Raw genomic sequence first — 60,948 nt, forward strand, 5'->3', positions numbered from 1 at the left:
TAAATTATTTGTGGATTATTTGAACTGTATTACATTACTCTGGCAGGAGCTAGCAGTAGTTCCTCGAATATCCATCCTTGTCATCAGCAATAGAATTTTTATCCAGTTCTTTGACTGCCAAGAATAGAGGCTACATTCCCCAGCTTCCCTTGCAGCTGCTCGTGTCCATCTGACTAGGTTCTGGCCAATGGATTGTAAATGAAAATATCTGTGTCAACATCTGGAAAACATTCTGAAGAGACAGGTGGCACATGCCACCTGCCTCTTCTTCCTTCCTTCATCTATCCTGCTGCCTGGAACAAAGATGCACTGTCTTGGGCCCTAATGTAGAAGCCACGCAGAGTACAGCTCTATGGAAGGAGGCAGGGTTCTTAGAGTGCGATAACAGTCCTGGATCACTCACCTGGGAGAGAAAGCAACTTCTGCTATGGTGCACTTATTTTGAGTTTTCTATAACTTGCAGCGGAATCGAATATAAACTAATATAATTGTCATGGAAAATGCAGATTCACTTGTTGATTACAGTAGCTAAAAATGTATTCGTTTTCAAATTAGTTTTTATATAATATATCCATGAATTTATCTACTGCATTAATTTTGTCCATCCTCTCAGCTTAGAAGCATTGTGATAGTATTAGAAAGGGTACTGTTATACACAGTTGATTAAAAAGAAATGCAAACAATAAACATAAGAAAAATATTCAACCTAAAACTAAAAATGCAAATTAAAACAATAAATTATCCTGTATCTATTATTAACTTAACACAAACATTTAAACAAAGGAAACTGGCATAGGAATTTATTGCTGTGGCAACTTATATTGGAAAACAATTTGGAAATATGTATTAAGAACCATAAGAATATATTTGCTTTTTGATCCAGGAATACTGTTTCTGGGAAATAGTTCTAAGGAAATAATCATATACACTGAAAATGTTATGCACACAAAGATACCCATTTAGGCATTATTAATAATGGTGACAAATTGGAAACATCTAAATGTCTAACAATAGGCATTGGTTAAATAAATTATGATAATGCATGTCAGACATTGTCAAGTGACCATTGAAAATGAGGATTACTTACTCAACAAATTTGTATTTGTTGGCGCACAATGGCAGGTTAATAAGTATTTGTTGAATATGAGTGTCTACAATGTTGCAGGGTTTGTTCAGGTTATATAATGATGAGCAAAAGTAGAAGACGTGGTCTTGGTTCTTCTGGAGCTTATAGGAAACTCTCATGGTGTCTTGTGGGAAAGACAGATGATGAAGTAATTACAGTCATGGTTAGTGCTGTATAGGAAAGGAACATGGTTCTATGAAAGCAAATGACACGGTGACCTGACGTAGACTCAGATGTTAAGATAAGAATCATTCATTGAAAGTGTGACGTTTGAATTGAGATCTGAAGAATAGAAAGAAGTTAACCAGGAGAATGGATAAAAATATTGTGTAATAACACAGAAAATGCTTCGGTAGTAATGACTGGAAAACATAGGGTACAAAAATGAATCTATTATGTGACTATGTGTAGAAATAGATGCAGAGAAAAAGGACTGGAAGAAATACATCCCAATGTTAAGAATGATTTGAATGATGGTGGGGAATATAGGTGATATTCCTCCTCATATATTTTCCCAATTTTCTGTAATGTCCTGTAATTACTTTTATGAAAATTTTTTCATTAAGTGCTATTTTTCCGTTATATTAACATATAAGGGAAGCTTTGACTCACAGTACAAGAAAGAAAAAAATTTTAAGTTTTGTAAAGCAAAATAAGGAAAATAAATGTTTGATTAAGCAGTCATTGATAAAGAACAACCTTCTGTGGGCATGCGCAGAGGGTGCAAATATTTGGCTACTCTCAGTTTAAGAGTAGAGAGAGGAAGGTTTACCATTCAGAGGGTCTTTTGTAATGGAAGGAGCTAGAAAAATAAATTGGACTTACAAACATTTAAAAAGCCTACTTGAAATCTGGCAAATACTATATAGAAATGATTAACAGTGTTCTGTTAAAGTGTGTTTAAATTTTTATGAAGGAAAAAAAGCCGTAAGTAGCCCTTTTAAAGGGCTGGTTTAGAAAAAGAAGGGCAACTTCTTTGTGTCATCTCTAGTATTGGGTGGAAAATAACTTTTATCCCTTCACTGAATGCACGGAAGAAGGAGGCAGATGGATGAATGAGGAAGAGTAATTTAGTTCCCAAGGAAACCCTTTGCTAATTGGAAGAAAAGACGGTTTTAGGATCTGTGGCTATGGAGATGTATCTAGACAGCTGTGAATTTTTCTGCTGTTATTTTCTAATCTGGAAAGAAGGAAGTTGCAATATAGATTTTATTTTGAATTTAAGAGCTAATTTAGTTATATGGTGAATGCTGACCACTAGCAACATGAAAAAGGCGATGCCGCTGAAGAATTCGTGTCATCACTGGCAGGTGCACAGATCTGCAGAGTGCCAAGCAGTAATATGATGCTGGAATCCATGAATTAGACTCAGGAATCTTTATAAAACTTCGTTGAATAGGGGTTAACACAAGAAACTATGTAGACCAGTACATATGCCATGTAGTTCACATGTACCTTTTCACCCCAAGAATACACAGGTGGAACAAATCCAGATATGCTCAAAATATGCCAATCACTTAAGTGTGTTTTAGCCAGCATCTATGGAATAAAATCATAATTATTTAAATGCAGCCTTTACCCCTCAATCAAGTAGGCAAAATCATAAGCCTTTTTATTGTCTTGATCAGAAATTTTCCACTGCTACTTAAGATTCCCCGAGTGCTTGAAATAGGGCTTGGCATATAGTAAGAATATTATATGTGAGTGTTCAACATGATAATGCATTTAGATATTAATTACCAACTTCTATTTTCAGAATTTCTAAAATCATTCTACTACTAGGAAAGTTGAAGTCTCCAGCCCAATTTTATGTCCCAAAGACTTCTGATTGTTCTCCATCTCTCCGTTGCTGCTCCCAACATGTATACTGACACGCACAGACACAAAGACACACACACAGTTACAGAGTACGGCTTTTCTTAATTTTGGGTGCATATTACAGTCATCTGGGAAATTTTAAAAATCTGATGCCCAGGCTGCTCTCTATAGCAGTTACATCAGATTCTTGGTGGAATCCAAGCATTAATATTTTTAAAAGCTCTCCTGGTGATTCCAGTTTGCAGCCAAGTTGCAACTTTGCTCTAGATAAACAACTAAACTAGCAAAATTTAAAATTCATTTTAGTTTTTCCCCATTTAATCTAGTGAAGGCACAATACTATCGTTCCGTATTGACACTTACTGACCATGTATGCCCAATGGAATATTGGACTCATTGATTGATTAACTGCTTACACCCCCAAGGATGGTAGAAGTGGAATAGGTGGTAAAGTAATTATCATATACATTGCCTATTACTGATTTATGAAGTGTCTTAAATGTACTCATCTGTAGTATTAATAATTAGGGTGGCTTCTGCGTAAGAATCAAAACTTAAGTAATGCTTCTTGGTAACCTAAATGGAGATTTAATATCTCAGAAGTTTTATGTACCAGAATTCTAAACAGGCACAGTGATAGTAACAGTAAAGCAATGAAGTTCATCTATTCTTGCAACTTTCTAGCTGCTGACAGTGAACTAACCTAAGCTGACCTTTACTAATAGAACTGCAGATGTGATACTGTGGATGGATGTTTGAACAGATTCTTATTGTTAAAGATTGCTCCATGGGTTACATGGAGAGAAAATAAAAATTCTTTGCTTGTGTTGTTCAGAGATTTAATGTGATAGACTATTGACTGACTGTGGTTGATTAATAAGTCATTAAATAAGAGTCTGAAGCTAATTCAGACAATGGAATATGTTATGGTGGATTTCTGTCATCACCCATGCACTCATTACAAATACTATAATTATGAATGAAAAGCCATTAGAGATAGAGACAGAGAAATAGATGACACTCTGCTGCATTCTGCTTAATTCCGTGAAGTATACCACGAACTCGTTAGTAGGGATGCAAACTCTTAACTCAACGATTTCTTTCTTGGAAGAGAGCACAGGATAAATTGGTGCAACGGAGTGTGTTGAAAAGAGGTCAGCTGGAGAGAATGAACTGGTTGTGTTTGTTAGAGGGGAAAGTGAGAGAGATCTTTCAACAAGAATTGTGATCTAGAAGACCTCTCAGCGGGAAGTTCTAAAAATTAGAAGTGACACTTTGTTTAGTACACATCCTCATTAGTTAGGGGTATGGTTTTTAAAATTCGGGTTTAAAATATTGAGTCAGAAAAACCTGAGTCTGAGTCCCAGCTCCACCACTAAACGGGCAGTGTAACCATGATTAAGTTACTTCACATTTTTGAGGCTCAGTTTTATCATCTGTAGCATGTAGCTATTTCTCCTGCCAACCTCATAGTGTGGTTATGAGGAAAAATTGCAGTGGAAAGGGACTGAAACCTGAAAATGCTAAGTAAGTGTGGCAAACACTATTGATAGCCTCTGCAGCAAGCATTCCCTTCTTCACTCTTGTTGGCAGAACCTTAATTTTATTTAGGTATTCACCCATCTCCCAGGGTAAATCATGATCTCATCTAATCTAGTGATCCTGGTTCCATACTAGCGATTGGTTTAGAAAGGGAAAGGAGACCCAATCCTGGCCAATGAGACATGAGGGGAGGTTTCTCAAGAGGTTCTGTTAGTTCCTGTCATCTGCTGGCAGAGTAGCAAGACTCAGTGACAACTTTAGGTTGCCAGTAAATATCTTAATGGCTTGAATTTTTAAAAGAGCTTTGTTGTTGTTAGTGCCAGTAGATCCTGACTCCTTGCGACCTTGTGGACAGCAGAGGGGAACCCTGCCTGGTCTTTTTGTGCCATCCTCTCATCTTTGGGTCCTGTATCACACAATGCTCTGATGCTATTCACAGGTTTTTCATGGTCAATTTTTTTAGGATTGGGTGGCCAGGTCCTTCTTTCTAGTCTGTCTTAGTCTGGAAGCTCTGCTGAAACCTGTCCATCATGGGTGACCCTGCTGGTATTTGAAATCCCAGTGGCATAGCTTTCAGCATCACAGCAACACACAGCCACCACAGTGTGACAGCCGACAGACGGGGGGTATGGTTCCCTGACTGGGAAATGAACCTGGGTCATAGTGGTGAGAACACAGTGTTAACCACTAGACAAGGGCTGACTAAAATAGCTTTATTGAGATATAAATCACATACAGTTCACCCATTTAAAGTGTCCACTTCAGTGCTTTTGAGTATATTTGAAGACTTGTGCAACTATTACCACCGTCAATTTTAGAATGTTTTTACCACCTTAAGAAGAAACTTTGTATCCTTTAGTTATCATTGCTCTGATCCCCTCCCCCAGCCATCGGCAACCACTAATGTGCTCTCTGTCTCTATAAATTTCCCTATTCTGAACTTTCATGTGAATGAAATCATACAGTGTGTGGTCTTTTGTGACTGGCTTCTTTCATTGATATAATACTTTCGAGGTTCATCCATGTTGTAGCACGTATCAGTACTTCATTCCTTTTTATGGCTGAGTAATATTTTATTGTATGGATATACCATGTTTTGTTTATTCATTTGTCCATTCATGGACATTTGGGTTGTTTCTCCCATTTTGGCTGTTATGAATAGTGCTGCTATAAACATGCATGTATACATTTCTGTGTGGACATGTGTTTTCATTTCTCTTGGTTATATACAAAAGAGTGGAATTGTGGAGACCCCTGAAACAGAAGTCCCAGGAAAATGACCAAGGATACCCCAAGGTGACAGCTGTGCAGCAGGCTTAGAAAACAAGCAGTTCAGATTGGAGCAGGAGGTCAGAAATTTTGAGGAGAGAGGTCTCCAGGAATAAAATGGAGCTGGTATCTTATAGGTTTGATTGATTGGAAAATTATATTGAGAGCAACAAGGTAAATCACCAAAGAGAACCAGGGAAAGAGGCAGTTAAGAAGAGCCCTCCTGAGGAGAGAACAAACCTCAAACCCTGGCCTCAAAAACTACATCTGCCTGAATTTTATTGGCTCAGACTGTGGAGCAATTTATATCTGGGGCATTGTCACAAACAATCAGGCAACAAGTAGTGGAGACTAACAGCTGGGTATGATACCAAAAGGGGCAGAAAGCTTAAAAGAAAGATCAGGGAAAGAGGCAAAGAGAGCCCTACTAAAACCATCATTCCATGTGACTGTCCCATACCCAAGGCTGTGCCCTTTGATGAGCAACAGAAGAGTCTTCACACTGTGTGTAGGAATCGACCACTAGTCTATTAGTTTAGCTACTAGTCTATTAGTTTAGTGATTTAGTTTAACCAAGCCACTAAATACATACACAAGCAAGCAGCAACAAAAACAAGCACCAGAGAGGAAGGGAAATAAGTTCCAGTTTTCAACAGAAAAATCATGGCACATGCAAAGAAACAGGAAGTGTGACCCATTTACAGGAAGACAAAGCAGGCAACAGAAACTACCCGTGAGGGGGCCCCGACATAGGATTTAACAGACAAGGAGTTCAAAGCAGCCTTTATAAATGTATTCAGAGAACTAAAGGAAACCATACTTAAAGAAGTAAAAGATTCTATGATGACAATGTCTCATCAAATAGAGGATACCAATAGAGAGATGTAAATTATAAAAAAGAACCAAAAGGAAACTTTGGACTTGAAAAGTAAAATAATCAAAATGAAAAATTCACTGAGAAGCTCAATAGTAGATTTGAACTGTTGGAAAAAGAGTCAGAAACTTGAGGCTAGAGTGAGAGAGATTATGTAAAGCCAGGAACGGAGGACGAAGAATGACGAAACATGAACAGAACCTCAGAGAAATCAGAGACACATTAAACACAACAACATACCTCTAATCGGAGCACCAGAAGGATGAGAAGAAAGAAAGGAACAGAAAAAATTATTCAAAGAAATAATGGCTGACAGCTTCCCGGATTTGATGAAAAACATTAATCTACACATTCAAGAAGATTAATAAACTCCAAGTAGGATAAATATAAAGAGATCCCCACCTAGTAACATAATAAAAAGGAAATGAAATCCTACTACTCTATTTGATGCAATAGTTAACATTTACCATCCGATGTTATAGCCATAAGCCTGTAAACACTGAATATTGATTTAACCAAAAATGTGTTACACTTATATTGAAAGGATGGTGAAAAGGAATGTTGGTAATACAGGTAGGGTGGTGAGGTGAGGAGCATTTAATGTGAAAGCTTAATGGGGAAAGTTTACATTTAGTTTTAGTCCTCATCTAACACAAGAGATCAAAGATCTCAAAATGATGACACGAAGAGAACAAGTACAAGAGATAGCAAGAGATGACAGTATATGCATATTTTCAGAAATACGGAAGTAAATTGAAGAAGCAGCAGCTACAACCTTGAAAGCGGGTACCTTTGGGAGCAGTGCCAGGGCTGAGAATGGGCGGGGTGTGTGCTTCCGTTTTTCATTGTAAGCCCTTAGTACAATTTGACTTTACATATGTACATGGTTTTACATCCATACAGTGCAAATTAACTTTTTTTACCTTACCACAGTTTAATGATGATGATTTTTTAATCCCCCCAGCTTTATCGAGATATAATTGACATATAACATTGTTTAAGTATAAGCTAGACAATGTGTTGATTTGATACCTCTATATATTGCAAAATGATTACCACAATAAGGTCAGTTAACACATCCATCACCTAACATAATTACTGGGTTTTTTTTTGGTGATGAGAACATTTAAGATTTACTCTCTTAGCAACTTTCAAGTATATGATACAGTATGGTTAACTGTAGTCATCATGCTGCCCATTAGATCCCAGAACTTATTCATCTTGTAACTGAAAGTTTGCACCCTTTGACCAACATCTCTCCATTTCCCCAGCCCCGACAACCACCATTCTCCTGTCTGTTTTTATGACTTCAGCTTTTTAAAATTCCACGTATAAGTAAGATCATATAGTATTTATCTTTCTTTCTCTGACTTATTTCATTTAGCAAAATGCCCTCAAGGTCCTTTCCATGTTGTTGCAAAAGGCAGTATTTCCTCCTTTATCATGGCTGAATAGTATTCCGTTGTATTTTTGTATGTGTGTATTTATACATATATATATGTGTACATGTATATCACATATATTCATATACATGTACATACACCCTCCCCCCCCACATTTCTTTGTCCAGTCATCTGTCGATGGACACAGGTTGTTTCCTTGTCTTGGCTGTTGTGAATAATGCTGCAATGAACACCGGGGTGCAGATGTTTCTTCAGCATAGTGATTTCATTTCTTTTGGATATATACCTCAAAGTGGGATTGCTGGATCATGTGGTAGCTCTCTCTCTAATTTTTTTTAAGGAAACTCCATACTGTTTTCCATAGTGGCTGTGCCACTTTACAATCCCACCAACAGTGTACAAGGGTCCCCTTTTTTCACATCCTCACCAACACTCGTTATATCTTGACTTTTTGATAACAGCCATTCTAACAGGTGTGAAGTGATATCTCATTGTGGTTTTAATGTGTGTTTCCCTGATGGCTAGTGATATTGAGCATCTTTTCATGTACCTGTTGGCTGTGTGTATGTCTTCTTTGGAAAAATGTCTATTCAGGTCCTCTGCCCATTTTTAAACTAGATTACTTTTTCTGTTGTTGTTATTGAGTTGTATGAGTTCCTTATATATTTTGGCTGTTAACTCCTTATCAGAAATATGGTTTGCAAATATTTTCTCTCATTCCATAGATTTCCTTTTTCTTTTGTTGATAGTTTCTTTTGCTGAGCAGAACTTTTTTAGTTTGATGTAGCCCCACTTGTTTATTTTTGCTTTTGTTACTCGTATTTTTGGTGTCATATAAAAAAAAAAATTGTTGCCAAGACAAATGTCAAGGAGCTTTCTCTCTATCTTTTTTTCTAGGAGTTTTATGATTTTAGGTCTATGTTTAAGACTTTAATCTATTTTGAGTTAATTTTTGTGAATGGTATTAGATAGGGATCCAATTTCATTCTTCTGCATGTGGTTATCCAGTTTCCCAATACCATTCATTGATGAGACTGTCCTTTCCCCACTGAGTATTCTTGGCTCCCTTGTCAAATATTGGGTGACCTTATATGAGAGGCTTTAATTCTGGGCTCTTGATTCTGTTGCATTGGTCTATGTTTCTATTTTTGTGCTAGTACCATGCTGCTTTGATTAATTTAGCTTTCTAATATAGTTTGAAATCAGGAAGTGTGATGCCTCCAGCTTTGTTCTTCTTTCTCAGGATTTGGGGCTATTTGGGGTCTTTTGTGGTTCCATATGAATGTTAGGATTGTTTTTCCCTATTTCTGTGAAAAATGCCATTTGAGTTTTGATAGGGTTTACACTGAATCTATAGATAGCTTTAGGTAGTACGGACATTTTAACAATATTTATTCTTTCAATCCGCAAACATGGGATATCTTTCCATTTGTGTCTTCAATTTGTTTCATCAATGTCTTATAGTTTTCAGTGTACATATCTTTTACCTCCTTAGTTAAATTTATTCCTGAGTATTTTGTCGTTTTTTATTCTATTGTAGGCGGGATTGTTTTCTTTTTCAGATAGTTTGTTGTTAGTGTATAGAAATGCAGCTGATATTTGCATGATGATTTTGCATCCTGCAAAACCCAATCCTCAGATAGCTGATCTGTCCATTCTGTGTGTAAGCAGTCCCTAAACCAGTGACTCTCAAACCTTGCCGCTCCTTAGAATCACCTGAGGATCTTTCCCTAAACTCTGCTTCCTATGTTCTGACCACGGGGATTGTTCTAAGCAGACTGGGGTGGAAGTCAGGAATAAATATCGTTCAAAAGCTACTTGGGTAATTCTGATATGCAGTCAGAGTAGAAAACCACAGTCAATGAAAATCTAGTAGTCAAAATAGAGGATATGAAGTGGCTTCTACTCTTTAGGGAGATTCTGGGTTAGACAGTGTGGCATACAGTCAAAAGCACTAGTTTTGGAGCTTGGAGATAGGGTTCCAATCTCAGTGTAGCCACTTCCTAGCTGTCAGTCTTAGACCAACCGAATCTTTCAGAGCTTCAGTTGGATGAACGTAAAGCCTCAGCACAGTATTTGGTGCTACAGCACACAGTAAATGTTGGCCGGATTCATTCTGGTGTACGCACGTGCCACTGGATTAGTCGGAATGCAGAAGTCTACGGAAGCACACCTCCCGCCAGCTCTTTAGGAAAGCCAGCGGAGGTTTCCTGCTCCCCCAGCCAAGCGAAGGATGCAAATACCATGTCAGAGGGAGGGGACTATTCTTGGTACCTGTTTGCCCGCCAAGCTCCACGTGCTGCGCCAGGCGCGTCCACCAGGGGCCGCTCGAGCTACCCACGCTCCGCGCCGAGCGGGCGACGCCCCCGCGCGTGCTCACTAGCTTTCGGCGGCTGCTCCCGGGGCGGATACCCCGAGCCTCTGTGGCTCGGTACGGCAAGCCCTTTGGGGACAAAAACCTTCCCTCTTCCGTGGGCAAACCTGGGGCGGCCAGCATCAGCGTCTCTGTTGCGCCGCTGCCCCGGAGGCAGGAGGGGGCTGACCCGGCGCTGAGGTCGGGCGGCCTGGGGCCTGGGGCCTGCGCCGCCGCCGCTGCCCGGATGTTGCGATGGCTGATCGGGGGAGGCCGAGAGCCGCAGGGACTGGCCGAGGTAAAGCCCGGGCGGACCCTGCGCGCCCCGCCGGGCTCCCGCTCTGCACCGCAGACCCCGGGCGGGCGGGGCCTCTCCGCGCAGCCCCCGGCCCCGGGGCGCTCGGGCTGCTGAGGGTGAGGTCCCGGGCTCGGGAGGGAGGGAGCCGAAGCTGCGTGGTCACCGCGCACGGGGACGCTCGCTGCTCCTCTCGCCTCTTGACTCAGCCTCGTTTCAGTGAAGTTTCTGACTCGCTGGAGACAATCGAGTGGCCGGCAGCTTTCCACTTTTGGCTTATTTGAATTGGTGTCGCTTCCCAACATCAGCTGTTGCTTGCTCAGGGAATATAAAATTAATTTGATTATTTATCCAAGAACTAAAAAGATAGAATTATTTAAAAAAATTAATAATTTCCTTCAAAGTCAAGAAAATGATTTTCTAATTAACTGCTATTTTTGGTTCCATGGTTACCGCTTTCTTCACGGGCCTGAATAATTGAATAGGCTAATGAGATTCACATTTGAAATGTTGCGAATAAAATAATTTTGGAGGCTTAAAAGTGTTGGGGTCTGGAATTTAATTTGTACGCCACCCAGCAGTAGAGTTTGTGTTGAATTCCCTTTTATTTCTCATAGGAAATACTTGTTTTGATTGTTAAAAATAAAAAACTTGGATCGCTGTAAGCACCCTTACTTCTCAGTTTGACTTCCTCATATCTTTGCAGTTGAGGCTTATTGTCTATTTTTTTTTAGAAAAGGTATTTTTTTATTTCGAATTAGGTTTATTTCAGATAGACTGAAATCCTAAAGGTTATAGAAGAATTGTGGAAAGTTGAGTTGTCCGTAAATGATACATATGACAGTTCTGCATTAAGCCGGTTATTTGCCGGTCCTAGCGTTTCATTAACTGACTCAGCCGGGCCCGGCAGGCTTTCTTTTGGGGGAAGTGGTGTACAGTTTTCAGGTTGCTCACTTTTGCTTTTCTCATCAGAGCTGCTGCTAGAAGGGAGATGGGATGAACAAAAAAGTACTGCTTTGGGGCTCAGTGTTTTGGAAAACAGGCAGTTGTACATTTCTTCATGGAAAAGTCCTTCAGTTGTATAACTGCTGTTACACTTTGTACACTATCAGAACCAGTGATTTTTCCTGATTTATGCAGGCACTTTGTATCCAGGCTTCTAGTTTAAGCCGTGTCTCTTTTCTGGAATGATTATGCCCTTTAAGGGATGTTGGGCAATGTCTGGAGACATTTTTGAGTGTCACAGTTTGGGGGTTGCTGGGGTGGATTTCTGTTGGCGTCTAGTGTGTGGAAGCCAGGGATGCTGGTGAACATCCTACAGTGCACGTGACAGCCCTCCACGACAGAGAATGGTCTGGTCCAAAATGTGAGGAGTGTCAAGTTTGAGAAACTGCAGTTTAGAGGTTAAGAACAAAGGTTTTATCATGAAACAGTGCTGGGTTTGACTACAGACATGGGGTTAGTTAAGACCTACCTTCAGAACTGTTGGTGAGTTTTATGCCGTAGGTGCTTTGCACAGTGGCTGGTTTGTGGGCTGCTACCTGGTACTCTGTAAATGCCAGCAGTTATCTTCATCAATATTATTGTTCAAAGTTGAATTCATTGACTAAATGGTTTCGTTCCTTCCTTTATTCATTCAACAAACCTGTATTGAGTGTCTGTAATGAGCTCGACACTCTTTTGGTCTGTATTGTATTTGACCTGTGGTTTTGTTTCTGCCAAGTTCTAATTGAGAGACACCCATTCTAAAATAAGGAATTGAATTGGCCCATGAATTTTTTAGGGCAGGTTTACTGAGGTATAATTTCTGTAAAATAAAATTTACCTTTTTTGTAAATTTACTGTGACTTGAAAATACTAAAATTTTTGTTGGTGGTGGTGGTTTTTTTTTTTACAGTAACATTGGATTATAACATTATATAGCTTTCAGATGTACATCATAATATATTTTGAATTCTGTGTAGATTATATCATGTTCACCACCCAAAAACTGGTTATACTCCCTCACCGCTCATGAGAGCCTAATCACTCCTTTTGCCCTCCCCACTCTGGTAACCGCCCATCCAGTGTCTGTTGCTATGTATTTGTTTGTCGTTTTTATTTTCTACTTAGGAGTGAGATCATGTGGGAAAATACTAAAATTTATAGTGTGGATTCATGTAGGAGAAATGTTTTATGTTAAATTGGCAGTTAGTTGATATTAGGGGGAATAATCTGTAGTATTAGAACATGATCTAATTATAACTTTTAAAATCTTGTGTTCTTAGATGTATCCCATGTAGTTTATTCCAATACGGTCTTTTATCATAATTCATTTTCTCTCTTTCTCTCTCTCTCTTGTTTTTACCTTTTTTTTTTCCAATTCAAGAAATCTCCTTTGCAGACAATAGGTGAAGAGCAAACCCAGAACCCCTACACTGAGCTGCTTGTCCTGAGAGCTCATCGCGATATTGTGCGGTTTTTGGTGCAGTTAGATGACTGCAGGTAAGAAGCTCTGCTTGTCCAGCTGACTACTGTTCGGAAAGAGTTTTTAGGGAATTTTATATGAAAAACAACTTCAAAATTAACTCATCCTCTGTAAAGATTTCAAAACTGATCATTAGTAACATTTAGGAAAAATTGACCTCTGCCTCTTGATGAAGTATCTTCTCAAGTCTTTTTTGCCTCAAAGTTAGGATGTCCTATCTAGTGATTTGATGGGCATTTATTTGTTTATTTTTGAGTGCTCAGAAATGTTCTTGTTAGTTTAGAGGGAGTGTATGACTTGAAAATTGGGGTAGAAGTTATAACCGTGTGTTAAGGTGGACCTAAATTTGAGAAGTAAATATGGGAAATGTTTAAATATCAAGTACCTACCAGGAATGTGCTATTTTTAGTGGAATGTAAGGTAAGTATTTATTCTGAATTTCTTTTTATTGATGAAACCCCTTTAAAATGAACACTATTCTCCACTTCCTTGCTACCTTGTGAAATATTGTGTTTAATATATTTGCAAATGAAGTGTGTAGGTCTTAGGGCTGTAGATTTAGCTTATTACTGATCTGTATATCTGTTTATTAAGCTCTTATTCAACTATATGCTTCTCCTTTGTAGCATGTATCACAGTGACAGTCACACAATTGTGTAACTATTTAATATTTATTTTCCCCTCTAGAATGTAAACTTCATGAGAATGGGGCCTCTGTTTTCTTACTCAGCACAGTACCCTTAGTACCTGGCACAGTGCCTTACATGTAGCAGGTAGTTAGTAGTTGTTAAATGAGTGAGTGACTCCCCAGACTATTAAGTATACATGTTGCATGTCGTCCTGACTCCCTAATCCCGCTGCCATTGTCCCTATCAATTCTTCCTCTATCATCTCTAATTTTTCTCTTGCCTTTCATTCTGTCCTTTTTCACTCCCTTTTTGACTTCATAGGTGACTGTCCCTAATGCTGACTTGCACTTCTGTTGTCCATTCACCTTGTCTTCTCGCTGCTTCTCTTATGTCTTTGCTGTTTAGTGGCCTTCCCCCTTCCCTAGAGTTAGGTCAGACTTTACAGGTTAAGGGCGTAGTCCTGCGCAGCACTGCCCTCACCTCAGTCACCAGCTGCAATTTCCAGGGTCCCCAGGCCACCCATACTTCTGACTAGCTGGCGACAAATTCCCACTATCCTCTCAGGTTTGATAATTTGCTAGAACGACTGACAGAACTCAAGAAAGCACTGTACTTATGATTACAGGGTTTTGTTTGTTTGTTTGTTTATCAAGGATGCAATCAGGACCAGCCAAATGAAGAGACACATAGGGCAAGGTCTGGGAGGGTCCCACATGCAAAGCTTCCCTGTCCTCGGGGTGCTCACCCTTAAGCACATCAGAGTGTATCACTAATGAGGGTGCTCGCTGGAGCTCTGACTGTCTAGAGTTTTTATTGGGGTTTCGTTACATAGTAATGATTGTTTGAATCATTTGCTCTGTGACTGAACTCAATTTCAGGCCTTCTCTTTCTGCCCCAGATTTGGAGGTCAGGCTGATAGCCCAGGCTCAAAGCCTCAACCCTTTAATGACATGGTTCGTATTTTCCACATGGCCAGCCCCCATCCTTAAGTTGTGTAGGGGCCCACCATGAGTCATCTTGTTGATGACTCAGGTGAGGTCTGAGGGGTCCAGCTCCCTTCTGGACACCACGGACAAAGTCTAACCAGATTATTATACAACAACATCCTCCTCAACTTTTGCTTGAAAAGATTCGCCTCTTATATTTATTACTAGTCTGTCAACACTATTCTCCTCTTGTGATGTGAGCCAACCAAATCATAGTATGTTAACCATAGATAACAATCTTTAGCGTTTTTAGTAATATTCCTTGTTGCTATGTCCTGAGAAACACTCTATTTATTTGTTTAGTCAGTCAGATCTTTGAAACTAAACATTTCTGGAAAGATAGGATATTTGGACATCTAAAGTTTTGTTGGACCGTATTTTACCATAGTAAGTTGCTAGGTAGGTTAAAAAAGACCGAAATAATTCTTTAGACCATAATCACTAATATTTGGGCCTTAGTGAATTCTCAAATCATTTTGTCTAAGAAAGTTAAATAAAAAATATACAGTATACTCTCAGGATATGGTCTTTAAATTTTTATACAGATTAACGGTTACGATTCCATGTTCATTGCTATCTGTTCTCTGAAATGTCCTCTTAGCTATTCTTATTACATAGTTAGAAGAAAAATCTGTAGAAAAGACCATCTTGTCGAATAATGATCATTGTACAAATGCTGGTAATGGATTACTTTTTCCCCATAGTGGTGCTTGTGTACACTTCAGTTGTTCAATGATAGAGTAAATGTTCTGTAAACAGTAAAACATTATAGATGAGTATATCAGTTGTCTATTGCTCTGTCACATATCCCTTCAAACTTAGTGGTTTAAAACAACCGCTGTTTATTTAGCTCACTATTTTGCAGCATGGCAGTTTGGGCTAAGCTCAGCTAGGTGAGGTTTTCATCTGTGCTAGGATCAGCTGATCATGGGTAGGGTGACTTACGCATCTGTGGTCAGCAGGTAGATTGGTTGGGGCTGGCTGGTTCACAGGGGGCTCAGCTGGGATGACGGGAGTCTCTCCATGTGGCTGCTCAAGTGCTTGCTCACATAGTGGTAGCAGAGTTGTAATACCAGCAAAAGGGCAAGCCCCAGTGTAAAACTCTTTTCAAGTCTTTGCATCATGTTTGCTGCTGTTTCAGTGGCCAAAGCAAGTCAGGAGCTGGCACACATTTAGTAAGTGGATAAATAAACCCTGCCTCTTGATGGAGAACAACTAAGTCCTATTGTAAATGATGGTGTATGTATGTAGGGAGGGAGAATAATTTACAGCCATGTTTGCTGTCTGCCACAGTGAGTCTAAATGTCTAGAAGAGATGAAAAAGTCTTTTTGGTTTTTGCAATAAAGTGAAGATATTACTACATGAATCATGTTTAATTTTATGTACTCAAGTCATTACTGTGTCAAAATTTACATGCAGTCGGGTATGAAGTTTTTCAGTCAATCCCAGACCTGTAGAACTTTCAATCTGTGTTTTGTTTTAAAAAATTTGATTCTGTAGTGTACTTAAAAAAAGTAACTGAAAGAGTCATTATTGGTAAGAAAGACATAGAAAAATCTACAAACTATAAATTTTTATTATGAATAGAATTAAGAGCTCAACCTTTCCATTCTTAATTTAAAAGTTTGGAATTATCTTTACCTTTACATATGTAAATTATTTATACATTGTCAAATTACAGAAATACCTTTCCAGTTTTAAAATAAATGTTATATTGTTATACTTTTCTTGTTTTTATTTAGTTTTTGTAGATGTTACATTCTGATGTTGTGGTCAGCTGTTGTAATCCAGGTTTCACGCTTCAAGTCTTCAGATAATATCATTTTATTGAGAATTTGGCAGAGGGATTTTCTTGTTTTCTTGGTGGCTCAGCTAAAATCAGTGAGTGGAAAATTTTCTCAGATTGGTTTTTGAAGATACCAAATAAATCCTATATAACCTAACAGACAGCTGCCTTTTCTTTTCTTCTTTAGTATTTTTTGAACACGAAGTGAGGGTCATATTGATTGGGAGATCACTAAAGAAGGGTAAGCCTCAGCAAGAGTCCTCCAAAAAATGGACTGTGCTAAAATTGCATGTAATACTCCAGCATTTGACACATTAAACTAAACTGAGTTCATAACACATTTTAAGAATAGTTTTCTCTGTTGCTCGTTTGACCATTCCTTGCTCCTCCAGGAAACAGACAAGGTTATGTAGGATGGTGATCACGACTGGAAGAGAATCAGGTGACCCATGAAATGCCAGACTGGAGAACAAAATGTGCCCTAGGATGGCTGGTGAAGCTGCACATTCACAGGAAACTAAATGAACTCAGTACAGTTCGATAAGTCACTAACAACAAACAGTGTGTTATACCTTGAAGAAAATATGCTTAAGCTAAGAATATCTTTCTCACTAACATTCAGAGACTAGAAATCTGTAGTCAAGAGGATTTAGATCCTCCTAACCCCTGGGTTCCCTGGGAAGCAGACACTAAAATGGAATTAAGCATGCAAAAGATTTATTAGAGAGAAACGCCAATAAGGGGGAAAGGGAGGAAGCGGGACTGGACCCGGGGAGCTGCTGCAGACTGTGGCGCAGATCTGACAAGTCTCTGTGAGGCCCTGGGGAGCTCTGGGGAAAGAACCCCCCTGTGGAGGAGTCCTGCGATGAACGGAAATAACTAGGACTTTTCCCCTGCCTTGTCTGGTCTTGGGGTCATCCAGGAGCGCGCCCCTGGCTTCCACCACCCTGCCTAAGTCCCAGCGGCTGGGGTAGCTGAGATGGTACGACTTTGGCTTGAAAGCTGAAACGGACCCTGAAATCACCAGCTGGAGGCAGACGGTCACGTCCCCCTTGGCTGGGGGGCTGGTTCTCTCTTGAAGGGGTATCTGCAAGTCAAGATCTCTGCTGCCTTTCCTAGAGAAACTGTAGCTTGGGATCAGTAATAATTGATGAGAGGAAATTTCTCTTTATAGAAGAATTCAAGCTAGGAAGAATCGTAGAATCGGAATATTGTAATGTTGCGATCTCTGATAGAATAACACATTTGGGCAGTGGTTATCAATGGCTGTTAACATCACGAAAAGAAGACTGCCGGGAATTATATTTCCTGGTGGAGTATACAAGCTGCCTATGAGGCGGTCTTATCAAAAAGTCAAGTTTGCATCCAAGTAAGTCTCTAGATCTATTAATTTACCAGAAATACAGGGGACAGAGGTGCATGTTAAATGACAACACAGGAAGGTAGCTAGCAGAATTCAGACTGTGAGAGCTCTTAAGACCAACATGTAATTGCAAGGGAAAAAATATATGGAGAAGGAAACAGAATAAGAGAAACTTTAGAGATGTATCAACCAGTTCCAACGTATGAACCTTATTTAGATCCTGCTTCTAATAAACTTTAAAAGAATTGTGAGACCATCAGAGAAATTTGGTCGCTGACTAGGTACGTGGGGACATTAAGGAATTAAATATTAACTTTAGTTGTGATATATAAGAGTCCTAAGAGATACATACTGATGAAATACAGTGACTGGAATTTGCCTCAAAATAATCTGTGGAGGGGGCACTGGGTGTGGTGCGGATGAGACAGTGTTGGCCATGAGTTGATAATTATTGAGGACAGATGATGAGTACCTGGGGATTTTTGTTACACTGTTTCCACTTTTATATATATTTAAGTTCTCTGTAATGAAAAGTTTAAAAATAATGTATAGTTGGTATGGAGGAACTAAAAATGCCAATTTAAAAGGTATTTTCGTTTCAATATAAAATAAAACTTTCTTAGATATTATTAGATGCAGGAATCACACAGGTGAACATGAACATGTCAGCTTAACAGAGTGATAACTGGCAAAAAGCTGGATTAAAGGATGTGGCTTCAATATATGACCACAATGGGTTTCCTGATCCTGCACCCTGAGTTAGGGACAGTTATTCACTGAATTGCTGGCCCAGCTGGACACCTGCGAGCCTCCCACTCAGTTGTAGGCTTACCTCAAAAATAAGAGCAAACCAAGATGCTTGCTCTCTGTCAACAGACAGATCCTCAGAGGAAACCCAGGAGGGTCTGAACTGCGCCTGCTCAGTTCGTTCTCTCAAACTCGCTTCTTAGATCAGCGGGCAGAGAGGCCAGGGATGTCTCTCTAGTAGAAGTTCCTTCACAGAAAGGAAACTCGCGCGAAGGGGATTGGAGGTTTCCCCTGATAGAAGTCACAGGGATTTTTTGGTATCTAGTACTTGTGAACTTGGTGAGTAGTTTAGTTTTCTATTTGTGATTTGGGGGAGGGGAGAATTTATTGAACGTTTCTACCTTTGCAAATGACCGTGGGAGCTGTGGAATCTTCCCACCTTCATACTGTTTGTGAGCTGAAAAAGGACCTTAGGTATTCAGATATTAGAGTTGTGTTAATATATACATTTTTCTTAATCAAGGAAAAATAATTTTACTATTCCTGTAGCTCCACTGAAAGAATCAGTGACGTCAGCGTCGATGACTCCTGAGAATGCTTTGAGGTTCCCTTCAGTTTCTCTCAAAGTCTCTATCTACCTACTTCTCTAATTTTCTTCAAGTAGTTCTAGCATACGAGATAAGTAAACATCTATTCTAAATGAAAAATTTGTTGTTTTCCTACTTTGTCTGTTTCTGGTGTTGTATTATTCAACTTTACTTTATTGTAAAAAATATATGCTATTTTAGTTGCACCGTGTTTTAGAAAGTTCTTGTGGATTAGGTGGGAATTAGTAAACCTAGGGATTTTTTGTGTTGCCGGAACAATGTTCTATTTTTATTTTTCCAGTGCTTTCTGGTTATGTAGATATTGAATACAGGGAGGTTTATGGGCCTTAATTTTTATTATGTTCTCTAAGGTTATATTTGAATCTGTAGCAACTTTGACTTAATTGAAATAAATTCACATGAGTAAGAACTATTAAATAAGCACGTAGGTAATGGACATAGCACTTACTTGTGAAACTATTTTGTTTTATATCTTTGTGAAACTTTGCTGTACTTTCAGCTCACAGTTGACAGCAATGAGAGTACTTTCTCTGAGATGTTCAAAGGGAAGTAGTCTAAAGGGAGTGATTTCTATAAATTGAAATGAGTGTAAGTGAGAATTCTCAGTGAGTTCAAGATCTGGACCCACCAGCATCACTTAGTAATGTAGACTGAGCTCTTCAAGGGCAAGAAGGATCTTGTTGATCTTTACTCTCAAGAGCAAGCATATAAATATAAAAGTTAGTGCTTAATATATAGTTAGTGCTTAATAAATATTTCTTGGATTAATGCATGAGTGAATCATCAACTCTCACAATAAATGTAGTTCTTATAATTAGGGGAGGAGAAGGTGGAACATTCTAGAAGCTCTGCTATAGGTCTTCACTAAACCTTGTTAACCTTTTTTTCATGCTTATAGTTTTTATTAGTCATTCAATTGTATAGTCTCAACAAGTATTTTTAAAGACTTGGTTTCAAGTTAAGAAGACTTCAAGGTTATGCATAGGAATGGGATAGGAATATGAAAAGATAAAAGAAATTAATTTTTGTGTGGTGGGATTCTGGGTTTTAATTTTTCGAATTTCTATTTTGTTATGACATTGATACATTAATAATAAAAGGAAAAAGTGGTTACATTAATATTAATTATTATTAACTATTAACAAATCTATTTTACAAAGCCCTTGAGACACTTAAATGTTTGCTTATTCGTTCCTTTAGTCATTGAAAAAGCATTTCTTTAGTGCTTTGAACCTGCCAGAGATAATCAGAGATTTGTTGGTCTAGAAAGCTCCCTATTATGAAGATCAATTAATATGGCAATTGCTATACTTCATTGATTCTAAGAAGCCTATTTTTAAATCTCTAAAATTTGGATACATCATGTAATTGATGGTGTCTTTCAGTTATAATTGGCAGCATTTCCCCCAATAGTACATAATAGAATGTCTTGGAATTGATGATGTCTTAGATTTGGTGAAATACGGTACATTGCTAAACAATCACTAAATTTTAAGGTCTTGAGGAAAGAACCACATGTAATTGATCTTAGCATTTCCCCAACACCTAGTATGAAATCTCACTAAATACATTTTGTGCTAATCAGTAAAAAAGCATTTCTTCTAAAACCTTATCTTTAGACTTGAATCTTTGGATTCTATTAATTTTGAGTGTTTAAAAAAATTATTGTATGTATATAATTTTATGGTAGTATAGCCACTGTTCTTCCTTCCATTGAATAGCTTAAACCTTATTGGCATTTTAATTACTCCTTTTTTATACTTCATTACTTCTTTTAAGCAATTACCGTGTATCTTACTATTAGGAATTCTTGGGTTGAATTTTCATTTCTGATTTGGAGATGGCTATGGTGTGTGCTTGACATCAGGATAAACTGATTTAGTTTAGGGTAAATTGATAGAGTGCAGCTAGTTTTCTGTTATCCACCCTAGTAGAATGGATAACTGTAATTTGTGAATGATCTCCCAATCCTTTGTTAGTTATTTTATGAGAGGTGCTAATATGTAGCAAAGCTATACTGATTTGCATTTTAAAGCTTCACGTTTCCTATTTAGAGGAGGTAGTAATGAATACTGAAATCACAGAAAAAAACCAGGGCAGCAATAGAAGATATAAGAGAATTGAAAGGCATTAATAATCCACCAAGTGCGTAATTGACCTCTGAGTAATAAAAAACTGGCTGTGATTTCATGCATTACTGTTGAGCATTGTTTAGATTTAACTTTTGTTCGCTACTGATTGAATTAAAGTTTGAGGTGAAATGCTCTATATCTCATTTCTAAACTCAATCGTCCCATCATCTCTCATTGTGAACTCATGAGATTCAGACATGATAAAACAATAATGAGAAGTTAAAAATCAGGGTTAGAAAAAAGTCTGTATTTTAAACCTGCAGTCTTCTAAAAGGGAGAAAAGCAATTATAAGAGTTTCAAGAATCAATAGAAATTGATGTTTTATACCAAAGAAAACTTAAGACCTTGAGTCCTGCCCTCCCCACTATCACTATACAAATAAAAAGAAATCAATAGGCCCAGAAACGTAGCTATTAAAGATTTACGCCCAGCAACTACTTTTGATACTCAAGGCATTGTTTACTATTCCAATTCAGAAAATGTATGTAACTAAGCATAATAAATGATATTTTTAATTTAAAAATGATTTTCTTTTTAATCTCCAGAAATATTTCATTTTGCAAAAAGAATAAATGTTAGACCTGGATTTTAAACAACTCTGATTTCTAGCTTGTTACCTAACAAGTTTTAAAGGTCCTTTCTGTTGAAAAGATATGTAGTTCTATATTAAAAACTTATTAACACATTTTGTCAGACTGTGTTTCATCAAAGTCTCATCTCCTGGATAATCTTTTAGCTCCTGCGGTGGGAGGTGTAATCCGAGGGTTTCAAAGTGGGAGCTGAGTGTGGGTGTTGTCCGAGCCAGCGAAGACCACAGTTACATGTGGGATTTTGAAACTGAGCGTGAGAAATTTGAAACTGAAGCTCAGTTTGGAGCGTTAAGGAAAGTACTACAGGATTGAAGTGGTGAGATTTTATGTATCTCATGTAGGGTAAACTTCATTAGAACACATCCTGTCAGGAACAAAGTAATTTTTGTGTCCTAGTGTATCAGTTCTCTACTTTTCCCCAATGATGCATCTGTGGCTGACACTCTTTACGTTAATGAAGACGTTCGAGGTATACCCAGATTTTGTGAACCCCCTGTCAGACTTTCAAGGAAGTACAAGTCTTCCAGATGCCGCAGCTACTAGTGGAGTATCCTCATTAATGGCTGTTGACTACAAGTGGCTAGTTATATGCAGTTCATAGCTGGCTCTCTATAATACCACTTATTTCTCTTCCATTCAAAAAAAGCAAACCTTGAATTCAAGTGAATGAAAGTGATATGGGAACAACTTTAAATTGATTTTGATTCATTAAAGAATCATTTACAGACTTGGGTACTACATTCTTAATAACTGATTACTTGACATGCTTGCAGTGTGATCGCTGTGCATCCCTGTGCTGGGATGCTGCTGGAGAACAGTGCTTTCTTGATTTTATTATAATGCAGTCCCTGTGGTGAATAATCCTGTACAACAAATTATTTTTTGATAGTGTTTGTGTCGTAGGTTTTTTCTCTGCTACAAAATGCAGATGCTTGTTCCTTTACGTACAGTGAGTGGGAGGTTAAGAGGAGAGAGAAGCTATAACTGAGTTCATCACAGCTCTTTTCTCATGCCGTGAGACAAGCTTTCCTTTACCTCTCTGCATTTCAAGCATTTTCACTAAAAAAATACACAAAATAAAAACCCTCCAAAAAACCCCCAAACCTTCCAAACCAAGAACACAGTCTTTTTGTGGAAAGACCAAAGAGCCAAGAGGAGCAAAGGAGAGAGCTTGGCTTTCAACAGCAGAATTAAAATATCTTTACAGAGAAAATAATGGAAATAATGAACTTCCCCAAGGACACGATGCCTTGGTTCTACTCCTGGGTTATCACTTCCCGTCAGTGACGCTGTTCCTCAGCTTGGTTTCATGTCACTTAAGTCAGGGTTTAATCATGTAATTTTAAAGCAAGGAAATACATTAAAGATCATTTATAGATCCCCTCATTCTAAACATTTCCAGCAGTTTATTCATTGTAACTCTGTAAATGGTCTTATTTATCTTTGGATCACCAATACTTGGCACAAAACCTAGAAGGTATTCCATAAATATTTATTAAATTAGCTTAAAGAAATTAGTCTGCATTAATATTAGTAAATGGAAATACTATTAATAAGATCTGATATTTCTTAGTAATCTTAGATTACTTAAATATGCCAAGTGATTGTTTTTCTTGACCTTTTTTCTCTAACCAGATTTGCATCTGCTGGTGATGATGGAATTGTAGTTGTGTGGAACGCTCAGGTGTGTATTGGTTCCGTGTGAACTGTGTAGAGACCTGACCGTATAGTTGAGTATGTGTCCGTAAGCACTATCTGGGGGTCTTCTTGCATATCAGCAGACTGAGACTAATACTTGAAAAGGGCTACTTAGCATGAATCCATTAAAAGTGGGGACCAATATTTCATAATAGAGAAATTAATAGTGAATACTAATATATAGAGAAATGTACCATATATCTTATATTTAGAGGAATATAATAGAGAAATTTTTAAGTGATTTTTTTCCTGAGAAGCAAATGCCAAACTATGAAAATTTTGAGTCATATTGAACAAAATTTAAGTTATTAGCAACTATGCACTGATTCTGAAAGTGAATCAAATGTTTTTTTGTGGGAGACAATTTTTCTTTCAAAATTGTATGATAGCATAATATAACATTCTTCTCATGTTTGACTTTAGTAGTAATGTAGTAAAAGGCTTATTTTTTCACAAATATTTAAGACTTCACCAAATTTCTCCAGGGCCTCTCTTTCTGATCCTTTGATACTCAGATTGTTCTCTTCTGAGGCATTCTCCTCTTCTTGCCCTCATTTGGATTGCCACTGGTCTGACTCTGTCAGGTCCTCATTTCTCAGTGGCTTTGTCTGTGAGTAAAGCAGTTCTTTAATGTTACGTTCACCATGTTTATGAAATCCTGCCACCTTGGAAAGATTCGAGATTTACATTGTATTTTTGTGTGTTTACTCCTTGGGAAATCAGTGAGAGACTGATGAATGAGGACGTTGGATGGGCGGGCATAGCTGTTGGTGTGAGGGAGAGTGGGAGCCTGACTTTATGAGTGGTTCATGTATTACTGCAGACAGAGAGATTTTGTTGTTATGCTTTTATTTCCTTCCAGAACTTTGTAAGTGTGGAGACTTAGATAACAAACACTTGGATAATGAGCACTCCCTATTTTTTTCCTATTGATTAAGTTAACTGGTATTTTTATGCTTAATTTGTACAATTATATTCTTAAAACCAAATAGAAAGCATATCCCTTTACACTTTTTATAAAAATATGCTAAAAATTAGTATTTTCTATTAGAGAATAATTAAAATTGTTTGTGGCTACTCTTTCATCACACGTTTAGATTCTATTTGATTGCTCAAAGTTAAATTATAAGATCTAAGCGATTTCAAATGGGGTGTATTTTCTACATGGTGATTCTTCTTAATGTTGTCATTTAAGATAATTTAGGTTGTGAAATATGAGCCTATTAACTTTTTTATTGGTATTTCAGACAGGAGAAAAACTTTTGGAACTCAGTGGACACACTCAAAAGATAACAGCTATTATTACATTTCCTCCCTTGGAAGCTTGTGAAGAAAAAAATCAACTGATCTTGACAGCGTCTGCTGATAAAACAGTTATTGTATCCTTAAATGTAGAAGAAAGTGAAATAGCTGGAGTGACCCAGGGGACCAGTACCTACATTAGTCTTTAGCCTCTTGGGGCCTGTGTGTACTTTCCTGTTTTACCAAATATGATTTGTTCTAGCCTTCATAAGATAGTTCTGAAAAGTATTAGCAGCTGAAAAGTATTAGACTGGAAATAGCAGGTTACAGCTTCTTATTGGTGGATACCCCATGACTGAAGCTGTTCTCTCTAGGGTTACTGTTGTATCAAGTTCTATAAAATGGAGGAATGGGAGAATGTGGGCTTAAAAATTATCTCAGTTTGCTTTTCAGTTTAGAGAAACAAAGATGAGCTGGACTGGACAATAAGTCACACTTTTTCTGCTCATTGTACAGCGATAGAAACTTGAGGGCCCCAACCCAGAAGAACCTTCTGAACCTTTGAGCCTGGCCGAAAAGTGAATTACCATCTGCTCAGTGTTTAGTATTAAGATTTAGTGTTTAAAAACAATGTTAGAAAAGTAAATTCCCTTTTTTTCCACTCATACTTTTAGTTAAAAGTTTAAGATGTAACAGCAATAGAAAGTTTTATAAAGAGTTTGTGTGCCAGGCATTGTTCTCTTTTACATATATTGATCCATTTAATCCTTATAAGAAGTGTTTTTGTTATTCTCATTTGTGGATAAGAAAAGAAAGGCACAGAGAGGTTCAGTAACCTGCCCAAGGTCGTGCAGCCGGGATGGGGCAGAGGCAAGGAGGCTGACTGCAGAGTCACAGCTCTGAACCTCTGTACAATGTGGCCTTCGTGAAATGTTCTCCTTAAACGAATGCAGCCCTTTAATATTTGTGTGAGGAACTGGACTCGTGAGGGCCATGGCCAAATGCTACACATAACTGTAATCTTTCATTACTTTGGTTTTTTAAAAAGATATCATAGATAAGCTTTAAAAAGCGTGAGCTTACCCGAGAGTTCTGTTCAAATGGCTCCAGGCGTTGGGGAAGGAAGTTTTGGAATAAACCCGAGGGAGTAGGTGCTTCTTCAGCTTCTAGGAACCAAGACATACTTACGGCACACTTTGAGTGAGCTCATCAGCCATGGTGATTTCTACACAGTTTGCCAATAGGTGGCAAAATCTCAAGAAAAGGTTTAAATAAGGATTGACTATATTTTGTGATGATTACAATATTGCCTAACAAGGGCATAAAATTCACTTGTGTTTGGGTCAGAGTGGCTTTTATTACTACTGCTCCATTGAGGCAAATATTTTATGGACTAAAGCTCTTTTTTGTTTGTGTGTTTTCAGTATCAGTATAATCTCTGCAAAAATAGAATATAAAATGCTTTCTTTTCCATTTCTAAGGTACTATAATAATATTTCGAGGCAATTACTAGAATTACTGTTGCAGTGCCGAGTGGAGTGGTGGGACAGATCAGTGTACACTTGCCCTGTGAGTGATGGGCTGGAGGCCCCTCCTTTGCTCAATGACTTTTCTGGTCAAAATTAATTCTAGGCTGCTTGGTTGGCATTTCCTTTGACTCAGATGGATTCTGAATTTGCTCTGCTTGGGCCTCACTGTTAACTAACTTCATTAACTAAAATGCTGAGGGTGGATATTTTATTTTTGTCAAGTGATAGTCTCAAGAGTCCATATGTACATACATATGTATTTCTATATATTCCATATATTTGTATGTAAATGTATTCCCAGACACCATGTAAAGATGTATATCTTACCATAGCAAATGATGTGAGAAATGTGAAAATCATTGTGCTCCTTAAGTCAAGCTAACCTTGGACATTTTGTGAGAGGTCCCGTACTTATTTTAAATAAGTATACTGGTAATAGGAATACGCTGTTTTCTCTGAATCAGGATCACAGCAGTAAATCCTGTCATGCATGTTGTGGGAGCTTTCAGTAAATGTTAATTAATAGACGTAATAGTTTTTAGTATAGATACTTTATGTTCAATGTTTATTAGATTATGGTCGACTATTTTGGAGAATAAACCTTAAGCTTTAAACAGTTGCACTATTTATTGTGTATACAGATTCATATTTCAGACCACTCATTCTGTTAGCATTTTCCAGTAGTTTGATAGTACAATTTGCCTCAAACTGATTTTAGATTGTGAGCCGGATGTGCTAAGTTGATGACTCACGATATGAATTTTTATAGTAGTATAAACACTAAATATTTTATGCTTTATTTAAAGATTTTCTACCTAAATGTGTAACATTTGTGATTCAATTATTAGAAGAGTTATCTCATAATTCAGGTTTCAAAGTTTTGTCTAGAAATTATTTCTTAACCTAAATCTAGGTGTGGGATTGTGATACGGGCAGACAAGTTCGGAAAGTGTCCTGCTTCCATTCTACTGTGAAGGTAAAATCTTAAGCAGATATTTTATGGAAATAATCTTTTTGTCACAGAAAAAATTGTTTTATAAGTTAGATGAAATTACTTTTGTAGGTTTTAAAAATTATTTCTTCCACATATGCCTGCAGTCATTTGATTCTCCTAAAGACTAGATTTTTGGGAGTATGTATGTTACGTGGTAGAACATTTGAATTTGAAATTAGAGCAAGGGGTGAATCTCTACAGCAAGATAAGGAAAAAGGTAGTACCTAGTATGCTTTTAGTAGGTAATTCTAGGAAGAGGTGTTACTTGCAGAATGATTATAACAGTAGCTAGACTGTTTTCTTCATAAGGGAGCTATTTGTGCCTCAACGTCTGCCTTCTGTAAGGTCATAAAGATAAGACATGTCGATTACTGAGTTCCAAAACAAAATCTTAGGTGGATAGTTGGCTACTATTAGGTTCATTCACTTTACAAATAAATAGTAGTTGGGGCTTATTGCATGATAGGAACTCTGCTATATGTTGGAGAAATAAGCTTCCATAAAACGTGGTTACTTTGATTCCTACAGTAGAAATTACCTTAAATGTTCTCAGAAAGTCCCACTAGTTTTCAATAATGTCAGCAAGATTAGGGAAAGATACTAGTAAAATGAGATAATGTTGCCTCATTTGCTTTAAAGACAACTATCTTTATATTGGAACTAACACTTTTTTTTTTTAATGTAAAAAAGAATAGCTGTGTGCCAATAGTCAAGGTATTTCCTTTTTTTTCCTAAAAGGCAACATCTCTGGTAGTCCTCTCATGCTACTATGATCTTCTAATTATCAATTTAGTAAAGTTTCTGGGGAAGAAAATAGCATTTACTATGTGCTTGTATCCAATTTAACAATGGACTGTCTTTGAAGAAGTCAAAGTATTGACTTGATGAAAATCTCTAAGCTTTATTTGATCTGAAAAGATGCCCCTTTTAAATTCCTTAAAAAATACTCTTGCTATCTGACAGAGGTCATTAGGTTTCAGATGAAAATACATGAGTTGAAGAAAGAGGAAAGGAGGAAAAATTTAATATATTTGAGGGAAATTCCTTTGGTGAACTGTTTCTAGGAACCGGTCAATAAAAAGTGTCTTATTCCAATACTATTATTTATTTTTTGAACTAGAAAAGTTTTTATAAGTGTTGGTATTAGCAAGCAGTTGGTGAAATTGGCATTTTTGTTGCTGTTGAGACTATGAATTAATATTATCTTCCTGGAAGGCAATTTGGCATTATGAATGAATCTAAAAAAATTGTTAGATGAATTGACCCAGTGATTCTACTTCTAGAAAACTCTGTAAAAGAAATAATCAAGAACTTTGGCAGAGATTTATGAATACAAGTGTATATTATAAATATATTGTATAAATGGATGATTCGCAGTATCCTAAATGTCTTACAGGGAAATAGTTAAATTACGGTAGATGTATATGTTAAAAATGGTATTTCAGAAGAATATGTAAAGAGTTTGGAAAATGCTACTGATAAGATGTCAGGTAACAAAAGCATTATATTATCTTCAGCAAAGTACTAGCAAATCAAATCTAACAACATAAAAATAGGATTATACAGCCTGACCAAGTGAGATTTATCCCAGGAATATGAGTTTAGTTTAACATCTGAAAAAATCAGTGTAATACATCATAGTAAGAATAAAGGACAAAAAAACATATGATCATCTCAGTAGATGCAGAGAAAGTATTTGCAGACTTTAACACCATCTCATGATAAAAATACACAAAAACTAAGGATAGTTGAGAACTTCCTCAACCCAAAAAAGAACATCTATGAAAACACCACAGCTCACGTCATATAAATGGTTTAAGACTGACTAATGCTTTCCCCTGAGATCAGGAACAAGACAGGATGTCTGGTTTTGGCACTTATAGTCAACTTTGTGCTGGAGGTTCTGACCCAGGGCAGTTAGGCAATAAAGAAATAAAATGCATTCCTGTTGGAAAGGAATAAATAAAATTATCTTGATTTACAAGTGACATGATCTTTTATATAGAAAATCCTAAATCCATAACAAAATGATTAGGACTAATAAATGGACTTAGCAAGGTTTCAGGATACAGTATCAATATACAAAAATTAATTGTATTTCTACACACTAGCAAGGAACATTCCAGAAATGAAATTAAGAAAACCATTCATTTACGATAGCAGCCAAAGGAATAAAATTCTTAGAAATAAATTTAAAGAAGAAATATTGGACTTGTACACCAAAAACTACAAAATATTGTTGAAAGAAACTAAGTAAAATCTAACTAAATGGAAAGACATCCCATATTCATGGAAGATTAAATATTGTTAAGAATCTCACACTACCCAGAATCTTCTACAGATTGGACATGAACACTACCAAAATCCCAGCAGCCTTTTTTTTGTTGTTGAAATTGACAAACTGATCCTAAAATTGATATAGAATTGCAAGGGACCCCAGAATAGTTAAAACAATCTTGAAAAGAAAGAACAAAGTTGCAAGATTCAAACTTCCCAATTTCAAAATTTCCTACAAAGCTATAGTAATCAAGACAGTGTGGTACTGGCATAAGGATAGATATACAGATCAATGGAATAGAATTGAGAGTCCGGAAGTAAAACCTCACGTATATGCTCAACTGATTTTTGACAAGGATGCCAAGACTCTTCAATAAGAGAAATAATAATCTCTTCAACAAGTAATGCTGGCTCAACGGGATATCCATATACAAAAATAATGAAATTGGATCCCTACCTCATGCCATATCCAAAAATTGACTCAAAATGGATCAAAGATCAAAATGTAAAAAAAAAGAGCTAACACTATAAAACTCTTAGAAGAAATAAGAATAAATCTTTGTGACCTAGGGTTAGGTATCATAGATATGATGCCAAAAGCACAACAACAAAAGAAAAAGTAAATTAGACTTCATCAACATGAAAAGCTTTTATGCTTCAAAGGTCGCTGTCAAGAAAGTGAAAAGACAACCCACAGAATGGGAGAAAATATTTGCAAATCATATATCTGATAAGGAACTTGTATCCTGAACATATAAAGAACTCTTACAACTCAACAATAAAAAGACAAATAACCCAATTAAAAATAGACAAAGAACTTGAAAGACATTTCTCCGAAGAAGATACACAAATGGTCAATAAGCACATGAAAAGAAGATCATCATCATTAGTCATTAGAGAAATGCAAGTCAAAACCATAATGCATTACTGTTTCACATACACTAGATGGCTAATATTTAAAAGATAATAATGTAAATTGAGAAGGATGTGGAGAAACTGGAACCTTCATACATTGCTGGTAGGATTGTAAAATGGTACAGCCACCTTGGAAAATAGTTTCACAGTTCATTAAAATGTTAAACAGAGTTATCATTTGACCTAGCAGTCTCACTCCTACATATTTCCAAGAGAAATGAAAACGTATGTCTATGCAAAAATATGAACATGGATGTCCATAGCAGCATTGTTCATAATAGCCCCAAAGGGGAAACAACCTAAATGCCCATCAATTGATGAATGAACAAAATGTGGTATATCCATGCAGTGGAGTATTATTTGTCAATAAAAAGGAATAAAGTACTGATATTAAAAATTCAGAGATTCAACAGAGTAGGACCTCTTGAAATATAAACTGCGTTGATTATTTTCAACCCTTTCTATTCCAGCAGTTGTAAAAGTAGCCCCACCCTCAGCCCAGGCAAGACTACCTGAGCCTTTCCCTTTTCTGTTTTATTCTTTTCTCTTGCTCTCGCGCTCACTCAGGGTCATTGAGTGGTGAGAGTCCTCTTAAAGGTAAGGCACTTCAGCAGGCCGGAAATGCTCCCTTTCCTGGGTCAAGAGTTAGAAGATATTAATTAGAAAGATACGTAAAAACTAAGGCCATATTCTCAGGTTTTTTTTTTTAAAAGCAGTTTATTGAAAATAGTGGGTGGAGCAAAATGGTGGGGTGAGCTGACCCGGGACTCTCTCCCCTCCAAACTACAAGAAAGGATTGGAAAAAAAATGAATTTCAGCTAATAAGCCTAATGCCAGACTGTAAGAGACCTACAGCACCACAAAGATGGAGGACGGAGAGGCTGCTGCTGGCCTGGGAGGAGCTGGAATAGGGTAGGAGAGAACTTCGCCCCCTCCCCTAGAGACTGGGATCACTGCCGCGGGTGTGGGAAGGAGCGGGGGAGGGGCCGTGTGACCGGGGGATCATCTAGGACTCCTGCCGCCGGTACAGTGGAAACCCTCTGACGGGGGAAAGCTTCCGTGCACAAGGACCCCATAAAGCCAGGGCCCTGGGAGTCCAGAGAACAGAGCTGATCGGAATGCAGATTGGTGCACCAGAGAAACCGCCCCTCCTCCCCCAGCAAACTGCACTGGGCGCCGCCATCTTGCCCTAAGGCGGAGAGCTCAGAACGCATGGCTCTCGACCCCCACCTAGTGGTGACAGGCTGTAACTGCAACCGAATTCTACCATCATGCGAAAAAACCGCTCCTCTACCATCCAGCAATTTATAAAAGCTCCAGAGCAGAAGGAAAACAATAAAAACACAGAATTAAGTCCTGAGGACTTGGAAATAGGTAAACTAAGTGAAAATGAGTTCAGAGTAGCTATAATCAAAAAACTCAATGAGGTAGAGAGAAAGATAGAGAAACAAGCCAACGAGTTCTGGAGTTTCTTCACAAAAGAGATTGAAATTATAAAGAAGAATCAAATAGAATTACTAGAGATGAAAAACACAATGGATCAGATAAAACAGAATAGATTCTCTGAATGCCCGTGTAGACACCATAGAAGAGCAAATTAACATAATCGAAGATAGACAGGCTGAATGGCTCCAGACAGAGGAAGAAAGAGAACTAAGAATTTAAAAAAATGAGGAAAATCTCCAAGAGATAGCAGATTCGATGAGGAGAAAGAATTTAAGGATCGTAGGAATTCCCAAGAACGTGGAAAAGGAAAATGGAGCAGAAAGTGTGCTTAATGAAATTATAGAAGGGAACTTCCCAAATCTAGGGATTGAGGGAGAAATGTGTGTAGAGGAAGCTTTCAGATCTCCTAGATTTGTCAATGTAAAAAGACCTACTGCAAGGCACATAGTATTACAAATGGCAAAAATGAAAGACAAAGAAAGAATACTCAGGGCAGCAAGGCAGAAGAAAATAACCTACAAAGGAACTCCTATCAGACTTTCAGCGGATTTCTTTACAGAAACCTTACAAGCTAGGAGACAATGGAGTGACATATTCAAAACTTTAAAAGATAAAAATCTTCAGCCGAGAATACTCTATCCAGCAAGAATATCCTTCAGATATAAGGGAGAAATTAAATCTTTTCCAGACAAACAAAAGTTAAGGGAATTTGTAACCAAAAGTCCTCCACTACAAGAAATCCTCAAGAAGGCTCTCATACCTGAAAAAAGAAAAAAGGGAGAAAGGGGTCACAAACCACAGAGTAGGGAGACAGATAGATAGAAGCAGAATAGGATAGCAAATCTTCAACTATAGCATTAGGATAAAGGTAAGGAAACTACCAAAGCAAAGACGATCTTTCACTCTAACTACAAACTCATAACGAGTTGGAATAAGAAATGAAAATAATAATTTAGGAGGGGAAGAGCAAAGGGACTAAATCAGTCTGGGCCAAGTAAGTAAGAGACCACCAGAGAATAGACTATATTATACTCCAGATTCTAAATACACACTTCAGGGTAGCCACTAAACTGAAAAACAGAACAGAGCCACAAAACATAAATAAGGAAAAATCTAAGAAACCCAGCATAAGAAATTGCAGTAGTCAATGGGTAGGCTAAAGCGCACAGGACAAGAAACAAAGGTAATGCAGGAAATCCAGATAACGAGCAACATATTGTCAGCATTAAGTCCACATGCACCAATAGTCACCCTCAATGTAAACGGATTGAACTCTCTGATAAAAAGACACAGGGTGGCAAAATGGATTAAAGAACAAGATCCAACAATTTGTTGCCTCCAGGAAACACACCTCAGCCCCAAGGACAAACACAGGCTCAGGGTGAAGGGGTGGAGGGCAATACTTCAAGCTAATAGCAAGCAAAAGAAAGCAGGTGTTGCAATTCTTATATCAGACAAAACGGATTTCAAAATAAAGCAGGTAAAGAGAGACACAGAGGGACAATATGTAATGATCAAAGGGACACTTCACCAAGAAGAAATAATGCTTATAAATATCTATGCACCCAACATAGGAGCACCAAGGTTCATAAAGCAACTATTAACAGACCTAAAGGAAGATGTTAAAAACAACACAATAATAGTAGGGGACCTCAACACCCCACTCACATCAATGGACAGATCATCCAGACAGAAAATCAACAAGGAAATAGTGGAGCTAAATGAAAAACTAAAACAATTGGACTTAATAGACATATATAGAACACTTCACCCTAAAACAGCAGAATACACATTCTTCTCAAGTGCACATGGAACATTCTCAAGGATAGACCATATGTTGGGAAACAAGGCAAGCCTCTACAAATTTAAACAAATTGAAATAATAACAAGCATCTTCTCCAATCATAATGCTATAAGGCTAGAAATTAATTACAAGAAAGAAGCTGAGAAAGGCACAAAGATGTGGAGACTAAACAAAACACTACTGAACAAGCAATGGATCATTGAAGAAATTAAAGAAGAAATCAAAAAATACCTGGAAACAAATGAGAATGATAACATGCCATACTAAATCATATGGGATACAGCAAAAGCTGTATTAAGAGGAAAATTCATCACAATACAGGCACATCTTAACATACAAGAAAAATCCCAAATAAGCAATCTTAAACTACACCTAACTCAACTAGAGAAAGAAGAACAAATAAAGCCCAAAGTCAGCAGAAGGAGAGAAATAATAAAAATCAGAGCAGAAATAAATACTATTGAAACGAAAAAGGCGGTAGAAAGGATCAATGAAACAAAGAGCTGGTTCTTTGAGAAGATAACTAAAATTGACAAACCCCTAGCCAGACTTACAAAGAAAAAAAAGGAGAAAGCTCAAATAAACAAAATCAGAAATGAAAGAGGAGAAATAACAACAGACTCTGCAGAAATACAACGGATTATAAGAGAATACTATGAAAAACTCTATGCCAACAAAATGGATAACCTAGAGGAAATGGATAAATTCTTGGACTCCTACAATCTCCCAAAGCTCACTCAAGAAGAGGCAGACAATTTGAACAGACCAATCACAAGGAAAGAGATTGAAACAGCAATCAAAAACATCCCAAAGAATAAAACCCCAGGATCAGATGGCGGTTCCTGGGGAATTCTACCAAACTTTCAGAGAGGATTTAATACCTATCCTTTTCAAGCTATTCCAAAAAATTAGGGAAGATGGAACACTTCCTAACACATTCTATGAGGCCAACATCACACTGATACCAAAACCTGACAAGGACACCACGAAAAAAGAGAACTACAGGCCAATATCACTGATGAACATAGATGGAAAAATTCTAAACAAAATTTTGGCAACCAGAATTCAGCAATTCATCAAAAGGATCATACATCATGATAAGGTGGGATTCATACCAGGGACACAGGGATGGTTCAACATCCGCAAATCAATCAACGTGATACACATCAACAAACTGAGGAATAAAAACTACATGATCATCTCAGTAGATGCAGAGAAGGCATTTGACAAGATCCAACAGCCATTTATGATAAAAACTCTGAACAAAATGGGCATAGAGGGAAACTACCTCAACATAATAAAGGCCATATATGACAAACCCATAGCCAACATCATACTCAATGGGCAAAAACTGAATGCCATCCCCCCGACAAGAACGAGACAAGGATGCCCTCTATCACCACTCTTATTTAACATAGTACTGGAGGTCCTGGCCAGAGCAATCAGGCAAGAGAAAGGAATAAACGGAATCCAAATAGAGAGGGAAGAAGTGAAACTCTCGCTGTTTGCAGACGACATGATCTTATATATAGAAAACCCCAAAAATCCTTTGGAAAACTCTTAGAAGTAATCAGCAACTACAGCAAAGTTGCAGGGTACAAAATCAATTTGCATAAATCAGTAGCATTTCTATATTCTAATAACGAACTAACAGAAAAAGAACTCAAGAACACAATACCATTCACAATCGCAACAAAAAGAATAAAATACCTCAGGGTAAATTTAAGGAAGTGAAGGACCTATATAATGAAAATTACAAGGCCTTTCTGAGAGAATTGGATGACGACATAAGGAGATGGAAAGACATTCATGTACATGGATTGGAAGAATAAACATAGTTAAAATGTCCATTCTACCTAAAGCAATCTACAGATTCAACGCCATCCCAATCAGAATCCCAATGACATTCTTTACAGAATTAGAACAAAGAATCCTAAAATTCATATGGGGCAACAAAAGACCCCGAATTTCTAAAGCAATCCTGAGAAAAAAGAACAAAACGGTAGGTGTCACAATCCCTGACTTCAAAACATACTGCAAAGCTACAGTAATCACAACAGCATGGTACTGGTACAAAAACAGGTGCACAGATCAATGGAACAGAATTGAAAGCCCAGAAATAAAACCACACATCTATGGACAGCTTATCTTCGGCAAAGGAGCTGAGGGCATACAATGGAGAAAAGAAAGTCTTTTCAACAAATGGTGCTGGGAAAACTGGAAAGCCACATGTAAAAGAATGAAAATTGACCATTCTTTTTTACCATTCACCAAAATAAACTCAAAATGGATCGAAGATCTAAAAGTGAGACCTGAAACCATAAGGCTTCTAGAAGAAAACGTAGGCAGTACACTCTTTGACATCAGTATTAAAAGGATCTTTTCAGACACCATGTCTTCTCAGAGAAGGGAAACAATAGAAAGAAGAAACAAATGGGACTTCATGAGACTAAAGAGCTTCTTCCAGGCAAATGAAAACAGGATTGAAACAAAAAAACAACCCACTAACTGGGAAAAAATATTTACAAGTCATATATCTGACAAAGGCTTAATATCCATAATATATAAAGAACTCTCACAACTCAACAACAAAAAATCAAACAACCTGATCAAAAAATGGGCTGGAGACATGAACAGACATTTCTCCAAAGAAGATATACGGATGGCCAATAGGCACATGAAAAGATGCTCATCATCGCTGATCATCAGGGAAATGCAAATCAAAACTACACTAAGACATCACATTACACCCATTAGAATGACAAAAATATCTAAAACTAATAGTAGCAAATGTTGGAGAGGTTGTGACAAAAAGGAACCCTCATACACTGCTGGTGGGAATGCAAACTGGTGCAGCCACTATGGAAAACAGTATGGACATTCCTCAAAAAATTACAAATAGAACTACCATACGATCCAGCCACTCCACTACTGGGTATCTATCCAAAGAGCTTGAAGTCAGCAATCCCAAAAGTCCTGTGCACCCCAATGTTCATTGCAGCATTATTTACAATAGCCAAGACGTGGAAGCAACCAGAGTGCCCATAACAGATGAATGGATAAAGAAGATGTGGTACATATATACAATGGAATACTACTCAGCTGTAATACAGAACAAAATCATTCCATTTGCAATAACATGGATGGACCTTGAGGGAATTATGTTAAGTGAAATAAGCCAGTTAGAGAAGGATAATCTCTGTATGACTCCACACATATGAGGAATTTAAAAATGTGGACTAAGAGAACAGTTTAGTGGATACCAGGGGAAAGGTGGGGTGGGGGGTGGGCACAAAGGGTGAAGTGGTGCACCTACAACATGACTGACAAACATTAATGTACAACTGAAATTTTACAAGATTGTAACCTATCATTAACTCAATAAAAAAAATAAAAAGCAGTTTATTTTAAACCTTGTGTATTTGTTATCTATTACTGAGTAACAAATTACTTCAAAGCTTAGTTGCTTAAAACAGTAAATATTATCTGACAGTGTTGTGGTCAGGAATGGAGAGCAGCTTAGCTGGGTGGTTGGTTCTGGCTCAGTGCCTCTTGTGAGGTTGCTGTCATCTGACGGCTTGACTGGGGTGGCGGGTTCCTGGGAGCTTGCATGCTTGGCAAGTCAGTGCTGGTTGTTGTGCAGAGGCCTCACTTCTTTGCCATGTGGATCTTTCTCTGTACAACTGCTTGTGTGGCTCTGCCCTTGAGTGAGTGATCCAAGAGAAAGCAAGGAGGAGGCCACCCTGTCTTTTATGATCTCGTCCTGCAAGTCTCACACCATCTCCTCTGCCACATTCTGTTCATTAGAAGCTAATCCCTCAGTGGAGCCCACATCCAAGGGGAGGAGAATGAAGCTCCTTCTCTTGAAGGGAAGGGCGTCAAGGAACTTGTGTACGTATTTTAAAACCACCAATAAACGCTTGAATTTCTAAACTGATATACGTTTCACATGAATTTTGCAGTGCTTAACTATTCTTCAGAGACTAGATGTTTGGCTCTCTGGTGGGAGTGACCTCTGTGTTTGGAACCGAAGATTAGCTCTCCTGTGTAAGACTAGTCACCTTTCTGATACAGGTAAGAAACAAATCAACGTAATTGTGAACTATGATTGACAGACTCTGAAAGACACAGAGAGTCTTCAGAGACTTTCCATGGAGACAGACGTCAATATAGGGGATTTTTTCTTTTTATTTCTGAATATAACATGTAGCCATATTTCTCCAGGTTAAGGGATAGGTAAAATATATTTTCATCCCAAATTGGAAGGAGAAGACCCTGCCTCCTTTTGGCTTCCCTTTCCCTTCTAACAGAATTTCTCAAAAATGCTCAAGAAAAATCTGTCCATGTGTGCTGTTGTGCTGTGTTCATAAACTGAGTTTGATGAGTACCTTGACACGTGGAAGCAGACTTTTATGACTTTACAAGAGCGTTTTCTTCTTCATTTGTGGAGTCATTGGACTTTGAATAGATTGCTAAGGATGACCTCATTTTATAATTGGCTTTACTAAAGAGTTCATTCATGTGCAAACTTACTTAAAAAATTCTATTTTCTCAGAGTTCTGTTGACATACATTTTTGGTTTTAACAGAAAAAATCAGTTTGATTTCTGTTGATACTCAGGATCTTAAAAAATAAAATTAAAATCTATTCAGAGTAAAAATAAGTATAAATGAGTACATTTAAATGACAGTAACCTTGAAGTCATATGATACACCATTAACTATTTTTGTTTCTAAAAGTAATCAAATGAACCCATGGACATCCTAGAAAGAATATTATTAAGCATATTGTTGACCTCTTAAAGATAGCAGGAGCCCTGTGAATTGAATTTACAATTCGTAGTTGGAACTAGCTTATCTCCACGTAGGTATTATGAAATATCAGAAAAATAATGTGGTATCTTAGGAAAAGTAAATCCATACCTTATTAAGGGTTACAATTTAACTCTCAGTTCAGCATTTTATCACTAGTAATCTTGTTTGAATTTAGAGTGTATTTTCATGTTTTCTGTTATCATGAGTTACATCTCTTTATTTACAGGTACATTTTCTATTTCTTACAGTACCCTGTGGTTATCTGTGAATTTTGTTCCAGGAATTATTAGTAACTGTGTTGTGACATATTGAAATCAGGGCTGTAAAGAATCTTTTGTATGTTAATAGAAATAACCACCTATTGTTGCAGTCTCTCTTTCTTTTGCAAGTTTTCTTTAAGTACCATACATGAGTAGTCAGAGAATTGCCCTGTTTATTAGTGTCTCAAGAGATGGCAGAACCTTTGGGAGAATCTGCTGGAAAGCTTTGAAAAGGCCGTGGGTTTTTCAAAGCTTTTTGTGATTTGGGTTTTCCAAATTACAGGATGCCAAGTAGGTGGGTAGCAGTGCTGTTAGGCCCTTATCTCATGAAGCTCCTTCCATAAGCCTCGCTTGATTCATGGCTAGCAGGGCCGTTAGGGACAGTCATTCTGTATTTGGAAATAAGCAAAGATAATCGTAGTCATATGACACGATAGAAAGAGCCTTGGCCTAGAAGACAGGACGTCATGCCCTTTCCAGCAGTGTGCTCTGTGATTCTGTGTGTTAAGTTGCTACTTCTGGATTATTGAGTTTCCAGGATTTTTGCTTTACAAATAATTTGATAAACATTTTTTTAAGAAGCTGTTTTCTGCATCTAGAATTCTCTTGCTACCCTTTCCCCTGCTCTCCTGTCTCCTCCACTTCTTTATCTTATACCACTCTTCTTCCCCTTTCTCCTCCCCGACCATCACCTCCTTCTCCTCAAACACGGGAAAATACAAAACATCCTGTTCGAACAGCCCTATGAGGAGGAAAGATTTTGCCAGAAATACTTCCAGAATCACAAAGTGCTAGTCTTTTGATGGGTGGGAAGGTAAAGCAAATGAGTAGAATATTTTCCAGATTTCTAGATTTGTTATAAATTATATATATGTAAATTACATATTTCATAATGGAAAAATTAACTTTAATAAACAAGTTTTTGCGAACACTTGTGTTGGTTCTGAATCTAATATATCAACTCTTTAATTCTTGCTGACAAAAGTAATAATTGTAACTTATCTTACAGAAGTAATGGTTCCTCTAATATCATTTCATGATTCAGCCATAAAAAGATACTCAGAACTCTATACTTAAATAAAGTGAAATGTGGTGGAATGTTGAATCTGATTATTTTAGTAATGCAAGGAATTTTGTAAATATATTAATTGATTATAAACATGCTATTTGAAGGCTACTTTCTTAGCTGTTGACTGTTGGCTAACTCGTTTACTGCCAGCGAGCCCGCTCCGACTTCTTAAATTTATATTGAGGAAAATGCCTGTCTCACGTCTTGTTGGAGCTAGCCATTGTATCAGTGGTGATGGTGATTATCTTAAGGGGTCCCTGGTAAGTAATTTCACCACGATAGTAAAAATATTCAAAGAGCATATCCTATTCTTAATAAATCAATAATGTCTTCCAAAGGTCTCACCTGCTTTTCACAGAATCATTTTGCACATGTGAGGGAGCCAGGAAGTGTGAGGTAGCAAATTGTGTGTGCTCACCCTGTATGGGAAATGACTGACATAAAGCTGAGAACATTTTTTTTTGGTGTAATCCATGAGGAAAATAATTTGACCTTTGTTTTATATATTTTTGAAGGGGTCAGTGCTTTGATTGAAATCCCTAAGAACTGTGTTGTGGCAGCAGTTGGCAAAGAGCTGAGTGAGTATGACTCTTTTTTTTCTTTTATTTCTTCTTTTTAAAATTTTATGTTAGACTTGTGTATACATTTTGAAAAGACTGATTAGTTTTGTGTTTAGGGGACGTCTGCCCCTGCCCAGTCTTGGCCTCCTGGGATTGTTGAAGTGACGTGGAGACCGAGACATTTGCAAAACGTTAGGTCAGTCTTTGTACCACCCTTTGGTCTAACATAGCCGGGTGGGCAAGGTGCCCCACTCCTCTGATGCCATTTACGTTCCCCTGTCTTCCCTGTCGCTGATCCACACTCGTCCAGTCACTCAGCAAAAATTTTAACCCCATAAAACAACTGTCAGTGTTCTGGAAACTGAAGACTTGAGTTAGGATTAGAGGGGGATTATTCTGGGGATTCCCTAAGGCAGAAACTGTGGAGTTTTTGTCTCTGGAAGCCAGAATGAGACTCCTTTTCTCGGGGGCAGTCGATGCCATTTCTCTCAGAGCAGTAGGAGAGCAGAGGGAGGGGAGCAGGAGAAACTTTGTAAATGTCTAGACTGACATAAACATGCCGTTCGGAGGCCGCTTTCTTAGGTCCCTGCCAGGGAGGCCGCAGTAAGGAGAGCCTCGTGCGCTCGCTGCCATATGAACAGAATTTGGGTGCCAAGAAGAGGTGGAGTCAGCCTGCTTCTTAAGAGCTGCTTCTTTCTAGAGGAATTTGTCTGCTGTAGCCCAGAGGGCTTGATGTTGCCTGTGCTGCTTCCAGAGACCAGCCCCGAGCTGTGCTGTGTTTGCACGGGGCCGTGAGATGTGAGCGAATTGTTCACCGCTCAGTAACTGCCGTCTGCAGGCCCCACTGCTCTGCAGCCAGGTTTCTCTTTCTTTAGCTGACCTTTCCAGGTCTAACGGTGTCTGAGAAGTGATTTTCTAGACCCTGTGCTTGTCCTTTCCTTTTATAAGATAGTTTGTAATTTTGTGTTTAGATTTTTCTTCTTCCTTCCTTGCAGAAATTCAGTTTTCCTGTATTCTCCATCGAGCTGGACAGACGCCTAGCTCTTCCCTGCTTCTCTCCTCTCGGAGCCGATCATTCACTTTGTGTTTAGCTGGTTTTTCTCTAACTCGGTGGTTCTCAGACTTTAGTGTGCGCCCAAATGACCTGAGGGCTGGTTAAAAACCCAGCTGGGGCCTTACCCGCAGAGTTTCTAACTGAGGAGGACTGGAGTGGGCCTGCGCTTCTGCGTTGCTAACAGTGGCTGCCCTGGGGGCCGTGCTCTGAGGCCTGCTGCTCTCAGTAGTTTGTTCCGCTCCTTTGCACCTCACTGCTGTTGCCCTGTTCGGGCCCTCGTGTCTTCCCTCGCCTGGTCCGCTGCGCTGCTCTCCTGACTTATCTTCCCTTTGCTCCTTAGTGCCTCTCACGTGCCTTCTCCTCCCCGAGTTCAGTGTTTCTCGGACACACTCTCCGTAGATGCTAGAGGGATCTGTCTAAAATGCAAGGCTGCACCCCTACGTAACAGCTTCAGAGCCTTTCTGTCGCCTACAGCAGTCGTTTCTAGAGGCCCAAGTTCTGACTAGGACGAAAGTTCAAACTTCCGGAGATCACCATAGTTTGCCGAATTTTTATTTTGCTTAGTAAAAACATTAAAAGACAAAAACAAAAATCCAAACAAGTGACCATTTACCACCCTCATTTTGTAATTACTTTTTAACAGCAAAGTATGAGGAACATGATCTCAGAAAAAAAGAATATTCAATTTAAATTGAATACATTTGGTTTTATAAAAAACTCACATGGGCCTTATTTTTGCTCCCGATGAATGAAATATGCCCTAGAGGACCAAGATGAGGACTCCAGAAGCCTGCAAGGTAAAGTCCGGACCTTTCACCATGTCAGCTCGGCCCCCAGTTATCTGCCTCCTGCCTCCCTGAGCCCCGGATCTCTCATTGTCAACACTGGATTGTCTGGGAGTCCCACCTCCCCGGGGGGGGGTTGGCACCTCTGTGCAGTCATTTCTGCTGTCACCCTGTTCCAGGCTTGTCCTCCTACTCGTCGTCCTCCTTGATCTGGCTAGTTCCTACTCGCTCTTTAAGAGCTCAGCTCCAGTGTCTCTTTTTTTGAGGACGAAGCCTTGCTTGCCTAACACCTCCCTCCCGGCCGTTTTTCCTCTGTGTCCTCACAATCTCCTATCTCATAATCTATCTCATTTCACTTGCTACTTTAAAAAAAGACTTCTGCTTGCTTTTCGTTGTCTCCTCGCCCCTCCCCTTCAGAATGGGAGCTCCTTGGAGACCGGAACTTTCTTGTTCTTCTTTCTGCTAACAGATGAGAGATTTTCATCGACTGAATGAGTGAATTCATTGAAGCAGTAATAAAAGCCATACCGATGCCTCAACAGGGGTTAGAATGTCATCTGAAACAAGGACCACGTGGAAGCTGGTTTTACTCAGAAAGTAATTTATAAAACATAATGTTCTTGAAAATGACGTTCTGCATTTTACTTTGCTCTATCATAAAATAAATATGCAGTGCCATTTTTCCTTATATTAAAGGAAGTTTCATTCGTGTAAGTGGAGTACTGTTTCTGTCTCCAGGAGCCAGCTCGCGCCCGTGTCCTTGGTTCAAGCGTCCCACGCGCATTTCCGCGTCTCTGTGAGGGCGCCTTCGGAAGGAAATGTAGTTCCTTTGTGCCGCAGCGACTTTGAGGCTTTCCCGGCTCAGCAGGGCCGCGGCTCTGGGACTTCAGTCTGGCCGAGAGGCCGGGCTTGTTTTCTTAACCCTTTTCTAGAATTGACTGTTGCTTCTCTTCTGTCCTCTGATCTAATTCGTGTTTGTTTTATTTCCTTGAAGTTACTGCATGGGTGACCCCGTGGATGCTCGTCTGTAGAGGCTGCATTTGTGGGCTCACTGAAGAGTTTCACATTGTGTTTAGTCCTTTGTAGTTCTTTCTAGAAGCCAACTTGGCAGATTTCCTTTTCTTGTCAGTATTTCAGGTTATGATCTCTGTTAGTCTGATCAGGTTATGATCTCTGTTAGTCTGATTAAACAGTACGTTGCCTGTTATTCCACAGCTCCAGTCTCAGGGTTATTTGGTAGTGTTCCAGCTGCAGCAGTTTACACAGCTTTCATGGGAATCAGGGAGAATCCCCTTTGTATTGATGGGAAGACCTTCTTCTTTTGACAGCCACAGTTGCAATGTGAATGGCTGTCAGGATTAAATAACCTTGCTAGAGATTTGCCAGTTTGAAAACATTGTCCAGAGACATAGAAAGAAACGTGGCGTGATGTATTTTCCAGAAAGGAGTGTGAGAAAGGAGAGAGACTTAGTAAGGAGCCGCCACTTGGAAAGGATGTGACCTCTGAGACCTGTCCGGTTCTCAGGTGTTAGTCCCTAGTCTGTGAGCATCCGCGGCGCTTGGTGCAGTGGCTTATTTTAGCGCACAGTATGCTGAGCATCAGCCTGGCCACAAGGCTCCCTCCCACTCTAGGCGGTGAGTGTTTCAGCAGTGGCCGGGCCTTATTCACATTTGATGTCTGAGTGCCTGGAACATAGTAGGTGAATAGTAAATGTTTGTTGATAGATTCACTCCAGTTGGTTTGATTTGGGGTTTTCTGTATGGATTAAAATTAGAATTTATATGCTAGTTTAAATAAAAGTATTTGTTAAAGTCAGATAATGAGTAGAGCAGCATATAGGGCATCTAGAGGGTCTGCTATAGTGAGAAGAACTGTGTGGCACGCAACAACGACGAGGCACATTCTCCTCAGAGAATTCACCATTTAGTGCTGTACGCCTAGGTATTAAGAAAAGTTAAAAATGGGGCCGGCCCCGTGGCCAGGTAGTTAAGTTCGCAGTCCGCTTCAGCAGCCCAGGGTTTCGCCAGTTCGGATCCTGGGCGCAGACGTGGCACCGCTCATCAGGCCACGCTGAGGCGGCGTCCCACATGCCACAACTAGAAGGACCCACAACTGACAATACTCAGCTACCTACTGGGGGGTTTTGGGAGAAAAAGGAGAAATAAAATCTTAAAAAAAAGAAAAAAAGTTGAAAGACGCAGCGGTTGAAGTCTTCACTGAGTTGAAGTTAAACGTGAGTTTGTAGCTTATTCTGTAGCAGTGCTTATGGCCTGGGAACCTGAGTACAGAAAGCTGACAGTGGAGATGACTGAGGGACGTGGGCCAGCCACTGGCTGAGAGATGGGGCCGCCAGCGGACGTGCACGGAAGCCTGGAGAGGACAGGGCTCCATGGTTGGTAGTGGGTTTAGAATAGTTTATTAAGGGGTCAGGGTTCTAAGGACACACTCGGGATTTTCGCAGATCATTTCAAAAATCTCAAGCATTTGAAAGAAGTATTTTAAAGTGGTATGAATGACTCTCTTTGGAGATGGATTTTTCAATATTTTAGGTATTTCTCACTTAATAAATTGCTGGCTTTTTGAAGAGAAATAGAATTTTATCTTCTACGACTATTTTAATAAAATTTTATCTGTCTTTTCGTTCAGTAATTTTCAAGTTGGTCGCACCCACAGAAGGATCACTAGAATGGAATATTCTTGAAGTTAAGCGCCTCCTTGATCACCAGGATAACATTCTCTCATTGGTTAATGTCAATGGTAAGCTCATCGTGTGCATGTTTGTATTGTGTGAAATTTTATACTTGTTATCATAACCTGTTCTGAACTTCAGTCTTGTTTTGTTTTAGGATTCTAGAATTACCGTCATTAAAATACGCTTTAGAGTAGTGAGGACTGCCAGTCTCTTGTACTTGGAGGTTAAGCCAGTGGAACTGATCCAGTTTTGTAGATTAGTCGGTCCAAGACTTAGGCACAAGGAGAAGAGTGGAGTAGGGCAGAGAAAAGAGGTGATGGGGGGAGCATAATTATCTCAGGCACTCCTTGGTAGCTGTGGGATGATTGTCATAGGCTGTAAATACTAATGCTTAGTGGCATTTTGGTAGCTTTGGCAGTTGGTTCTGGCTAGTTAGTTCCTCTTTTGTAGACTAACCAGTACAATATTATTTAGCAAGTTATACACTTACGATAGAAGGAGCAAGAGTCAAGCCCGCTGTATTCATGGTTGAAGATTTTCAGAGAGCACCACCGAAGTAAGGTAAAGGTCTACAGAAAATGGTCATATCTGCCCTTCCTCATGGTGGTGGCTTTTGACTTGCCGGCCATCCGATTTGGCTTCATAATGATTTTAATGAGTATCTCCTGGAGCTGAATCTGACGTCAGATAAGATAGGACATCAGGCAGGAGAGGATCACAAACCACAAATCCTGGGATTTAGCTAGTTCACTTGAATATAAATATATAAATAAACATAAAATAAATAGAAATAAATAATATAGATAAAGTGACACCTTCTATCATCAGAGCTCTGCTGAGTCGTCTGTGTTCCGAGGTCAGATAAGAGGCCTCCTGGATGTCTTTAGTTTGATAGTCTGGCGGAGACAGTAAGAGGGTCGGTAGGGATGCCATGAGTGTGATGTGGTGGGAGGACTGGGCTGCACCCCCTGACCTGAGACCTGGGTTGGCTCTTTTGAACAATACTCTGTGTAAACAGGCAAAGGGAAAGGGAGGCACAGACAGCATCAAGAGTAGTCTCCATTTGTGTGCCATTCGGTGACATTTTCAGATATGCCAGTGAGAATGTCCCTCCCAGCTTGAAAATTGTCCTCTCTAATCGCCATCTTCTTGTGCAGCCCAGCTGCAAGTCTAAGGACCAGATTGTCTATGGAGATACAAGTAATAATGTTGGGAGCACCCCTTTATTTTTCTCTGGGGGCTCTTTTTCCTCTAGCCGTGGATGACAGCACAAAAGGCAAGTTCTTGTGTGGGAGACCCTCTGACATGGAGCCATAAGCTCCAAGGCCCTGGAGCTGCTGAGAAAAGCACAACAGTGTTCTGGCCCGTTACGCTGGTCGTGCCGCCTGCTTGTCCCGTTTCAGCGGTGAAGCATTGGTACCATTGAGCCAGTGTGCTTCCTTAACAGAGGCCAGGGGATGCTGCTGAAGAAGCCTTGACTCCGTGGCGCCTCTTTTGCTGTGTGATATGCAGAGACGCTTGTGTAACAGTTTACCCAGGAAAGCTTCCTTCAAGTATTTCTTTGCCAACTACTTAAGGGAAGGAAGATGGGAAGAAAACGCAAAAAAATTGCAAATGAGAATTTTTTACTTTCTAAACTCCATGACTGTAAAATTACAGTACAGATAATAAGTAAGCCAAAAGCCTATATAGGAATCATATGGACAAGTAGTCTGGTAAAATTTGAAAACACCGTGACAGTCTAATCCTGTCCTGTGCACAGGCATATCGGCCGTGCTGCCGATTTTGGCGATCTCGAAATGATTATGTTGTGCAGTTCCCAGCTTCACTCTCAGCCCTGCTTCTTTGTCCCCACCATTTACCAATGAAAGATGTGGCCCAGGGCAACCTTAGAAGGGTACAACAGAACGCTCACAAATGTGGGTCATGGATACCAGGTTTGCTACAAGATCCGAATGCTTGAGCAGAAGGTTTCCTAAGACAGACAAGATAACTTTGCCTGTCTCTTCTGGCAAAAAGCTCTGGGTGCTTCTTCTTTATTTTATTCCTTTTCTTGTTTTGTGCTGACAGCATGGGATGGTAATCACAAAGTATTAGTCCTTGTGAGGGATGGGTAGACAGATGCCAGGTGAGATTTTCATACTAAGTGACTTGATACTTACATAGGATGAAAATCTATCCACGTATAATACGTTGTTGAGGTTGTTTGGTGTGAAACGTTTTGAATGACCTGTTTGAGAATATAAATAATTTGCACAGTGATGAACTGCACTGACTCAGGTAAATGCCAGTGTTTTGTTTGTAGTGAAAAAGTCCAACTGGGCACAAATCCTTTGTTTCTATTACCCAGAGGAATCACAGACGCTGGGAGGGTTAAGGCGGAGCAGGCGGCCGTGTGGTCTCAGGAGCTCATGTGCAGAGCTGGGGTCAGGAAGAACCTTCACTCCTTAGCTTCTCTGGTTCTTTTGTAGTTTGAGTGAAATTGGAAAGAGGGAAAGGGATAGAAAAGAAAGTCGTGGAAAGCTTAGTACTGCCTTAAATTGCCCACTATTAAAACTAGAAGCCTATTTCTCTCCACAGATAAGAAACGAACTTATTTCTCCATAGAGCAAATTCTAGAGAGTCTGTTAATAAACTGTAGAAATTGGGCTTGGAACCAGTACGAAATAATGTTTATGTGTATTATTGCTGGTAATTCCTTATTTCTAAGAGATTGTTCATCTCCTCATTAGAGATTTCTGTCCTGCTTGTTTATTTGATAAATGGAATAATTAAATCACAATTACTCGTTTATGTATTCCTAAATTACAAGTAACTGGATATTTTAATACCATCAATATGGAATAATACCAGGGGCTCAAAATAATACCAGGGACTCAAAAAATAACAGTTGATGTCTTTTTTAAATGACTACACATTTATATTTAATTTGACTTTTACCGTCATTCTCATATAAGGCATGAGAAATCCAAGACAGAGAAAGGTTAAAGGACTTCCTAAGGGCCACATGGCTGGTGGCAGGAGAGCCAAAGCTAGAGGTTGGGTTTCTAGACTCGCAGTGCCTTGTTCTGTTGTACTTTACCCTAAATAGTAAGAATTAAAGTAAATTACATTTCTTTAAGATAATTTTTAGTCTCAGCAGTTGTACATTTTCTGTTAAATACATAATTTGTAAGGTGTCTTAGTCGGCCCACTAATTTCATTTTCTTTAAAGGTTTAAAAAACTTGTTATTGTACAAGTAATACATAGTTATAATAGAAAAATGAGAAAATAGTGAGAAACATAAAAAATGTAAAAATTAAAATTAAAAGCATCCCACCATACGGTATTAAGCACTGGTCCATATCCTTCTAGATGTTTTTCTGGGCATATGTATGTGTGTATATGTGTACACATATGGTTTTCTGTTTTGTAACAGTATGTCATGAATTATATTTCCATATCATGATAAACATACTTTTCCAACCTAATTTTCAATAACAGCATTACTGTTTCATTTTGTGGATATCTTATTTATTTATTCGTCTCCAATTGGATGTTTAGGTTATCTTTAGATTTTTAATATTATGTGTAACAACCTTGTTACATATATCTTTTGTGTGCTTCCCTCAGGATAAATTCCTAGAAGTGAATTGTTGGGTCGTTGGGTTTACATTTTCTAAGGTTTTTGATGCACACTACCAAATTTGAGAGGATCGCCCCAGTTCATACTGGGTGTTAGTAATGCGTGAGTGTGCTGATTCCCTGTACTTTTGTCAGCATTGCATATTTTCCTGTCTGATAATCTTTCCCAATTTGCAAGTCAGTAGGCAGTATCTCATTGCTTTTAGATTTCTTTGATTATTAAGAGAGTTGAACATCTTTTCATGTGTTTACCGACCATTTGTATTTCTTGTTTTGCCTGTTCAGGTCCTTTGCCCATTTTTCCTGCTAGAGTATTTATCTTGTTCTTAGATTTCCAAGAACTCCTCATGTATCAAGGGTGATAAGTCTATTTTGACTTTTAAATTGCAAATTTCCCCCAGCTTTTTGTTATTTAAATGTATGAGTTTTAGGGGGCCTGCCCTGGGGCTGAGTGGTTAAGTTTGAGCGCTCCGCTTAGGCAGCCTGGAGTTCACTGGTTTTGATCCTGGGTGCGAACCTACACACCGCTCATCGAGCCATGCTGTGGCAGCATCGCACACAGGAGAACTAGAATGACCTACAACTAGGATGTACAACCGTGTACTGGGGCTTTGGGGAGAAAAAAATAGAAGAAGGTTGGCAACAGATGTTAGCTCAGGGCCAGTCTTCCTCACCAAAAAGCGTACTTTAAAAAAAAAGTATGACTTTTTTGCTAAGTAGATATTTGCAGATCTCTTTGCCCACCCCCTACCCTGCCTCCTCTACAGCCTTTAAGTACTCCATGTTCATATAGAAGTGTTCACCTTTATTTCTTCGATCCTTTAAGTACCTTTAATGCTTTAATCTATTTGGAACTTATTTTAGTACATGTGGAATGATAGAAAACATCTATTGGCCTCTGCCCCTAGTTCCTGGCACAGAGCTCCTAAAACCCCTGTAGTTTCCTACGTGGTGAGAGCACAAGGAGCATCTTGTGTTCTGATATTTGGTCTGATGTTTCCTGACACAGAGCTGCTGGATAAAGCCCTTGGAATTTTCTGTGTGGTAGGAGTGTCTTTTGTTCTAATGAGGCCACTCTTGGTGGTTTCTGGGTGGGGGCTGGCCACCAGAAAGACCAAGCCATGATTAGAAACTTGGCATTTCCAGCCCCACCCCCCATTTTCCAGAGAATGGAGTTAATAATTGATCATGCCCACGTGATATAGTCTCCATAAGAATCCTGAAAGTATGGGGTTCGGAGAGCTTCCGGGTTGCCAAACATGTGGAGGTGCCGGGAGAGCGGCGCCCTCGGAGCGGGCATGGAAGCCTCACAACCCTTCCTGCATCTCTTGCCCTCCTCCATCTGGGTGTTCAGCTGTATCCTTTATCATGTCCTTTTATGGTAAACTGCTAAACAGTGAGTAAACTGTTTTCCTGAGTTCTGAGCTGCTCTAGCAAATTAATTGAACCCAAGGAAGGGGTGAGAACTTCTGATTTATAGCCGATCAGTCAGAGCACAGGTAACAACCTGGACTTGTGATTGTCAACTGAAGTGCAGACGGTCTTGAGAGACTGAGCCCTTGACCTGTGGGATCTGACGCTGTCTCCAGGTAGATAGTGTCAGAATTGGGTTAAATTGTAGGACACCACCCCAGCTGGTGTTCCAGAATTGCTTGGTGTGGGAAACCATCTCCCCGACCCCTAGTGTCAGAAATGCTGTGTGTGCCAGTGGTATGAGAATAAAGGAGAAACGCAGGAAAAGTGTAGCTTTTCTAAACAGCCTATGATCCAAGGTAAGGTTCTTTTATTTTTATTCCCCAAATACTTAACCAAATATTCCAGCATGAGGTGTTTCTTTCTTCACTGAATTGAAATGCAGTCATTATCACGTACTAAATAAGGAAACTTGAGTCTATTTCTGGCTCTTCTGTTCTGTTATATTAATCTTCCTGTTTGGCTTGTGTAGGTACTTCACTGTTGCAATTATTGTGGTTTTATAGAGCATTACTACTGGGCAGTCCATTAATTTTTACGTTTAGCCTAGGTAAAATGATCAATAATGAGACGTATATGAACTCTGCCTAGATCTGAGCTTTGTGTCCGGCTCCCACGTTGGAGAGCTGATCATCTGGGATGTCTCGGACTGGACCGTGCAAGCCTGTGAACGCAACTTCTGTACACAGCTGGACACCCAGCAAGAAATAAAACTCTATCAAAAACCAAATGACATTTCTATTCATCATTTCACATGGGATGAAGAGGTAAAAAAAAAAAAATTGAGACAATATTTGTAAATTTTTGTAAATTTGCCTTTTTTAATAAACCCAATTTCTAATTATTAAAATTTAATCTCATGATGGATATAGAAAGGTGTCATTCCCCATGTTCAGATTGTGCTTTAAAATGTTCTGATAGTTTTCAAAGATTGCACACTGCATTACAAAAGCCTTTTCATCTTAGCTCCTATCCCAGAGGCAGGTGGCCACAGATTTAAAAGCTCTCTTGCAACTTTGGGTTGGATTAAATAACTCCCTAGGATTTGAGGATAATGTTAAAATTGTTTTAAGAAACACTTTGGGAAAGAATCCTTTTGAAGATGCGGGTGCATTTCCTAGTGAGGTAAAGGAAATTAGAAATTTCAGGAACGTTTTGCTTTTAGTCTCCTGGCACCCTGGGGCAGGACGGCCATGCGGGGATTATGATTTCAGTCCTGCAGGCGTTGGCCGGGTTGCTCCGGAAGCTCTTCTCATCTTTTTTTGCAGCAAGAGATTAGTACAAATGCGTCACTGAATCCTGGCTCTGATCTGAGCATCTCTTCTTTTAGCTTCAGGGGCAGAAAATGTGTTTAAAGGGGGGTTACTTTTTAAACGTCATCACAAGAAATGTTTAAGAGCTGGAACCGTTGAGGAGGGGGTGTGCGGAAGCTTTTATGGCACTTTATTTTGTGCCTTTCTATGCTGTTTAAAATTTCTAATTGTATGCATGTTATTTTTATTTAAAAATTTCAGTAATAGTGTTTTGGATGGGGAGAGTATGCTCCATTTTTTTCTTTGCACCTCTTTCACTTTAAAAACAAAGCAGAATAGGGTAAAGAATGCTAATATAGCCAAAGATTAAGCTTCTTTGTATCCCGACTTTATTTTGAAAAGAAGAAATACATGTGATAAAAAAATAAAGATGGCAACTACATTTCTAAGAGCTGTAGCCCAAAAAATTATATGTATTTTTAATTTGATACCTTTTTCTCACTTTTGTAAAAATTAGTATTTAAAATGTTTTTTCATTTTGTATTCTTTTTAATCTTAAAAATTTGGGTTGATGTTTAGTAACTGCTATAAATGCCTGATAAAGTGTTAGTTTTCCCTAATTTTCCTTCTTTTATAGGGGGTTCTTTCTTTCTACAGGAAGCCATTAATTATTGATGATAGGTGATTGATAGTTACTGTGTTGAGGAAATGCTGCCCAGAAGCTCATTAATTCTCTAGTTGTTTTTATCATTTTCCTTTCTTTCCTTTTATAATGTAAGTAGATAAATCACTTGGACTCTGCACAGTTTCCTGGGCTGTGGAACTAGTTTCTGGGGTTTCTTTGCATTGACTGCTACCCATGGGGCTCTAGATTTTAGTAAGTTGCCCAGCTCTTCTCAGCAATGCCCCTGGCACTGGCCCTCAGCTTGCATTGCTGAATGCAGAGCACCCATCCTGAGGAACAAGGGGATCACTCCAGATCCAGACTCTGGTAAGCCTTGGAGGCAGGTTGTGGTCCAGATACTGTAGGTCTGAGTTGGGTTTGTAGTGTTAGAGGCCACATGAGAAGGGTTCTTTGGTGAAAAAAGGGAGGCAATGTGTAGGGATTTTTGAAAAGTCTGCCTCACTGGGTACCTACTGAATAAGAATGAATGATTCCAAGACAAGTGCTCCAGAAAGTCTGGTGACTTGAAAAATAATTTCAGAAGCTAGGTGCTGTGTGCAAGGAAAGAGCGAGGGACTGGAGTAACACCACCTTCATTCTAATACTGACTCCATGTCTTAATTTTTGGTGTGACTTTAATCTTTTTTTTTTTTTTTTCGGTGAGGAAGATTTGCCCTGAGTTAACATCTGTTGCCAATCTTCCTCTTTTGGCTTGAGGAAGATTCGCCCTGAGCTAACATCTGTGTCAGTCTTCCTCTATTTTGTATGTGGGTCACTGCCACAGCATGGCCACTAATGAGTGGTGTAGGTCCGCACCTGGGAACTGAACCCAGGCTGCCTAAGCAGAGCGTGCCAAACTTCACCACTAGCCCACCAGGCTGGCCCCTAATCTTCTTTTTAATTTTAATTTGCTTATTTGGAAAATGGCAATAGTAGTTGCTTTTTCTACCTTAATGAGATGTTGTGAGGCTGAAATAAGATAAATATTGGTGAAAGTACTTTCAAAAGATTAAAGTTGTTTTAGCAAAAAGGTATTTCTAATACTTTTAGAAAATTGTTTCTGTGAAGCCTTCAGAGGATCTTAAGATGATAGTGCCACTATAGCACATATTTTTTGTATCCTTTATCGGTCTCTTGATTGTGAAGTGCAAGTAATTTTGCTCACATTTTCCAGACAAAAGAAGCTAAGTAATTTTCCCAAGGATATAGTGTTATATGAATGAAAACCTGGGTCGTCCCTCAGCAGCTTCCCCTGCGAGGCCAGCCTGCCGGCCATAGCTCCTTTCTGTAGCTGCGTCTTTCAGGGAAGAAGGAAGTGATGCTAAGGGGGGTGATGTGCAGAGCTTTCTCTGTATCAGCGGCTGCACCCTTCTACCTTCTAAAGGCTCTGGGCTTTCGTCAGTGCTTTGGTGTTTGGGCTGAAGGCTAGGAATGGGTAAGATAACAGTGGCTTTCTGATGTCACACCAGGGCTGCAAATCTGTTACACCTGGTAGTGATAAGTACTAGTTTTTTGTCCATTTCTGAACTTCTTTCCCCTCAGAATGTATTTGCTGCGGTTGGAAGGGGTTTATATGTGTATAACCTTCAAATGAAGCGTGTGATTGCCTGCCAGAAAACCGCGCATGACTCCAGTGTCCTGCACATTGCCAGACTCCCAAACAGGTACGCATTCCCATCAGTTCCACAGCAGGTGAAAGAAGTGCGCGGTTCCCCGGGCCCCAGTGTCATGTCTCAGGAGGCGAAGTTACCTGGCTCCATGGCTTGACCTGCTGTGTTCTTTTGGAAATGGAGAATACCCTATGCTGTCTCCAATGGAAGAGTTAGTGGCAGTATATTACAAAACATACAAGGAGTAGGGTTCAAACGAGTTATATTGAATTTCATTATGATTAGAAGAGATCCTTTAAGATTTGGTATTTATATACAAAGGTAAAAGACTTTTGGGTACTTACTTATATGCCAGTTTTTCTTTTTATATTTTCCATTAACCCACCTTTTTGTTGTTGTTTGTTTATGCCAGAATCAAATGGTAGTCTCCTGTTGTCTAAGGCCAGGAAGTGAGGGCTTTCCTCTCCACGTAAATTTGACGGCTGCGTTTCTAGGGGTAAAATTATATGAAGGGAATAGTATGATTTTCTAGGCGGGATACTTTCAGAGTGAGAGGCACCCTGAGAAGAGAGAGAGTGAAAGGAGGATATTGTGAAAGTGTAATTCATACCCACTTTCCTGGGTGCATTTTAAAAGATGGAGATGGTATATTTACCACATCTGAGCCAATGTGACAGTATAATTGTGCGTATCCTGAAGAGAGCTTTTCCTCTGCATTGTCAAGCCATGTTAAACTGGGACTTTTATCCGCTCCTGCAAAGAGCCGAATGAATAAAAGCAGTTGAAGCCTCCACTGATTTTTTTGCTGCGAATTTAGCACTGGCCATCCATGGTGCTCTGTCTTTTTATCACTGATTTTCTGTCCTGACAGGCAGTTAATCTCATGCTCAGAAGATGGCAGTGTACGCATTTGGGAGTTACGAGAAAAACAGCAGCTTGCAGCAGAGCCTGTACCAACAGGTGGGTATCTTTTCTCAAAAAGATAGTCTTCTCATTTGAAAGGCAGACTAAAGGCAAAACAGTAACATACAGTGTGCTCCAAATAGACATAAGATGTTTACAGGAAGCATGTGGTAATTGGGATCTGGGATTCACATCTTAATATTGCTTTAAGGGGGAACTGCCTGTTTATTTCAATTCCGTCAAGTAGGACTCTGTTGTTTTGAGGGGAGACTGGTGCTCGGGTAATCTGACCTAATGAAGGAGTCATTCATTTATATTGTCTGTAATTCTGCCTAATACACAAACATAATTTGTACCATCAGATGTCGGCCTCAAGTGTTCTTTCATCCTGGAAGCATTGTCATTAACACCGAACTCAATTTATGGAAAAACACTTTTGTGTTTATATCCTAATTGCGTGAGCTCTTGACTCTCAGGTGTTGGTTTGAAAAACAAAGTCCTGGTTAGTCAGCAGCCTTTCCATGAGAAATCAAAGGCTGGCCCCTCTGGAGTTTCCACTGGTTATCTGAAGTCGTAGGGTATTGATTTTGGACACACAGGGCTACCCTTTGTTGATAGATCTGAATTGTGACTTTTTTGAGACTGCCATGCAGGCGTTTTACTTCTCTCCTCTTTCATTCCCAGTGCCTGTCTGTTTATCATGTTGTTACACCCTCACCAGGGGTGAGTAGGGGCCGTAAAAAGAGATGAGCAACAAACCTGGTTAGGTAAGAGAGGAAATGAAGTGACATGTTAAAAACCCCGGCAGAGCGCCTGGAAGCATCCCCTTAGCCCTGGACTGAGATAAGCACAGAACGTCTTTGCATTTAAGTTTCTGTGTTTCTCATCTTACATCACTATCGTAAGTAAAGAGCACAGTAATTTGGAAATAACTGAAATGATTGTGTTTTTCCAGGTTTTTTTAACATGTGGGGATTTGGAAGAGTGAACAAGCAAGCCAGCCAACCTGTTAAAAAGCAACAAGAGAACACCACTCCGTGTTCGCTGGAGCTCATCGGAGATTTGATTGGGCACTCGTCCTCTGTGGAGGTGCTGTTTCTAACAGGCGTGCAAATGTCCAGGGGATGCCTGCTTTTGCATCTCACTGCTCTCATTCACGTGGTCTCAGAAAGACCTATGCTTTCTCTCTTAGCTGTAGGTTTTGCTGAATCTAAACATAGGATAGGATAGGTTATAGTATGTGCAATTAGGATCTCCCTTTACAGAGATATGATCTGAGGAAGCAAGGAATATACGTTGCTTCCAAAAAATAGACTTAATCATCATTATTTGAGATAGAGATAGCTGACAATAAGGGCAGTGTGCATAATGTTTGTTTTTTAGATCTATATATGTTATGGTGGTATATAGAGGGTGCATGGAGGGTTGTGGTTATATACGTGGAGCTAAAGCCTTACAGAACCTAATTCCAGGGGCCTTGATCAAATTCATAAACAGCGAGCTGTTTTTATCTCCCTTGAAAGGATGATAATTTGTTAGCTTTAGTAAAACCCAGTGTCTTGATTATCATTGTGCATATTTGAAAGTATTAGTTGAGAATTATAAGATGCATACAATTCTACTTGTAGAAATTCAGATCCATTCATATTCACCACAGGCACCATTGCCTTAATGAAGGAATAAGATCAGTCGAGATAGAGAGACGATTGGAACTGGTAACAGTACAATGCTAAGAGTCTAAGCAGGGCCCTAAGTAATGAATTTCTTAAATTGCTCTTCCCTCCTCATAGCCAGGGGGGAACACATGACTTTTCATCTGAAAGTGCATTTACGCACAGGACCAGCAGCACCACGCTTGTTATCGAGCATTTCCCATATTTCAGGCACTACACACTGGAGTCTACAGCGAGATGCAAAGTACAATCCTTGCCCCCAGGGATCCTATACTTTAGTAGAGAAGGAGCATGCAGACCTAATAAGCTGTTATTCTCGACTGCTTATGAGGGACCCAGATGAGCACCGGACAGTGAATACTCAGGAATTAGAAGAAAATGGTTAGTGGAAAACATGAGACTTGAGACTTGCACTGACCCGTGAAGGTAGGGTGTGATTAACGCAGCCTCGTGACCATAAGCTCCCTGAGGCCAGGTACCGCGTCCTATTCATCTTTGCTTTCCTCTAACAGGTAGACCAGTCATTTTCGTTTTGCTTTGTTATTCAACTTTGCTTTTGCTTGGGTGGCTGTGGTGTAAATTGGGCGTGGTGAGGATGGGCTCTGGTGGACAGAAGGGCAAAGATAGGATCTCTGTGGTGGCAAGGAGTAGATTGGCTGGGCTGGGCCCTGGGTCCCTGAGAACAGAACTAGTAGGAGAGAGAGCCTGGGAAAGTAGTTTGGGGTCAGATTATGAACATCCTTGAATGGAAGGCTGAGGTGTTGGGACTTTATTCTTAAAATAGTAGGAATCCAGTAGAAGTTTTTATGTGGTGAGGGAAACCTACAAAATGGCACATTTGTCTTAATATGGAAGAGTCAGATTCTTAGGAATTTTCCCAAGAGAAAGTGTTGATACTTCAGCATTGTGGCTTCATTGAGAAGAGCTGGGCTCTCTCTGAGGCGCTACCTCCTGAACGTCCTTACTCCTTTTATATTTTCACCCTGGCTCCATCCCAGCCCCTCTGCTTGTGGGCTGAATGCTGTCTTTTCCAGCTCTTGAGGAATTTTGCTCCCGTATTCCTCCCTTCACTCCTGTGTCATCAGTTAGGGCCTTAACCTGCTGTCTTTGGAAATGTATGTTATTTCAAAGAAAACTCTCCTCCTACTGTTCTTTAACCTTCTGTTCTCCTTTGTCTCACCCTTTCCTTTGAGGAGCTTGTCCTTTTCAGGGCTGCATTCATCTCCTCTCTGATGGTACCTCTCCACTCCACAGTGTCCTTGCTGCCTTCTCATCAATGCTCCGCTTTCCTGTTCCTAGCTTCCAGCCTGTTCCTTCCCCAGGCACGACCTGCCCTTTATTTAGAGAGTTTTATGACGTTATTTGAAGCTTTCTCTGACAATTTCAGTTATTATTGATCCATATCCCCTTTTTCTGAATTTCTGTGGCAAATCATAGTCTGAACTACATTATTTAGTACCTGATTACATAGTCTTTAACTGGTGCCCTAATTATTTCAACTATGATTGGTTTTTACAACTGAATTAGAACCTTCTTGAGGGTAGGGAACATAAGCATCTAGACAGCCAGTAAGTGTTTATGGATTGATGGGTTGTATCTCCTTCTATACAGAGAGCTAAAGCCAGTGTTTATCTTGGAGATTTTGGCAGACATTTTATTGGTAGCCATTTGTGCATAAATAATGAGGCAAGTATAAATAATTAAGTAAAACAGGTCCAGCACACTTCTCCCGACAAAAATCTTAAGACCAGTACTTGAAGAATTAGATTGTTCAGAAGATACTTTGGGAATTCACAAACTTTACAAAAACAGCTATTTATAGTTCTGTAGGTGAGCGATACTAACAAAGTTATGATTATTAAAATACTAGATATGGGTTTGGTATTGATATATTTTAGTATTTGTGTATTTGTGTGTGACTGTTGCCAACACTTAAAAATAAAATTTCTCATGGAAAACGATAGGGAGTTTTACAGTCAGGTCCAAAGAAGTCTTCAGGGTACAAATCTTACAAGCACACGTGTTAGTCTAGAATCAGCCACTTCCATTCTCCTTGAAGTTCCTATAATGAGTAGTTTTAAATTTCTTTACAGATGTTTCTATACTTTGAAGATCACGGACTAGTGACATGCTCTGCAGATCATCTCATTATTCTGTGGAAAAATGGAGAACGAGAATCTGGATTGCGCAGTTTAAAATTATTTCAAAAACTAGAGGAGAATGGCGACTTATATCTGACTGTCTAGTCTAAGGAATTTGGAATACATGTGCATGAATCCTGGACATCAAATATAGGGTAATACTCTGAAAATTATGAACATACTGATCACTTAAATTTGTAATGCATTTTTTTTCCTTGTCATTCCGTAAAATTTGTTTGAATTCTTTTTTGTGGGTCTGCCAACCAGCAACAAGTTGCTCCTCAGGTATTGGCACACCCACCAAAGAACAGACCACGGGTTTTTCATCTGACTTTTCACATAGCAGTAACCTGAAACCACTGAGGAAGTGGGTCTAATTTCAGCAGTGACTTTTCTGAAAGTGACATTTTCAGATCATAGCACAAATATCTGTTGATTCAGAATTAAATTATACCATTATGTCCTTACAAGTTTTTTTAAAAATTCCACACCAGAAATTGTATGAACTTATGTTTAATGAGTGGAATAGTACTCAGAACCTATTTATTTAGTATCATTTTATTGCCTCTAATTAAATTCTTATCACCAGAAATCAGATTTTTAAACTTACATGTAGTCTCTTTCATTTAGCCTTTTTGGATTTTGACTTTGTTTTCGAAAATGAATATTTTAACTAGACCTGTTCATTCTTTTAAAAATTTACTTAAGGAACCTGCGCTTAAGGAAATAAATATACATGATAATTATAGAAGATACTTTGGGAGAAAAATGAAAAAGCCACGCAAAAGTAGGTAGGATGCTATAGCACATCTGGGATTTAAACCTTGAAATCTCCAGAAAACGGACCCCTGCCTGCAGGAGATGAGAGGTGTATAATTGCACCTTGCTCTGCTGTTGGAGTGGGGAATGCTGTTTTTTTGAGCTTCTGAATTTGACCCTAAACCTTGTGAGGAGACAGAAGTAGAGATAACAGTAAAGTTGTGGCATTTATTAGAAGTGTTTTTTAATTTGGGTTTTCTGTGGAGCCCATTTGATTAAGGATTCTTGTGATAAATTTAAATATATCCTTTCTCCTGCAAATCCCTCTGGTCTTCAGTTAGTGATTATCAGTGTTCTATAGAGCAAACCTGAATCTCTTACTGTTCAACTACAACTCTTTTTTGGTGCCAACTGTGTTTAGGCACCACCTAACGACGTTGCACTCACCGATGGACTGCATATATGACGGTGGGCCCGTAAGATTAGTACCGTAGCGCCTAGGTGTGTCGTAGCCGTACCATGTGGGTTTGTGTAAGTGCACTCGCTGATGTTTGCACGACATTGCCTAACGACGCAGCTTTCAGAACTTATCGTTAAGTGACACGTTTAGTGCTAGCTACTGAAATCCCTATAAACTCAAATCAATAGGAAATGAGGGTGTATTTTTTCCCCCAGTGTGCATTGGCCTGAACAGCTGTTGGCCAGATGGGCAGCAGACCAGCAGCTGTTCCTCATCTATGCCAGGGATGAGAGCTGGGTCAGCAGAGTTAGAGACTGCGGCCGCAAGTTCCTGCTTCACCTTACCATTGACTCAAACACGAAACGCTTGAGGAAGCTTCACGTGCGTAGTTTCCTGCAGTGACCGCTGAGATTTGATCATCTGCCTCACCCCACTGGCCTTCTGCCAGAGCAGTCCAATTCTTAGTACCAAAGGGGAGAAAAAGTGTCCCACACATTAAAAAATGGGTGGGTTTAATTGTGGATTATTCTTAAATTTAAACTGCTCGTGAAAGAATGAAAGTAAGTGCCCGGTGACGCGTCAGAAGACTGAGCCTTGTCAGCACTTTCTGCAGATTTATTTGGTCATCACACACGGCCTTCCTGGAATCTTTATCATGTGTTGTTTTTACTAACTTGACAGTTGCTTCCACAACTCCCCACAAAGACTGGGAGAGCTAAGGTCGTCTCTGCCAGACCAATGCCGTGATGTTAGACATGAGGAAATGAGACCGGCCGGGTAAGGCCTTGCACCTAGTTAGCTTCAGTCTCATTAGCATCACTGAGCAGCTTTAAAAACAGAAATCAGAGAGGACTGGAATGAGAGAGGCGGCTTATCTATCTACCTGAGGAAAACCAGATAATGTTCACACTCATTATTTCTGTTTAATTCACAATGAAAATAGCTTTATGGAGAAATATATCAAAATTTGTTATCTTGATTAGAGAAGAATAGGAAAATCAGCACTGCCTTTTAGCCAACAAATTGTTGTTTTCCTGGCATATTTGAGGAGGCCCACAGAAGCAGCTTTCTAATCTTTCATCCTGATGCTGGACTGAGGCTGGCATCCCTAACAGGCAGACATGGTCTGTGGGCTGCGTGCATCCGATTGTCGATTGCTGCCGCTGAGTATCTCAGAGTCATTTTCAGCCTTTTCATTTTCCTCTATGGATGGACTTCACTACCTAGTGTTTTCTTTGGGAATTCCTCATTAGGTCA

The 60,948-nt window shown here is 39.1% G+C and overlaps 1 protein-coding gene across 2 annotated transcripts; it reads left to right on the plus strand.

The window, feature by feature from the left end:
• The first annotated feature begins 10,383 nt into the window (after positions 1–10,383).
• Positions 10,384–59,552, plus strand: WDR41 (WD repeat domain 41). 2 transcript variants are annotated; one of them, XM_014830060.3, is made up of 13 exons: positions 10,384–10,683; positions 13,049–13,164; positions 23,626–23,674; positions 24,936–25,067; positions 27,373–27,435; positions 37,858–37,969; positions 40,554–40,616; positions 45,085–45,195; positions 50,820–50,995; positions 53,688–53,809; positions 54,627–54,715; positions 55,614–55,747; positions 58,425–59,552. In XM_014830060.3, exons 1-13 carry the CDS (start codon positions 10,633–10,635, stop codon positions 58,575–58,577), a joined length of 1,371 nt encoding a protein of 456 aa, XP_014685546.1. In that variant the 5' UTR covers positions 10,384–10,632; the 3' UTR covers positions 58,578–59,552. The 2 variants fall into 2 exon arrangements, with proteins under 2 accessions (XP_014685546.1, XP_044633914.2); XM_044777979.2 differs by having other exon boundaries at positions 10,406–10,799.
• The last annotated feature ends 1,396 nt before the right edge of the window (positions 59,553–60,948 follow it).

Source organism: Equus asinus, chromosome 9, assembly GCF_041296235.1.
Source record: "Equus asinus isolate D_3611 breed Donkey chromosome 9, EquAss-T2T_v2, whole genome shotgun sequence".
NCBI classification, from domain to species: Eukaryota; Metazoa; Chordata; class Mammalia; order Perissodactyla; family Equidae; genus Equus; species Equus asinus.

Bases quoted from the DNA above. Each gene is read 5' to 3' on its own strand.
- WDR41 (XM_044777979.2), top strand. From the start codon at position 10,641: ATGGCTGATCGGGGGAGGCCGAGAGCCGCAGGGACTGGCCGAGGTAAA. The intron at 10,800-13,048 runs GTGAGGTCCCGG...TTCCAATTCAAG, and splicing joins GGGCGCTCGGGCTGCTGAGG to AAATCTCCTTTGCAGACAAT. The intron at 23,675-24,935 runs GTGTGTATTGGT...TTGGTATTTCAG, and splicing joins TAGTTGTGTGGAACGCTCAG to ACAGGAGAAAAACTTTTGGA.